The 61,626-nt window shown below is 26.7% G+C and overlaps 1 protein-coding gene across 2 annotated transcripts; it reads left to right on the forward strand.

The window, feature by feature from the left end:
• Window positions 1–6,191: 6,191 nt before the first annotated feature.
• Window positions 6,192–60,719, forward strand: LOC129989869 (autophagy-related protein 2 homolog B-like). Of its 2 annotated transcripts, none has more exons than XR_008785825.1 (43): window positions 6,192–6,492; window positions 11,008–11,176; window positions 14,410–14,586; window positions 14,908–15,010; window positions 15,361–15,541; window positions 16,844–17,017; window positions 17,128–17,224; window positions 18,443–18,610; window positions 20,716–20,850; window positions 20,958–20,996; window positions 23,019–23,310; window positions 23,827–23,986; window positions 24,740–24,841; window positions 24,939–25,085; window positions 26,958–27,034; window positions 27,163–27,335; window positions 28,031–28,136; window positions 29,991–30,216; window positions 33,517–33,659; window positions 33,925–34,088; window positions 34,347–34,513; window positions 34,644–34,794; window positions 35,080–35,270; window positions 36,097–36,284; window positions 36,673–36,765; window positions 36,846–36,916; window positions 37,699–37,763; window positions 38,203–38,346; window positions 38,865–38,970; window positions 41,009–41,112; window positions 41,316–41,508; window positions 41,669–41,696; window positions 41,952–42,186; window positions 43,380–43,547; window positions 45,557–45,658; window positions 45,749–45,818; window positions 46,243–46,339; window positions 47,628–47,697; window positions 48,014–48,096; window positions 48,498–48,619; window positions 49,336–49,490; window positions 55,766–55,866; window positions 57,780–57,918. XR_008785825.1 is itself a non-coding variant. In XM_056098105.1 (43 exons), exons 1-43 carry the CDS (start codon window positions 6,328–6,330, stop codon window positions 59,782–59,784), a joined length of 5,970 nt encoding a protein of 1,989 aa, XP_055954080.1. In that variant the 5' UTR covers window positions 6,192–6,327; the 3' UTR covers window positions 59,785–60,719. The 2 variants fall into 2 exon arrangements, 1 of the variants encoding a protein (XP_055954080.1); XM_056098105.1 differs by lacking the exon at window positions 55,766–55,866 and adding an exon at window positions 59,554–60,719 and having other exon boundaries at window positions 57,780–57,917.
• Window positions 60,720–61,626: the final 907 nt, after the last annotated feature.

Below are 61,626 nucleotides of genomic sequence, written 5' to 3' on the forward strand. Positions count from 1 at the left end.
AAGCAACAAGGGCAAAGTCACCGCTGTTGTTTTGAAGTAAAATAAGCGCTGAGCATTAAAATAAGGGCATTCAACAAGGGTATGATAAACTGTTATTCCACAGTCCCAATGTGGGCATGTTAGAAAGTGATAATTTAATAACAGATGTCTATGTGTAAATCTTGTGAGACCGATTCTCAGACGAGTTAAAACTGTGTCATGTTTTCGATAATTCAAAGAAGGCCAGTTTTCTATGATAGGTTTGCAAGTATGAAGTTTGTTTAGAGTTTCCGAATCCCACTGAGTTTGCCAGTTTTTGTAAAGACTGATTTTTGCCTGTTTCTTCAAATCGCATGCAGGTATGGGTGTTTCTAAAAAACGAGTTGCGGATTTGGCATTCTTATCAGCCTGCTCATTCCCACATATTCCCACATGGGATGGTATCCAACAGAATAAGACTGTAAAACCACGAGAAATAATCTTATAAAATAGGTCTAAAATCTTTAAAATATTTGGATGAGCATGATTTTTCTGAAAGATGAATTTCGAAAAAATTGTTTTGGGAAATTATAATTGAAAATTTATTTTCAAACCTGAATGCTGCTACAAATCATATTATAGCTCTCCCAGACCCATTGTCTCCCAAAACAATTTTTTGTAGCAGCATTCAGGTTTGCAAATAAATTTTCAATTATAATTTCGTCTTTTTAAACTAATTTGATTCCAGGATTGGAATTATGATGATAAATAGATGAATGAGTGCCATTGACAAGTTGCCTGAGAAAGAATTGCAAGTTCATCTTTTTTTTTTTTTTTTTTTTCCCTGACAGCATTTCCTGACCCGCGATTTTCATTAGGAAAATATTTGGCGTCCATTTAAGCAGCCCAAGTGCTATTCTTAGAGCTATAGTTTGTATAGAATTGCAGATTTTGTATTGAGTTGTGGAGAATTTATTGGTAATACAGGGTAAGTCAAAAAATATATACACACTTTGAACCAACATAGAAAATTTATGTTCCGTTCTACAAGGTTCAATTGCTGAAATTGGAAGGTTTAATTTAATTAAGCACATTTGAAAAACATAAATGCACTTTCTGGTGCAAATGTGATTACTGTTCAAAATGACGGCCTTTAGCATCAATATATCGTTGAGTACGCGTCACCACTGATTCCGTACATAGTACAAACGTGTCCAATGGGACTTCTACGCACACCGCTTGAATCTCATTCCAAAGTGTGTCTAAGTTATATGGTTTACGTTTATACACCTCATCTTTTACTGTGCCCCATAAGAAGAAATCCAGCGGTGTAATCCGTCGTCACTTAGCGGCGTAAGCTAAGTGACGGTGTTCCAGATCGAAGGTTAGAATTTTGTGAATGGCTTCAGGAGGTGGCAAGACGTGAACTGGGATTTATGGGTAGCATAATTTGTTCGGTGTACAAACGAAAACTACGTAACCTAGACACACTCTGGAATGAGATTCAAGCGGTGTGCGCAGAAATCCCATTGGACACATTGGTACTATCTACGGAATCAGTGGTGACTCATATTCAGCCCTCAGCGTGATACCGAAGTCCCCTATTTTGAACATTAATCACATCTTCATCAGAAAGAGCATTTGTGTTTCAAACTGGACTTCAAGCTTTGCATTTCCAGCAATTGAATCTTGTAGAACGAAGCATACATTTTCTATGACGGTTCAAAGTGTGTATACATTTTTGACACACCCTGTAGAGCTGCTATAATAAAACAGACTTAAAATGCTATTATTGGTTATGTTTACGATATCCGTTGTTCTGAGGCCGTAACTTTTATACTCTATAGATTTTAAAGTATTAATTTTTCTAAGTGCTTTAGCTTGTATATTTTTTAATGTAATCCCATTTTGGTTCGTTTTGGAAAATTTGATGTCTCAATATTTAATATATTGTTTCTAAGGAAGAGGGAAACTAGCGTATGCAATTTATAGGAGTCGATTGCAATTTCTTTTTTGATAAGTCAGTAGTAGAGCATTTCTCGGAACTGATTTTAAGTTTCCAATAATTGCACCATTTGTGGACGTTTTCCATTGGAGTTTGCATCTTCTTTGAAATGTAATCCAAAGATGTATGAGCACAAAAGATAAGAATGTCATCAGCGAAAATTGAGCATTCCACACCAACATCAAGAGTTTCAAAGAAATTCGCAAGAAAAATTACAAAGAATATGGGTGATACAACACTACCTTGAGGCAAACCTTTCTGAGAAGTTTTTCTCCTAGAAAGAGAATTTCTCCAGCGAACTTGAAAAGTTCGGTTTTGGAGAAAATTGTGCATGACCTTTGCAATATTGCCTTTGATACCAATCTGAAGGCACTGCAGCATAAAACCATCAATGTAAACCGAGTCATATGCACTTTTAAGATCTAAACTAATTCCGATAAAATATTTTTTTAGACTGTATGAATAACATAATGACTGTATGAATTTTATATACTGCAATCTGATTGCTCCTGAGGGGAAGGAAACCATTCACAAAAGGATTAATTTTTCTCTCAATTACTAAATGATGGGTAATACACTGAATCAAAATTCTTTCAAAAGTTTTTGAGAAAACAGGAGTGAAAACTATTGATCTATAAGAAGTGATTTTTGTTTCGTCCTTACTAGGTTTAGGAATTGGGACAATGATTGAATGTTTCCATTCCCCCGGAGTAAAAAATGTTGTAAAAGCCTCTTGAAAGATGGATGTGATGTTTATTAGATATGTGATGCTAAGATTTCTAAACCATCTGGTGCTGTAATACCATCAGCACCAGGTGTGGAGTTTCGTGATTTTTTTTATAGCGTATCTGACTTCCTATAGGTGAATAGGGGTATTAAGACAAAAAGTATAGTCTTCACTATAATCAAGTGGAATTGGCTCATGCTCGAAACTACTGTCAGCAAAAAAAATCAGCAAAAAGATTGCTTTGCTGAGATGGATTTGCGATGAAATGATTGTTATGATGAATGAGATTTGAGATATTCAATTCTTGGTTTGAATGATTATAAAACTTGTTGAGTATCGAGTAAAACATTCTTTGTAGAAATATTGCAAATTTTGTCCCAATGATTCCGACTAACCTTTTTAATATGAAAACGAAGTCTGGCTGCATATTTTTTGTGCTTTATCCAGTCTGGTTATGAGATGAAACAAAGGGCTCTTTTTAGAAACAGAATTTATAATTTTTGATATCTGTGACAAAATATCTTGTCACAGATATTTTTGGGAGATAATTATTAGTCGGCAATGGTATTATTTTTGTGTTTTCTTTTATAACTTCCGAATCCTTCGTGTCAATGCATTTAGATCAGTTTTGTAGCCAATATTTTTGTCGATTGCTCCATAGTCAAATTCCAAACTATTGTTTTATATGTCTTGCACTAGGCTCTAAATTTGATCATGTAATTATGTCCGAGCAATGATCACTTTCAAAAGATGAATCCGAAACCTAACAATTAGCTCTATGAGAGAGATGCAGAGCATAACGAGAGATCGAGCAGCGATACTGATCTATTACAAGTGGCATATGTAGGGTTCTAAGTATTAAGGAGGAAAAACTGGAATTTTGAAGCCATTCTACGAACTCATTACTTAGAGGAGATCATTTATTTCATCCCCAAAGAGGGCAATGGAGATTAAAGTCACTGAATATAAAAACAAGGATGGAGAAAGAATAAAAAAAACCTTTTACATTTTCTATATTGAGTTCTTGGGAGCATATAAGTTATTGATAATAAAGTTTAAATCTTTATGGGAAATTTCAACTGCAAGTATTTCAAGGTTGTTATTGTGTGTAATTGGGATAATTCTACCAGATGCGTTTTTCGGAATGCCTGTAATTAAACCACCTCCAGGCCGATCTTGCCTGTCTCAATAAAACAAGTTTTTAGTTGAACACAGGAAGTTTTTCCTGCTTGAAGAATGTTTCTTGGAAAATCCAGAATTCGGACATAGAAAAAGGTGGAACTTTGAGCAGTTTTTGTTTTTAAGACTTCTACAGTCTTCCACTGTACGAAAGTCATTGTACAAGAGAAAACCAACAAAAATTCATGAAAAACCAATCCTAATGGAATTAGGGGAAAACAAAAAAAGTTTAAAGACACACAAGAGAAAGAAAAAGGACAAAGCGAGTCAGAGAGTCCAAGAGCTAACCAAAAGCCCCTGCATCCAATTGCATTGGAATAGCAGATGCTTTTCGAATATTCTCTAATGCTTTTTTCTTTCTTGATGGAGAAAGATTTTCGCATTCCAAGATTAATCATGGCGGTTATGTTACGCGACAACAATTCCACCAATTTTTTGAACATCCTAAGGATTGCGTTAAAATGCTCGTCTATTTTAATTTTAATTGTTTGGATAATTAAGTCAATACTTTCATTCATTTTATTGAACATAGTCTTCATTTTTTCGCTTATCATTTATTCGATATTTTTTATAGGTGTACTTATTTTTACAGCTACAGCGTAATTAGAATTTTTTTTGACTGATTATAGATTCGGCACGCTTCAGCTGTTGTGATATGGTTTTTACATTTTAATTCTAAAATGTCCTTTTCTTTGATAAAAAAATGGACATCCTCTCGATGTGGCTGAATGCTCGCTCTTACAATTTATGCATTTTTGTTGTGATTGACAGATACTTGCGTGAGTGTCGCTACACAGATGACACATCTTTTGCTTTTCACATATCTTTGAAGGGTGCATGAAACTGTAACAATTAATACATTGTCGTAGATTATCAATGAAAAGTTATACTCTTTGATTTGTAAACCAAATATTAATATCCACCAGCAAACTTGTTCCTAGTTTCATTATAAGGACGGTGATGTCTCCCTAGTGTCGTTTTGTTTTAGGAATTGCCTCTTTTCCACAATTTCTATTTCATTATTCTTTGTTAATTCTTCGGCCAATTTCCAACAACGGGACTTTTGTGGAAATATCATAGAGGCGAAAACGAGAGGTTATATTTTCCATATGATGTCCGTCGTAACTGGAATGTTTACTAATGTGTGTAGGTTAAGTAGCTGGACTGCACAGACAGGATCCTGTATAGTAAATATGATTTTACCCTTACGGGTAAACTGCATGCTTAATTTACAAGGCGATTTATTTTATCTTTTATAAAAGTTTGTAGCGTAAACGGGTCCAATTGGGGAATTCTTGATCTAGGATCTGCATTTGTCTTTACAATATTTATTTTCTCATATTCATTCTTTCCAAGACGTAATACTCGTTCGTTTGGGCATTTTCCACACTTGAAGAATTTTTCCGACATTGAGGATTGCAGGATGCTTACAGAATATAAACTATCATTTTCTTCCACTGCACTAATTTTTGAATGGCTCAGCTTTACTAATTTTCAAAAAACAGTAGGGAAAAAAGGAGAAAAATGGATAGGTCTCACCTGATTTCAATGTCCTATGTCAACCACCAGTTGAAAATGGAACTTCTAATAAACAAAGGAAATAACAGTAAACACTCTTTGCTTCAAAAATAACAGTATAAAACTATTCAAAATTCAAAAGTGCCGGCTCTCTCGACCGACCAACTGTTAAGCAAGACAGAATCGACCTCACTCAGCCGTGCCGCAAATTCGACTCATGGTAATCAATAATCTTTCACTTTCGGACTCTTTCTAAATTGTACAGTAAACTCACACGCAAATTGTTTAATATTGGTCAGGTAAGAATCAATTATACCCATTGTTTAAAAATAATTCATTTTCGCTTTATATTATTGAATAATTATGATTCTCTTTGTTCTTTTATTTATTATATTTTGAAATATCTTGGTACATTTTGAGATGTAAATATTTTGTAGACATAAGATCGCTCAAAGTGTAGAAAATGTGGACAATTATTATAATAACTGTGGATTGATTATAATAAAAACAGTAATGAAATGAATTTCTAATTTTGTGTAGAAGAGGCGAATCTAATTTGTTAGCATTCAAAATATAAATAAAATGTGGGATTTATACATATATGTGTGTATTATCATTTCAGTTGTTTTTATAAGTATCTTAGATTTAAAAAAAATCCAACAATACCTGACATTTTTAAAAGCTCAAAAATATATAAAATTGTATTTTCTTTTGAAAGAAAAGGCAATAGAAAAGCAGAAGAAAGCAAAGAAGATACTACTACTTCATGAATTGAGAAAAGAGAACCAATCATTGCATTCCGTCAATGTACTACGACTTTATCCAAGGGAAGATATGTTTTTCATTATTTTATTGTCCATGTGCGTTTTGTTTATTATTTAGCTTTATTGCTACGCTTTTGTTCTTATAATATGTTGGGTGAATAATAAAACTTTTAATCATGATATGGTCTTTCACGAAAGTGGATCTTCTCGTAAAACGAATCTTTAGGTACCTAATTAAAGTGTACCTTGGTCAATATTTGGAAGGATATTCACAAGATAGATTAAGTTATGGATTCTCTTATGGATCTGGATCTGTGGAAGATGTTAAATTCAATATTGAGGTGAGAAAAATTATATTTGAAGCTTTAAAATATTTATATATTAGTATTTAATAACTGAATCTTTTAAAAGCTTTCAGTGCAGTCTGTTTATGCAATCAAAGTGCACATATTTATGAATGTCGTAGGAATTATTTTGTTCCATTTTTAGTTATCAAAAACAGTCTGGAAAGAATAAAAAAATTCTCACACATTTATACAAATTTTCTAAATTTTTTAAAATCAAAACTGTGCTATTAAAGATTTATATTCGTGTTCATAGTTTTATTTGTTGATGTATTACATTTGTGATGCGGAATTTTTTTTGCTGGCTTTCTCCTTATCGAGAATAATAATTGAAATTCTTATTTCTTCTCTAAATATAGAAGCTTGAATCAAAGAAGTATATATATATTGTATAAAATCTTTTTAACATTTTTTTTTCAAAATATCTAATAAATATTTAATTTGGAGAAATTTAATAGATATGAATAAAAATGATTGAATATTATTAATTTTAAATAAATTGTAAATTATTAAATTTAAATTAAATTTGTATTTTTAATTATCAGGATGATATTTCTTATAATTTATATGCTTTAGAATAATAGGCTAATATTTCATTTAACTTTTTCCAAAGAATTTTTGTATTTTTAATGTAAAATAAAAGAAGAAAGGTTTCTAATAAACAAGTATTTTGCAAAGACTTAGAAATTTGGACATTGAATAAAAATATTCCTGTGAAAATTATTGATAGTCTTGGTAAATAAGGATTGATCAAATTACTCTTGGGATCATATTTTAATGTATTCTCAGGTAGTTAGACAAATATGATAATTTTTTTCTCTACAAAAATCATGGAGCAAATTATTTTTAATATATATAACTAGACTTTGGTTTGTATCATATTTATAGTGTGGTCCCTTCCAAGTTTATTTTGTATGCAGTTTTATTACTATTTGGAAAAACTGTCTATTAGTAAAAGCTTAATAGAATGATAAACCATTTATGTATTTAAATTTTACTGTATTAGTGATAGATTTTTTTCTTATTGAAGGAAATAAGTGGAAGCTTAAGCCTAATAAAGTACATCACAAATTTCATCAAAGATGTTCTTGCATATTAAGAACACAATTCCGTGCCAAATATAAAACAACAGCTCTAGAGAATATTCTAATTAAGGGTATACTGAAAACAATGTTCATATATGGCCTCATAAAAACAATAGTAGTTATGCTTTAATTTTTGCAAAAAGAACTATTTAATATTTCAGTTACCGATGGATACGCTTTTACTGCTATTGGCAATAATAACATTAAGATTATATCTTTTGGAAATGGTCAAAGATAGTATAAAAAAACTTAAAATGAAAACATTTAATGTGTACTTCAAATATGTAAAACTAGTTTAGTTATTTGTTCTCAGTATTGTTTTATAGTTGTGCTTGCGCTGGAAATAATATTTTTGCATATAATATAAATGACTGTTTGCTAAAAATATTAGAAAAAGATTGGAATTTTCTTTATGATACACATAGTACAAGAAGAAAACAATTTAAAGCTGAAATTATAATTTGCATCCTAACTACCTTATGAAAATGAATGTTAAAATCTTGGATAATTTATTATTGCAATTATACTATGAACAGCAAGGACATTAGATTTACAAATATGTCAGCACATTTCTTGAATATGATTGTTTATAAAATTAACTGTATATGAATTATTGATTTATGATAAATCTTATTACATGAATAAACTTATTTTATCAATTAATGATTTAGATATTTTATAGCTTTCAAGAATTACTGCAGTAAGTCTTATAATACTTTTATAAGCAATATTCATTAATAATTATTTTTTATAAAGTCTGTTTGGCTGAGAAAATAAGAAAAATAGTGTTAAAGAAAATTTGAATAATAGTAAAGGAGAAATGTACTACAAGAAAGTCAGAAGATTTCTAAAAGAAGAGTCCTATTCCTCAGTAGAACAATGGAAGTCAAAAAGAAAATAAAACTAGTGTGGCAATGACACGGATTTCAAAGCATTAGAAAACAGAATTACATTTTTTTTTTCGTTTTATTACATTGTAAGTAAAATTAAACAGAATTTCTGTCTGTATCTTGAAAAGAATAGGAGAAAAAAAAATCTTCATTTTTCAGTAAAATTCTTATAAATAATGAATGACACTTCCTCCTCTCCCACCAAATTAAGAGTTGAATTTATGCATATTAATGATTCAAAATGTTATGCTCGCATGCCACAACAAAATAGAAGAGAAAGAAAAGATGGGATGAAAGATTATCTATTTGGTTATGTTTAAGATGACTAGCTTCATTCAAGAGTAATAAAAGGTGTTATCTGCTCTTGAAATGATTTTTTTTTTTTTTCAGTGGAAAACCTTTTTCCTATTGCAAAGAAAGGCTCAGAACTTCTATGCTAGTAGAAGCAGTATTTTCTAAATTTGATATTGGAGTTTGAAATTTAAAAATGAAGACAATGCTAATTCATGCATTGAAGTTAAAGAAACTGAGAATCAGTTCAAAGACAAAGAGAGAGAGAAAACATTTTTAATAAAAACAAATTTAATTATGTAGCTGAAATTTTCTTTTGTGATATTATTGAACTTTAGGCGTATTAAAAAGCCATTAAAATGAAAAAAATTTTAAAAGAAATTTAACTAAAAAATAGTATTATTAGCTGAAAATTAGATTTTGAAAAATTTAATATAGGTTGCAAAAATAATCCCAAGTAAGAGATTTTATTAAGATAGATATAGATGGTATATTTGACAAGTATGAAGTAAGATTTTACCATGATGTAGATTATAATCAAGCTGTCAGCCTTGTCACACAATAAGGAATCACGAGTTGGTATACAAGATTGGAACAGGTGGGAAACAAAAAAATGCATATTGCTCAATTTGATGTTTATATAGCATTTTTATGTGGTGAAATAGAGATGTCTTATCTTTTTGAAGTAATTTGAACGTTGCTAAGATAATTCTTAACAAAGTTTATATGTTTAAATGTAGTTTGTATAGGTTTATTCAAGATCCTCATAGCCTGAATAAAAGCTTTGGCATTTTGAATTCTGGTTTAAAATTAGCAAGATTGACCTATGTTTGATCATAAAAGATCATAACTAGAAAATTCATATTATTGAAAATAAACTGAAGGTATAAAAGAATTGAAATTATAGAACTAAGTTTAACATGAATCCAATTTTATCCTTTCTAGATTTATAACTTAAAACACTACTTAATGGATATATTGAAAATATACAGGAACCACCTGCCAAGAGATTTTTTTTTTTTAATTTGTCATGGAAAACTATGAGCCAACTTAATATCTAATTTTGTAATAAAACAACAAAACAAAATTTTGATGAAGATAAATCAAAAAGCTATTTTGTTATGAAAAAGAAGTGGGTACCTTAATGAGATAAGATTTGACTTATGTTGTATAAGCTAAGTCATGATCCTATCCATCTTGTTTTGAAAGAAAAGTATAAAAAAGGACTGGATAAAAGTCAAATGTTTATTAATATATATATTGTCAGTCCTTTTGTTAAAGAAATTTATTTACAGATAAAACTATAATCAAAATATCTAAATTCAGTTCTAGATTAATGCTGATTTCAGTTTGTGTTAAATACTGGGAAGTTAATGACAGGAGAATTAATCTTGAAAGTGGGCAAAACAGTTTCATTGATGAGTCAATGACCATTTCATTATTACATCAACAGCACAAGTAGTGATTATCATTGCTAATAATTGTGTCTAGGAAACTGCATGTTTTATACAATTGTATAAAATCAAAGAACCTTTAAATATTTAATTCAATAATGTAACTATCTTGAATTTTAAATTTTATTTGACACACTTTTTTTTTACATTTCTTTAGCTGTGAAATGATCATAGGGGGGGGGGGGAGGGGGGAGGAAATCAAATCAAATAATTGCAACTGTAAAATAAGTAACTGATGTGGCAATCAAATCTTTGCATATATTATGATTGGTTAACATGTGCTTGTAAAGTATTATTTGAATTAATGATTTCAATGTATATTATTTATTCTTTAAATAATGGAAACATTGATTATTTAAAATTTGTTAAATTATACAAATAAATAAATACGATAGCAATACCGTAGTAAATGAAGTTTAAAAGGTTTGAATGCTGATTTGAATTATGCATGATTCAAACAATACTTTAAAGTTGTTTATACTTCTGAAAATTTCTTTATTATTTTATATTGCCCATTTAATTTATTTGTGCCATATCAGGCATTGTATTTGCTTATCATTAGTTGTTTTAACAAATATTACAATTTTGGGTGCTCATTGTTAACTAATTAAAACCTCTTGAACTGCTAAAATTATTTTCTTTATTTTCAGAAATGCACAAAAATTAATTTTATGGATAAATAAGCATCAATATCAAATATCTGGATTGTTTATCTTGTTAAAGTTTTTTTAAATTCAATTTTATTAATGTGATAGAATATATTTAAAATTGTCACATTAAAAATTTTTTTAGGCTTTGAATTCCAAAAGTGAAGAATATAAACTTCCTGTAGAATTTGTTGATTGCAGCATTGATAGTCTCTCTTTCCAAGTGCCTTGGATGAATTTTGCTAATAAAAATTCTATTATTGAAGTGAAAGGATTGAAACTGATTGTACAGCCAAAAGAAAGACCTGATGATGGTATGTGTCCTTTTCAACAGTTTTATTCCTCATAGCATTTTAACTTGCAATTAGATTCATCCTAAGATTTCTAATCTTACATGACTTTGTAATATAAATGCAAATCAAGCCTAACTAACTATAATACCTTTAATTAATTTCCCCCCAACTGAATCATTGGTTTAAAAAAGGAAACAAGTGCTACAAAACAAAAAAAAATAAAAAAAAATTGAAGTGCACATAACATGTATTAACATAACATACATATTCTGATTGTTAGTTATAAAACAAGCATGAAAACCTTTAAGTTAATCACTTATATAAATACTTATTCATTTATATAATATTAAGTTAATATTTTATATATAATTCTTATATAAAGGTTTTGTTTAAAAAAAATAATAAATACAAAAATTAAGACTTCATTCCTCGTCAAAACTTTTTGGATCCCCTCCTTTAAACTGTTGATTTTGTTGTGTTATGATTTTGGGAATATGAAATACATTTAATCATGCACATTCTTTACCAATGCTTAACTTTATATGTAGACTGCACACAGCATCTGTAAATTTAACAAAGAATAGTATGGCATTCTTATGAGTCACCATGCGTCTGCTTAAGATGGTTCAAAATAATCCTTTAATCAATATTGAAATCTCGTAGACACTCAATTAATTTAACAGTTCATATTCTCTACAAGTTTTAAAAACCACATCAATGGCTTTTTTGTGTTTTGTATTATGATTTCTTTAGAGAATATTAGACATTTCTAAGGAAAAGAACAGCATTTAATTTGGAAAGCAGATTGGTATTGATCATGGTTGTTTTCACATCACAGTTGCAAATATTGATACAATTTTAACAGATTGTTTAGATATTTGCAACAATATTGAAAGTATTGTAATTTTTGAACAAATTTTTATAAATGCATCTTTGATCCTGTTGATATGTCAGGAGATTCTTATTTAGTTAATTTACATGAAGATATTTTTCAGGTTATTATGGTAGACATTTTTTTTTTTTTTTGCAATATATTGGAGAAAATTTTGGACTAACAGTTCTTGTTTTTAAAGAATTCTGTTAGATTCCGACATTCTGGTATTTAGACATCCGTTTATATTCAATATTTAAAATATCCTCTATTTACTATTGTGTGTTACCTTAAACTAATCGCTTTTGGTGACCAGTTTGTTCAACCAGATTATTAACTTAGGAGACTTTTAAATTATTAATATGTAATGCATTTCTGTTATTTTGTCTGTTTGTTTTGTCAATTTATCTATTTATATGGATGTCTATTCTATCATTTTGTATTAAATTGAATTAAAAATATTTTAAAAGTTAAATGAAAAATTGTACAAAAATTAAATTTATGTCATTAAAAAGATAATTTTTTTTTGTCTTAAGATAAAATTTTTTTATAAGATAATTGTTTTGAAGATATGGGTATCAATTTCCAAAGACAAGTCATAGAAATTATGGCTAGATTTAAGATTAATATACGGTTGCCAAAACTAAAAAAAATTTGAACGATTCTCACCATATATAATCATGACAATTTTTTATTACAACTTTAAAAGCTGTTTATTAGCATTTCTGGTATATATCCAGGATTGCAGTTTTTAAAGAAATTTTGTTATGATGTTGATGTGCTTAGCGAGAAACCATCTTAAGTTTACCAAGATTGCTGCACAGACAATGGTTAAACCTATTTTCCCACTTGATTGAATTTTTTTTTAAAGCCTATTTCTTGCTTTCTTTTATATCTTCTTTCCTGTGACTGAATGTCCTCTTTGGTGACATTGTGAACTATCTTCAGAACATTTCTAATAAAATTGTGCAGCGCCATTAATTAGCTAAGCAAAGTGTTTGATTCAGTACGACTGTAAAAATGTTCAAGAATAAAGCAGTCTGAAACTCTGTGTGATGTTTTGTTTATATTTAACCGGTGCTATTCGACATTTAATAATAAGCTTGATTTCTGTGCCAGGTACATTAGTGTTTTATATATATAGATGGGGAAGAGTTTTATTTCTCCTGTATAAAATAATAATGAACTACAGAAAAGAGCAAAATTTTCTGCTTTAGAAGTTGATAAAAGTATTTACTTCTTGATAGCTAATAGTTTTGAGAGAAAAAATTATTTATGTATATGGTGTGTTTTATGTTCATTTGCTTAAATGTAGTATACATTTGTATTGCAAACTCTTATTGTCCGTTTATTAGAGCATGTTTATAAAAAAAAAAAGGAGAACAGTGTGTGGGGGTGTAGATATTGAGAATGCTTATATTCTTGTTTCATGTTATGGTGCAGAAGCAATGAAAGAGTGTCTCTTTCATTTGCTGTGCATGTCTAATAAATTTGCATACTGCTTCACTATCCTCATTGCTTTATCTTCCTCTAAAAACTGAATTATTTTTACTCAAGATCCCTTCTTCATAACTTTCTCAGATAAATGAGATAGACCTATTTTGTTATTTCATTTAATAAAGATAAGCAGATTGAATATTACTCGTTTAGTTTTCAAGTTTACTATATTACACTTATATCATACTAAAAGTAAATTTAAAGTTGACTTCATTGATTGAGATGATTAATTTAGACTGATCTTTGTTTCTTCATTATTTAATATCTTCATTACTTTAAAAATAGTTTAGTTTGTATAAAAAATAATTCATTACAGTTTTCTCAGAATTTTTTTTACCTTACCTTAGCTTTTATAATTTGGGCAGTTTCAGGGCATCAGATGTTTATTATTTAACATATGTGAGTATATTTCACAACAGACTTATGCATGCAGTAGGTGTAAATCTACTTAATACATAGTTTTATGTGCCCCTTGCTCAAATGATAAACTGCAGAGAATGTAAAAACACATTTCCTGCATGCAGTGTGTTAATTGTGAGGAAGCCATTTTGCTCTTAAAATGGATAAACGTGCTAATATTTCTTTACTCTTCATATCATTTTCTCCAATTTTTAATGTATTTTTCTATATTTATTTAAACAAGGTTAACATTCTTCCCTGTCTGAGTAATTAGATTAATTAAAGTGATTATATTTTTTGGTTTATATTATATTTTAATTAAAAATAATACTCTTCATTATGTTTTTTTTTTAAATTTAAAATTTCATAGTACTCTGCTGATTTATTAAAAGTTGAAAAACAAAATCATTTCATTTTATTTGTGCTGATAATTTCGTTAGTTTTTTTTTCCTGAACTACCTGCTTAATTAATATTTTTCTGTTCCAGATCCAATGTTTAGTTCTATGTTTGATTCTATGATGACATCTAGTTATCAATTAGCTGAAGAATATTTAAATTCAAAAACTGATGATGACGATGAAGAAGAAGATGAATTTGAAGGTTATGATTTGCCTTCTGAAGGAACAGGAGGCGTTTCAAGTGTTGCAAACCTCATCAATGCATGTAAAGTATACTCTAGTTGATAAATTTTTTAGTGTGTGTTTGTATGTATATATAATATAAACTTTTAATAATTTGTTCTTTTTTTATTTTTCAATTTTTTGCATTTTATTGTGTTTTTTATTATTATAATTCAGTTTATTATAATTTTAAAAACTTATGAATAAATAGGAATATTTGCACTTAAAAATTATACATCATTTTAATACTGTATATTAGATTATTCTCTATTTTGTTGTGAGAAAATTTTATTAAGACCATATAAGTAAGAAATATACAATCTACTATGTTTTGAGATGAGCCTTCTTTATTTCTGTTTTCCAGTTTTTGCAAATTTAAAAGTTAAATTTATTGATTCATATTTGGAAGTCCGACACATTCCTGAACCTGATTCTCCTGGTGTGGCATTTCAAATCAAGATTGCATCGTAAGCATGGTTATTTCTTTGTTTCCTCCTTCTCCACAAATGTATTTTTCATTTTTACAAATATGACAACTTGAATTTAAATCACAATCTTTAAGGATTAATGTATTTAAATAATATTTAATGTATTATTGTTAAAAAATTAAAAAGATGGTATAAAGGTTTTTTTTGTAATAATATTTTATATACTATAGACATATGAACAAAAAAAATATGAATAAAATATTCTAATCTTCATTCTAAATTTCTGTTCATTAGCAGTTTATCCTGTAAAGAAAATAATAAAATTCTACTGTATTCTATAATCAACTTTTTATTATGATGTGATATTATTTAATTTTTTGATCTTTTAGTGCTGATTATTTTGATGAAGCTGGTCAAGATTCTTCATCACTTGGTAACAAGACTGACAGTGAAAAATATGATTTTGAACTTCAGGATTATTCTATTAAAAGATTAGTTCTTGAAGGTATGAGTATGTTTACATCACAGTGCTCTGCTGAATCCAAAACTAAAAAAGCAGCTGACTACATGGTAAGATCCAAATTTTAATTAATTTTTCTTGTAAATATTGTTTTTGAGTAAGTTAAATTTGTATTGATTTGTAACAACATTTTAAAATTCTGCTTAATATGCTCTTTAATATAATATAATTGCATATAAATTTGCAGAATTTGCTTGTAAATTTTATAATGCAGTTCTTTAAGAATTGCTGCATACTAATATTTGATTAGTTCTTAACTTATTTTACCATGATGCTTTAGCGTGTTATTTGGGAGTAAAAAAAATTTTGATACTATTTTATAATTTAATATTTTTTTTAAAATCAATTTATAATTTATTTTATAATTCAATTAATTTAAAATCTGAATTAGCTTTATAGATCCATTTCTTTAATATTAAATTTGTGAAGCATTTTAAATTTACAAATTAAAAGCAGTTTGTTTTTATCTTAATTAATTTAGATAATTAATTTTTTTGTTTTAGGATTATTTAATGCTCTGTACTTCTCATTGAAAAATTTCTTATGTCATTAGAATAGCTGAAGGATTTTTTAAAAAATATTTTAAAAAGAAAATGAGAATACAAATCTATATTTATTTTAAACATGCAAACATAAGAAGTTGGTCTGTATCTGATTTAGTGGTTTTAATTATAAAAATTTCTACATTTGATTAAAAATGTTTAAAAAGAAATTTCTATTTGCATATTTTCTAGTATTTTTAATGATGTGAAATCATATTAAAGGTCTAAAGATGAAATAAATGGAATCTCAAAAATTAATAAATATTCATGTAATGTTGCAGTTTTTGCTTGCTCATTGTTTTGCAGAAAATAATTAGTTACAGATAAAAAAATTCATGGATAAAAAATATATTAATTGATTTTTAAAAGTGTTGACTGTTTTTGTTTGAATAATGTATTGAATTTTTGCACTTATTTAGCAATTTGTTTTTATATAAATTAAGCTCTGAAATTGAATTAAAATTTAATTAAAAATTAGATTTCAAGGCTAAATTTTCTGAATTTTATAAAACAAGATTCTGCTGTAAATAGCAATTTCTGACTATATATAAACTATTTATATGTAGATTATTAAAAATCAGGAGAATATTTCAAAGACAATTTGAATATTGTATAACTTGTAAAGCATGACAAAGTAACATTTCATTAATGTTTGAAGCTTTTATTATTGCATGAAATCATGGATCAAATAAGAGCATTTCCATTTATTATCTTTTATTTTTGTATGAAACTTCTTCCGTTTAGTGTAGATTAATTGCTTTTAACATTTTTTTTTTGTGCTTATTGTAAAATATCTGTGTTATTGTTTAGGATCCATCCCAATTTGTACCTGGATCACCAGAAATGCCACCTACACATTCCTCCTTTCCAGTGAAAAAAACAGAGGCCAGACTGGAATTAGATCCCATATTAATATCTAAATTTGTTGGAAAGCAAGAAGTGAGATTGAAATTGAAACAAAAGCAAACAATTAGTGGTCCAAAAGTAATAAAATTAGTCTTTTCTAATAAAATAATGATATAATTAATATATTAGTTCTTAATTTGTAAATGTTGTTTCAAATGTACTTTTTTTTATTCCCTCTCAACCTAAAGGTTGATGTAGAATTCAGTCTTGGTTCTTTGAATTTATATCTTATCCCTCAACAAGTTCATATTCTGTTTGAAATTTTCACTGAACTTCTGAAACCAGGTATGATTTTTTTTTTAAATATGAATTAAAACAGTATTGGTTCTCCAGTACTATTTAATTAGAGCAAATTGTTTTATTTTTGTTAGAATTTTAGAATAGCTGAATGAGTTTTATGAAATTTAAAACTGTCTAGAATATATTCCAAATTGAATATCTTTTCTTTTGATAATTTAAATTGAGTGCAGATATATCAATTAAAGACAATTATAAATATTTTGTCAATCAATAATACATTTCTACATTAAAAAATTTGAAGTATTTCATTTGAATCCAGTGTTCCAGGCAGAAATACAAACTCTTCAATGTATTGTTATTTAAATTGAATGTAATTAGAACTGAAACAGATAGGTTGTGGTTATGGTTAGTGAAAGATATTGTATTTAGTTGTTTTCTCAAAAGATTGCTTTCCTTAAAAACATAAATAATTCAATAAGACATAAAAATTGCTTTTTTTTTGTTACCTGTCTTAAAAGACAATTTGATTATGTAACTTCAAGAAAAGGTAAAATGGACAAAAAAGAATTAATATATAGTATGTAATTGTAATATGTTAGTATTTTTTAAAATTGTGTGATTTCAACTTCACCTTGCTTACGGGAGACTTTATGATTGATGTTGATGCATAGGAAAATAGTTAATGAAAAAACAGGGGAAAATCTTAATCACAATGTATTACAAATAGAAAAATCAAAATATGATTGGATAGTGCATATTGTAATGGTCAATTATTTTATTTAATTTGTAATAATTAACATTTAAATTTAAAAAAAATAAGTTTTTAAATAAAATAATTAAAAAATTAACCTATATTATGTATGATGTTTATAAATGATTTGCAATGATATATAAAAATATGTACATAGAAAGTTGTCTAAATGTTATTTATTCTTTAGCTGTATTTATGCTCATTAATGATGTAAATTGACGTTATAAAAATAATCATTCAAAATTTTATTAAGTAGAAAATAATTTTTATGAAATGGAAAAAGAACTAATTCGACATTTCATTTTCATTAATATTTTCAATCAGATCTTTGAAAATGAACAGCTCTATAAACTAATAATGTAATGTGATCAACAAATTTGTTCATATAAAAATGGCTAAAGATGTTGAATTGCCTTTTAATCTAGAAAATTCTTTTCTTTTCTACTGTATCTCTGTTGCAAGCTAAGGACAAATGGAAATTGTTTCAATCACTAATCAAGCTCTTGTTTTAGGCTCTAATGGTGATACCAAACGAAAATTACCCCTTTCTGTTGCAAACAAACCAATGAAAGCTGCTGACTATGCTTTAGTTGAGCAAGAGCTGTTGCGACAACAGCAGAGATCTGATGGTCCATCTAAATCACTAAAGAACCAGCAAGGCTGGTCATCACATTCTTTAGGTAACTCCTTGGTGTATTTGCACTGTGATGGTCTGGGATGCCTATGCTTGCAAAAACACTTTGAGCTATTTGAGAATTCTGCTTCCTTTTTAGTTTTAGATGAGGTGGTTGGAATATTATTCTTTGATTAATTTTTTCTTGGATTTGCTAAGGTTTTTTTTTTGTATTTATTATTTATTAAATTCTTACCCGTAATATCTTTAATTCAAATGATTGCTGAATGCATGTTAACTAACTAACATCTAGGTGCATAGCTAATAAGCTTTTCAGGATGTAAAGTATAGTATGTTAAAGCATGAAATTTTATTGCTATAATTTAATTGTAGATACCATGTTTTAAAAACTTATTTTTATGTATAATATATGACACAAAAATATGTCCTACATGTTTATGCAATTTTCTATTTATAAAATTTAGTTTTTTTTAAACAGTTGACCGTAAAAGGAGCTATAATATGATAAAAAATTATAGTTAAGCCTAATTAAATCAATTCTCTTAATGCATGTAAAGGTAAATGATTTAAGGTCCATTAAGAAAATTATCTTTTAAAAGTACTACTTTTGGTTATTATTTTATTTTTACATAAAAGAACTGGGCTGAGGATTAAATTGTACACTTTTTAACCCTAAAATGTTATGGTCAGAATTTGTGTCAAGTTGGTCATAATTAAATTCTGGAGTTCACATGGTTTATTTTCTTTGAATTATTGTTAATTTTTTTAATTGAAACTAAATTGGTATAAATTATTTGCATTTAATGAAACACATTGTTTGCGTAATAAATATTTCATTTAGTAAGAAAATTCTTTTTTTTCCTTTCCTTTTCTCTACACATATTTTGCAAGTATAGGGATAACTATTAAACAATACATGTTTTTTTTTGTTTTGTTAAAAATTCATGGTTTTATATATCTTGTATCTAGATGTGAGCTTTTCACTGTATTATGTTGAAGAGATTGATTTAATTGCTAACATAGCATGTTAATACTAACAAATTTACACTTTTAGATTTTTTGTAAATGTTGCATGTGTATAGTTTTTTTATGTTCATGGTTATCTTTCATTATATTATGCTGTATGCAAATTGTTTTCATGGACATTTCAAGTAATTTCATTTTTAAGCCATTCTCAATTTGCTAGTAAATTTTCTAATCATAAAATAATTTTCATTTAATTTGTTTGATATTATTCTTTATTTGCTCAATCCATGAATATCTTGATTGCATATAGCTTTCATTTGATAAATCTTTTTTCTTTTTCTTTGAAAAGCTTTCCTTTATTACATTTGGCACTTATTTTTTATTATTATGCTTGGCTTATTTCTGTATTGAATAGAACCAGATTTATAATGACTTGAACAGGATCTGAAATGCCCTGTTAAATCAATGCCCTGAAATTGAAGAACAGTAAGAAACTGTTATCTACTGGATTTGAGGAAGATTGGAGCTGCACATTTTATGATACATCATAATTATGAAAATAAATTAATTAGTTTTCCAAAGTTATATAATGCAGGAATATTTACATCATTATTTTGATTTATTTGATGCTGTTGGTTTGTAAATATGCCGTTTGAAAATTTCTTTGCTTCTTGTTATTTTGGCTTTAAAAATACATTTAATTTGTATCTTGGAGTGATTTTTATTCAAAAGTTTTGAAGTTGCCAATACTATATAGTTGTATGTGATTCATGTAGAAGAATATTAGTATTGTTATTTCTATAAAAAGTATTGGCATGCAAAATATAAAGATTTTTTTATGAATTTAACTTTTTCCTGTATGAGCAATTCAGATTAAATTTTTGAGATAGTATACACCATAGTAATGAATTTTTATTTTATGTTACATAAATGAATGCTTCTCTTCCTAAGAATGATATTTGTAAGAAATTAGTTATGCATTTATATTGAGTATGTTATTCTATTTCAGTACTCTGCATTTTAAGATATATTTGATTTTCTGTATTTTGTAAGGTTTTGGTTTCAAGTTATATAGCAAAAATAACAGTTGTTCAATTTTATCAACAAAAAGATATTTTAGTAAGTAATATTGGTTATACCTTGATTTTTTTTGTATTTTTTAAAATTTCATTCTTAAATTTTTAGATGAATCAGATGATGAATTTCAACTGATGACAATGCATAATAAACGCTACGTTGATGCACCTAACTGCTCTGTATTGAATGAGGCAGATTCTTTGTGTAGTAGTATAAGCAGTGATACTAGATCTGATTGTACAGGTATTATATAATATACAGTCTTAACATAATAACTAAAATTATTTTGTTATAATTTGTTTTATTTTGAAACTTTTACTGATTTTTGATTATTTTAATATAAATTTCAGGTTCTGTCAGCAGTAATCACAGACTGTCTAGGACAAGAGGTGAGTTATTTGTGTTCCAAAGTTGCCAAGTTCCAAAGTCTTTATATAAATTTAAAAAAAAATTAGTAAAAGAGTTTTATTCTAATTTATATAAATATTTAATTTTTGTAAATCAAGACTATTTTGTTATAATTAATGCAATATTTTTATTTTTTACATTTATTCATTTGCTTTTTAAACATTAGCAGGGCTTTGTTTGCATGCATGTTTGGATAATTTATGTATTTTAACAAATGAAAATAAAATGTTGAAAAGATATATTAAAAAGTCATGTGATATAATATTCTGCATATTAATATTTAATTTTTGTACATCAAAGTGCATTTCTTAAGATATTTTATCCATCTACCTTGTTTTCTCATTGTATAATTAAATTTAAACCTTAAAGAAAGAATTGTAACTGTTATTTGTGTTTAATAATTTAATGTTTCCTTAAAATCAGTGAGCAATCTTCTTATTTGTAATAAGAAGCATTCATTTTTAAAAATTTTTTTTATGTAATGTTATGCTAAAAATTATATCTTTCTATAAAAAAAAAAAACTTTATGTTTTAGTGAAATTAAAATTTAAAAATATCCTTTTTTTTCTCCAGATAGTAAGCTTGTGACTCTTAATTTTTCTACAATATAATTGAATGTTAAAGCCTTTTATTTTACTTGCACTTGTTACAGATTTAATGTATGACTATATATTTTTTTTGTTTCCATTTATATATATATATACATATAAATTATCATTTTATCTATCCAGCGTACAGATTTTTAGAATTATTTTAGCTAGTAAAATAAATATGAGTATTCATTTGACAATTATTTGATTGTGTAAAAAAGTGGCAAAAATTAATTTGCCACTTTTATCCTTTTTGCCACATCCTTATATTTACTAGTAGTATTTTAATATATTGTGTTTTTTCCCCCTCCACATTAAACTAAAAGTGTTCTGCTAAAATTTCATTTTGTTTTTGAGTATTGTATATGTAACAGTATTTAGGCTTACGTTTTTTTTCCCCTCTTTTTATTGTTACTTATTTTTTCTCGATGATTGCGATAATGTGACCAATCACATTATGTATGTGTTGTATATGTATATATCATAAATAGATACATCACCATTTAAATACTTAGAAACTATCTGAGATTTTCAACTATAATAATACTAAATTTCAAATAAATATCACCTAGAGATTGAATACAAGTTTGATAATTCCTGTAAGCGAATTTTTTATTCTGATATTTACATTTAGTGTAAAATATTCTTCATTGGGAAATGGTATGTCTATATTTAGCTACTGATTTTATGAACTTAGAATTTTTATTTTCTGAATTAATCATATTCTTTTTCCTCTGATTCTGTGTCGGAGATTTTTAATTTTGAATGAATTATGTGTTACATGATACTTTGCCTTGATTGTTGTGATTGCCATTGCTGATAGTGATTTCTTGATATTTTCTCAGTATGAACAAGGCATATGAAGTAGCCTGAAGTTATTGAGTCAAGGAAAGCTCACATCAAGGCAATGATAACTTATTTATCTATGCAGCACTTTTAATGTGTATTCTTTTTTGTATGTACATAAACTATTGAGTTCTGTGTACTTAAAAAAATTTCAAAGCATTATGTAATTGTATTCTTTGTGAAGTTTTTTTAAATCACCAACTTTACTATTTTGATGATGAATATCATTCTGCAAACTCCAGTCATCGATTGGTATTTATATTGCTCATTGTAGGCTAGATATAACTGAAGTATATGATTTGTGATTGTAACTTTTGTAATTACATGTAATTATTTTATTGCAATTATATGGATGATTTTGATATTATATATGTTTGTTTTATTATTAATTTTATTGTGCTTGATATTTTTTTATGGATTAAGGGTTTAATTTTTGAAGATGTATTTTAAGCAAGTTTAAAATTTTTTGATATAAACGAAGTTAAGAACAGCATTGCTTTTGTAACTTATGAAGAAAATATTATAGATTACATTATAGACATTACATTTTTTTATATGTATTTTTAGGGTCTACTGTTCAAGCAATGCTCCAAGATCAAATGTCAGAATTATCTTATTTTCAAGGTAGTTTTAGTAGTTTATGCGTAATCATTCTTCATGATGATAGTGTTCATGAATCTTTGAATAGAAGCTCAGATAATACTTCAAAATCTAGTTCGAAAAAGTCATGTTCCCTGAAAGAAAGAGCAGAGACCTTTTTTAATGATTTACATTCTTTACAAATTAGTGGGCTAGATTTCACAGACTTTTCTGCCACTAAAGAACCTCTTTCAAAATTGTGTGCAACAAATCACTTAAGGTAAGTTGCATTCTTCTTTTAGTAATCTGTTGTATAAAATTAATATATTGTATTTTTATTATTATTTGGAACAAAGATTATATTTTGTTCAATCAGTTTAATTCTTAAAGAATAATATTGTAAACTGCATTTTGTGCAAAACTTTTGAGTATTGAATTCATAATATTGTTATATTTTTGTACCCCATATACAACAACCCCTTTTTAGTAGTTCATGAGTATGCTTCGATTTGAAAAGCATAAGCATTTGTTTTAAACTAGCATTTTTGTAATATAATATCCTTTTTTCTTTGTATGTTTGTATGGTTTAAATATCTTTCTTGCTAATGTCATTTAATATCTTAAATTTTATAAATAATAAAGGAAAAACCTTAGTTTTTATATTTCTGAATTTCATATTGAATTTCAGCAAAATAATGTATTAAAAATTGTAATCATGAGCTATTTTGTTATGATTATTTTTACGTAATACATTTGAAAAAATAAATGTTAATATTTTACAAATTCCTGTTTTCAGATTGATGGCTTCTTCAGTTTCTGTTAGAGGAAGTAAACGATCATCGTCTGCACAATGCACAAGTGATTTCTCTCTCACTTTGGCAAAATTTGAAGTCTTAGAATGTTTGTTTAACTCAGCAAATGTAGCTAAAAAGTTACAACCCTGTGTATATGTTCCAGTATGTATTCAATTTTTTTTTATGTATTTATTTTTGGATTAGATATGAAATTTTTATATACATTGCTCAGATTTGTATGAAATATTGCTCTTTTGATTGATATGAGGTGTTCAATGAGCAGTATTGAAAGACATGCATTTGTATTACTTTATTTGTATCTTTAAGCATGCCAACAATGTAAATTTTTTTACTTTAAAGTCTAAATTAATTGATGTATTATTAAAATCTTTAAAAATTGTTCTTAGTATATAATTTTTAATGCATTTTATATCAATGAATATTATAATGGTAATTTTTCTACAGTTATCCCTTTAACATACATATTTTATTTACTTGAAGTTAGATTTTCACAAATGTTATATTTGTGGTCAAATTGTAGAAAATGAAATCTGAACATAGAAATTGATTAGATGCATTTAAGATATTGATCAGAATTTTTGTCATCGAAATTGTTTCATTAATAGAATGATTTATTATATTATTTTAGTGTTTTTGTTTCTGTTGCTAATCAAATTAATTATTGCATGGGCTTTTCATATGAATAATATTTTTCATTAAAAAATATATTGCTTAACTCTGCCTCCTTTCTTTTATTTAGATTCTAAATAAATTTTTTTATTATTAATCTGCTTTGAATGTTAGGATTTAAATTTGCTTTAGTACAAAGTGAAGAAATTAAATTTTTTTGTTTTTTTTACTTCATTTAACTAATTTCTTTGATTTGTATTTAATTCAGTGAATGATTGTTTGCAGATTTTAGCATGCAATCGACAAATAAACATGGATGATGGAAATTCTGGAATTTTTGAAGCCTGTTTTGGTTTAAAATATCAGCAAGTTGAATATACAACCCAAGTGTGTATTGTATTCTTTCATTATTTTCCTTTTAGTCTTCAAATAATTTAATTTTAAACTGATTTGATAGAATTTTTATTCTAATTTTTTTTTCTAGAGTCGTCTTATCAAACCTCCAGCCAATAAATTAGACATACAATTTGGCCCCTTATCTTGCGAGATTGACATTTCACTGACTGATCGCATTCAGACACTCTTAAATTTTCAAGGTTCCTCAAGTCAGTTGGATGCTAGAAATGATTGGGTAAAGTTTTCCTCTTTTTTTCCATTTTCTCAGATAAAAGCATTAAAAAATTTAAATTATTTTTAATAATTGCTTTTTTTTTCTAAATTACTTTTGCTAATAAGTTATAGCACAGACCATTTGATTTAGAGCTACCAAATTTGGAACAGATATACTTTGGGAAGTAGGAATGTGCGTTTCAAAGTGATTTTTGAACAAAACTTAATTATTGTTATTTTAAAATTTGATTGGATAAAAAATCCAATAGCAGTTTAGTTACCTTACAGATTTTCCCTAAATTTTGGAATTTTTAAAAACATTTTTTTCTGCAGAATTTTCAATAATAAATTTCAATACAGTGAAATTCATACAAATTTTAATGTTTCATCAGGTATTTAATAGCCTGATTTACCTGACCACGTGCCCAATTTAAACACTCCCTCCGAAGGTGGGAAGTATATAGGATAATTATTTAGATGTCCTTGCAGTCTTTTGCATATTGGAGTAGCTATTCTTGCCCTTTCTTTTACAGAAATTAGCTGCAATTTAAAATAGGGTAGAAGTAACAGTCTTATTGTGACATGAACGAAGTCACAAATACTAGTCATAAGAAGTAGTAACTCTTGGCTTGCCTTTAATGATTGTAGTGCAACTCTTGGCTTGATATTTCAAGAAGTTGAACTTTTTATTAAAAACTGGTACTACAATTAGCCTATCATGAAACAATCATTTAACCAATTTGCAATGTTAAATTATTAGTTATCTGAAAATTATTAAATATTTCATTGGTGGTTCCCTCCTAAACAACTTGTTTTAACCCTTTGACTGCTAGGGACATATATAATATAATATAATATAATATAATATAATATAATATAATATAATATGTTCTGCAAAAATCATTGATGTGACATGTGGGAAAAAGCCATCAGTGTTCAGTCCCAGTTTTCACTATTGCTGGATCATGATGCTCACATAAAAGCACTTCAACTAGAATGGTTAGCAGTCAAAGGATAAGCTTTATCATATTAATATGAAGTAGGAAGTACTTGCCATTCTTTTGGATATGGCTTGTCAATGTAGTTTGCTTTTATTTGTAATATATTCAAATTACAAGAATTTTGAATTATTTTAACCAACTTATTACAAATTTTCAATTTGTTTTTTTAACTTTTGGAAACCAAAATATTTTATTAAGAAAATCATGAATATCGAGTTATACATAAAAGAATTTATTAAAATTAAAAGTATCAATATTCTCTGCAGATAAATTGTTACCAAAAATAACTATTATATAGTGTTTCTAATTTATTGATTATTATTCAAATAATAAATAAGACATTAAATTTTTTGCATAAGGAAATGTAGAAAAATTTATCTCTTCCTTATTTCTTTTCTTCTATAATGGCAATGAAAGTACAATTTATTTGAGATTTAGAAATCTTTTCATGTTTAAGAATCATATGTGGCTAATTTTGTGTTGTATATTTTGAAGTTAATTTTTTAAAAGATCAACCAATTTTTTTATAGCTTAAGATGAAGGATTCTGCAAATATCAATTTCCAAATTCATATGTATATTTATTTTAATATATTTTTGTTTAATCTTGACTAAGCTTATGAACATATTGTTGATTTTGATGTAATTAGTTTGTTATAAATCATATCTAATCTTCAAGCTCTATCTCTCTCTTTCTCTGCACATTTAAATAAAAAAAAAAAAAATTGTTGAATAGGAAGATATTTTAGAATAAAGTGCTAAATTATGGATTTGTAAAATTTCAAAAAATTAACCCTTTTCATAAGGGTTTAAATGATCTTTTCTTCATTCCCTGTCTTTTTTAATTGCCTAATGAATTCTTCTCTTAGTAATTTTATTTCAAAATGTTTACAGAAGGATTCAGAATCTACTAGGTCTTCACCAATAACTGAAGTTTCTGTTTTTAGCCCAGATTTAACAATTCACTTAAGGTAATCTTAAAATGTTTTGATGGATTTTTTTTTCTTTTTTTTTGGACTGTACATGTGTATGATTTTTATACTAATGTTATTAAAAATGTGTTCTCCTTTTTGAATCTTAATGTTGTATTGTGTTTTAGATTTCCTATTCCTGATTTACGATCTGTGCATGATATGGATCGAGTGCCCTGGTGGCAACAGAATTTACATCCTGAAGTTTTGATCATAGAATCAAAAGATGTCACTTTGATGACAGCTGTTGATGATGATGCAACTCAGTCTAAATATGAATTGCAGTGCAGAGATCTTCATGGTAATGCTTTCAAACTTGTTTGTGTGCAAATTATTACATTACTTGAAATACTTATCAGTTTCACAATTTAGAAATTTTATTTTTTCTGATATTTTATAATCAATTTCAAATAGGAACAATGAATTTTATAGCATTGTAATTTATTAATTGTCATGTTAAATTTATCATTTCATTTAGTTCGGAATGAAATTTTCATAAGGACCAAATCTTGCTAGATACATGAGTTTTTCTTAAAACAATCATGATTGGGTTTTTTACCTGCATATCGAGATTTATGTTGTAAATATTGTTTGTAATAATATAGTCAGTATTTTTTAAGGAAAATTCAGAATTAAAATTTGTTTTCCTTCTGTGCGACATTTATTTTTAAATTCTTAAAAAAATGAATTTTTCTTTCTTTTACATATGAAAATTATTTTCTCTCTTTCTGTTTACTGTACATAAAGTTATATATTTCATTTAAAAAATTATAAATGCATTTGTTTAGAATTAATTTGCAAACAAATAAATTGTTATATGTCCTTTTTCATTTTTAAAGTATTGATTTGATTTAATTTAAGAAGGGTTTTCCTTTTATTCATTAAATTCCCTTTAATTTGCAGTAATGTGTTAAAGATTAATGGTTGCTTAGCAAAATAAAAAAAAAAATTTAAAAAAAACCACTTAATAGTTATTTTAAATTTTTGACCTTGTAGCTTTATTTAAAGAAGCGGAGAATGAGGAACCTGTTTCTTTCCTTCGTGTTTCTGTTGACCCTGATGTAGATGAAATTGCTCAAAAAAATGGCTTTGGTTTACCCAGGTAAATCAAATGATTACTCTAAAACTTACAAAACTTATTATTTGTTGTTTACTTGGTAAACTGTATATAATTATGTATGTTGTAAAGTTATTAACTATATGTAAATACTAATTTTTCTTTAGTGCTTTTGTGTAATATATTAAAGTGTCTTTATAAATTACAAAAGATCTATCAATTAAATATTTCCCATTAAAAACACTACTTTTTCTTGACTCTTCCTTAATTGATGAAGTATAGCAATTAATTGGATTTCTGTTTTCATGTTACAAAATTTAGAAAACAAATTATTCTTACTAAAGCATTTATTTTGGTTTTTAGTAATATATTTCTAAAAATTTTCTCTGAGAGTCTTAAATTTTTAGTATGTTTTCTTTTATTACATCTTAGACATTTGTGAAATTGCTGATTTAATTTTTAGTTAGTGATTTCAAAAGATACAAATATGCAGTTTACAAATTAGAATCAAATAAAGAAAGTACTTTTGCTCTATGAAATATTTATCTGAAACTATTACTTTTTATATAATAACAAATTTAGAAGTGAATGTTATGCATTAAATGGCTAGGAAACATTGTATGATCGAAGGTATCAAACATTGTATATTTAAGTTCTGAAGTAGTGTATATAATTTTATAACTCTTTGTATTAACAAGAAACCTATTTATTTATGGAATTAGATTGATGATTATTATTACAATATTTTTTTTAATGTCATTAACATGCTCCTCTTATACTTTACAGTTCTTTAATACTTGATGGTCAGAAATAACATGTAGGGTGACAGTGAAACGAAGTCGTATTTCGACATTCTGTTTTTAATTTCAGGATTTTGCATTGATTATTTTATAACTGACTAGTTGCATTTGGCAACCAGTTAGTTCACCAGTTATATTGTTTGTATTTAATTCCATTAAAATTGCTTAGATATAACTTTGTCTGTATTTCTCTTCAATTGTCAGCTATTAAAGCCATGTTGCTTTAATTGCCTTTCATATGTTTTTTTCATTCTGTATCTTTCTAATGGAGACCATTCCCATGACATCATAGTGCTATTAAAAACATAAATCTTTGGGTCATCTTCTTTTAAATCTTGCAGTTTTGTCTTCACTGTTTAGCTGTCTTGTAAAACTATACAGTTTTAAACAAAATTCTTCTTCAACTTTCAATAATTTAAAAAAAAAATCGTACAATTAAATATTTGATTAAACAATGGAAACAGTTTGAATTTGAAACCAACCATGTAATCTGTTATCGAAAAATTATTACCAAAAATAATTAATGTTTCTTCTGAATGTTAAGTTTTGATTTTAAGGCAACGATGTAATTGATTTTTTTTTTGTACATTTTATTAAAAAATGTTAGAAATTAGGGAAAAGTTACAGGATTGTTAAATTTGTAACATCTATTTTCAAAATTTTGAAATGGTTTAGTATTATTTTTATGCAACATTAAACAGTCTGACCTGTAGAGCAAGAACTTCAGAAATTCCTTTATTATTAGTAGAGATTATTTTTAACATCCATTTATGGTATCCTAGCTTATATCAGAATAAGTATAATATTTCTAAATATAAATATTTTAGTACTCAATTTTATATACCCACCCTTCCTCATCCAAAAAATTACTTTTATATTTCATAACTCTTTAATGACAGAATTGAAACAGCATGTCTGATTTAATGATGTCAAATTTCTTAGTAGCTAGTAGAGATACTAAGATTAAAATTTTTTACATTGTTTAATGTATACAAGGCATCTACTAGAGCAAACTAGAATGACAAAGCAAATTATTTTATCTTACTAATATTTTCTCAGTAATATATAATTTTATATCCTAATTTCATAATATTTTTAGGTTAGTGATACATCAGTCTACAAAAGTTCCTGGAGCAGATTTAGATCCTGGTATTGAAGAGCATGAAGAATTATGTTCTTATAGTATCACTGATGTAATAATGTCAAATTTAGACACAAAGCCTTCTCCATTTTCTTCTGCTTCTGTGTTTTATGGATCTAGAATAAAAAACAGAAACACTTCAGAAAAAGAAGAAAACAAAGATTCACCAGTTGATCTTGAACAGGTATACTAATAATATATTAACTATTCTTTTAATTTTAATAATTATTTATTTATCTTTATGAATATAGTCTTTTTAAATCCCATCTTTTCCCCTATTCCATTTCCCCCCTTTTAATGCTATATCACCCACACTTCTAATCAGGATTCTTTTGTTTGCCTCTGGTAAGACTGGTTTAGATGATTTTAGTTGTCATTAGATCAGATAGTTTTCACGGGATGTAGTGTGGTGTTGCTAAATGGCACAGTGATAACAATAAGGCCACTGTGATCCAGTATTCCATGTTACCCAAATTTATAAAATATATTATTTTTTAATATATTGTAAAAGAGCAAATATATTATTTAAAAATTAATTATACCTGAGAAAATATAAAATATTTTGAAAATTGCAGGTTGCCATGACACTGGGGAAATTGGATAAAAACAGGGGATTTAAAAATTGTCCATAAAATAAAGAAAAAGCAAGGATTTTAAAAAATTTTCTTAAAAATTGCAAAAGTATAAGAAATTTTTTAGGATTTCCCATCCTCCACCCATCTAGAAAGTGTTGATCTCTTTAAGCTTGCAAGAATTAAATTAAAAAAAAAAAAAATTGCTGCCATTGCATTAGAAACAAAATAACACCATTTGCGATTGTTAAGCCACAGAACATCATCCCTTTTTAACTTGCACACTTTTCCTTTTGTCTGCCAATTGTTTTTTTTTTTTCCTTCCTTTGTTTAGCCCAATTTCCAAGGCATAAATATAATATCATAATTAGATAGTGACCGCAAACTGATTGAATATTAGTGGAGTTACTGAAACTGAAAAGATACACTTTTTAGTAGAATATTTTATATTTGAGAAGAATACTCAAAAAAAAAAAAAAAAAAAAAAAAAATGAATGCTTGCCCAAAAATTTTGATGCTGTGTTAAAACTTGCATTTTGTTTGAATCCACATTTATTGGGGAAAAGAATGCTGTATTTGCTTCCTTTTGTTTATTCTAAAGTACAAATTCCCACTGGATATTCGGAAAGTGCTAAGATCCAATTTAAATATTTGGAACAACTTGATTAATTTAATAAAGGAATTCTTTTAGATGATTCCTGTTCTAACTTGTCTGTCTTGAGGTCTAAAAAATTTTCTGATTTTTGGGAAACAATAAACATAATTCTGGTATTGTGACATGGTAATGAAATTATGGAAAATGGGTTTAGTACCAATAAAGATATGCTTCTTGAAAATCTGAAAGAAGATTCTTTAATTGTTCTAAGAATTATGTATGATGACATAAACTTTTAGGGAGGTGACTTAAGATATCCCAAAAGATTTACTTCGGCATGTAAAATTAATGCATATGAGGTATTATAAAACTTTAGAAAAACAGAAAAAAATCCAGGGAGAAAAAAATTAAAAAAAAAAAAAAGCACTTGTAAATCAAATTGTTGCAAAGGGGGGGATGAAACTGGAAGATCTGCATAGATTGCTGAAATTGATGTTCAAATATGTGAAAATGCACCCCCCCCCACACACCTTTGTAATTTTTTTTATGGTATTTTGGCGAGAATGGTGTTTTGTTTTAGTTTGACTCAGTTTTTAGTTTTGAGTGACTTTAAATTAGAGAGCATGAGGTAAGTGATCAATAATTTCTTTTCTTTCTTAACATGCAAATTTTGTCTTGCTAAAATCCAATAAGCAAAGCAATATATATATATATATATATATACATATACAGGGTGGTAAAAAAAAAACTTTCCCTATTTATGAAACCCTAGCAGCCTATCCGCTCAACCAATCGGACCAAAATTTCAGACATGGTTGTTTGAAGGTATGTGCTGGAGATTGTGATGATTCTAAACAACACAGAGCTCACGGTTACAGTGAGAGAATTTCGAAATTTTCGAATGGCAACACCCACTTTTTCCTTGCGCAAATTGATCAGCGTATTGATAAACCACAAATGGCGTTGAAACGATTAGCGTGTGACGAAAATTAGCGGCGTAAATCATTTACAAAGAAGAGCATTATAAAGGACTAATGACAACACAGAGAGGAAGAGCTTTGGCACACTTTGCATAATTCACAGGGTTAAACAGTAAAAACAGAAACGAAATGCCATTAGTGACATTGTATGGATGCAAGATGGGGCTCCTCCACACATCACCCAATGTGTTCGATCAGTGCTGCAACAACACTTTGGTGATAGAGTCATCTCTCATAACTTTGCGGTTTCGTGGCCATCGCGATCCCCCAACCACACTTCTATTTATTTCTGCTTCTGGGGTTATCTGAAATCTTAGGTGTACACGCCTGGTCCACGAGATGTGTCAGAATTGCAAGATGTCATAACACGTGTGAAGTTATGCAGATTCCTTCTTTCATGTTACGTTCGACATTGTTGTCCACAATCTTCCGAATGCAATGTGTTGTCGCCTGCAAAGGCAAACACGTTGAAAACCTGTAGTTATAACTTTCCACTCCTATAAAAGCTTTTTTTTTCTTTCCTCTCTGTATTGTCACTAGTCCTTTATAATGCTCTTCTTTGCAAATGCTTTACGCCGGCAATTTTCGTCACACGTTAATCGTTCAACGTCATTTGTGGTTTTTCAATACGCTGAATGCTCAAGGAAGAAGTGGGTGTTGCCATTCGAAAATTTCGAAATTCTCTCACTATAACCGTAACCGTGAGCTCTGATTTGTTTAGAATCATCACAATCTCCAGCGCATACCTTCAAACAACCATATCTGAAATTTTGGTTCGATTGGTTGAGTGGATAGGCCGCTAGGGTTTCATATATAGGGGAAGTTTTTTTATGACCACCCTGTATATATATATATATAAACATTTTTTAAGCAAATATAAACATTCATTTAATATATTATTATTCCAGATAAAGTTGAATTATTACTTGTTTTTCCATTGATGAAAACTAGAGGCTATTTTTATTCTATTATAATTAGCACAAATACTGTTTGTGCATTTGCTCTTATACTGTGTATACCTGGGAAAAAAACAGGGATTTTTTTTTCTAGATTTGCATAATGTGAATTGGTAATTTAAATGTTGTGCAGGTTATGAAATACTTTTGAAGATTAGAACTTAAGTGCTAAGTAGACTATGAAGTATTTATTTTCATATTTCATTATTTAATTTTTATATTTTATTTTCAATCTGTTTAGTTTATTGTTTATTTTTCCTGCAGATTGAACTGTAAATGATTACAGATTTGATGTTTTATTATTTTTCTTTTATAGATGATTGATTTTCAGTGCTTTAGAAGTTATTAGTTTTTTTAAAAAAAATTTATATCTATTATTAGGTTATTAAACCAGCTGATAAAGAAACCATTCTTCAATTCATGGAACAAACAATTACCCACAGTGAATATTTATATGAATTTTCACTTCCAACTGTAAATCTAGTTTTGCCTAGCAAAGAGTTTTTTGAATTGATTTATAATAGGTAAGTGCTTAAACATTTGGATATTTGTTTGTCAATTTATATTTTAAATCTAATTCCTCTATTAATCCATCCTTGTTATTGCTGCAATGCTTTTTTTAGAATGCAATTAGAGTTGATTGCTGTCAGTAATATTTTCTGTTTCTAGTACTAATAATACAGTACCATGTTCGACTTACTTACCATATTTACTTATTACCATATTTGTTTATGTTTGTTTTGTTATATCTAACCAGTATAATTGAATATGCATCCTTTTTGCTCATAGGTTGGGCAATGATCTACTTCTTTGGCAGAAGACAGTATTAACACCTAAAGCACCTTATGATCCTAATGGGTTTAAGGTTCATGTACCTGGATTAGAACTGAATCCAGCTGCTATGAGCGAGTTTGGTTCTGAAACTCGTCACATTTTTAGACCATTTTCTACTGGCAAGTATTTTAAAATTTTGATTAGATACTTCTGATTAGTTGTCGTTTTCTTGGTCTAAGAACTTAAAACACTCTGATCTTATTAATAAATTTCTAGAATGGAATGTTGTTCTTAAATATTCTATAACTAAATATTAGTTATTATTGTAAGTATTGGATAATAGAAATAATTTCTATTGCTTAAAATATTTTTTGTTTTGGTTGACATAAAAGAATCATATTATGGTTTGATAAATTTTTGTTCTTTTTAAAATTTAGATTCTAATTCTGATTCAGAAGAAGATGTGAATTACTATTCATTCTCAGAATTGAATTTACGACAAAAACCTAAACACAAAAAGAATGAAAATAGCAATGCTTTCACAAAAATCTCCATTACAATAGGAATAACTAAAGGAAATTTGGCTGTATATACTCCAATTCTGGTTTGTATTAATTCTAATATATTCTTTATTGTTTATTTGATAGTTTTGAATCTATATATTTTAGGAAATGTATAAATAATCACTTGTTTTAGTTTGTTATTAGTTATTTGTTATTCTTCTATATTATTAGGACAGTGCAAATGAGGTAATTCCAGATGTTTGTGGAAAACTTTTATTGTCAGCTGAAGAAGGTCATCTCTTTATTGCTTCTTCTTACAAGGGTGATGATAATGAAGCTTACTTCTGTGTTTTAGCTGAAAAAAGTACTTTATATCATAATGGTAAGTTTAATTTTTTATTTTTTTATTTTTTCAGCATTCATATTTTAGTTGCCGTAATACTAATGTGATTTAATACTTATTTAAAGTTTTAAGCAAATTGTATTTATTTAGGATCAGAAGTTCATAGCCATAGTTCAAAAATTATTAATTACAACGTATTCTTCCCTTTCTGTGTTTTTCTTTTTAAATCTTTAAATAACGAATAGATTGTTTGTAAAGAATCAGGATCTTTAAATGTAATAAATATAAAGAAAAGCACTCTTCTTTTCTTGCCTTTTTTTTTAGCTTTTCTGAAGGCAGATAAACTTCCAATTGTTCAACCATTAAGTAGAAGTCAACCTCAAAACATGCAGCGCATTATTTATAAAACAGATCCAACAATGCGTCTGAAAACTTCAACTTGTGAGGCTTTTCGAAATGGTGATATGCTTAAAATATCTGTTAATATTCACCACACTCCAAAACAACAATTAAAAGTAAGTTCTTTTTTTATTAGTTCTTGTGATAGTAGCCAAGGTTTGAGTGTATATCTTTATTGTTCTTGTTATCAGTTAGGGGAACATCTCTCTTCCTTATGTCATTATTGATATATAAATTTATCTTTTTTAACAACACAGAAATGACCTATTATCGCATCGTTAATTTTGTCCGCTCATAATCATTACTCAACAACAATAAATATAAATATTCCTAACTTTTTTAAAAACAAAATCAATAACAAAAATAACTGTGTAGTTTTTATATTTATTATTCTTATTTTTTTTGCTAATTTCTGTTATTGATATTTGCTTTATTTAAAATATTTGTCCATCATTTTTTTTTATTTTATTACATTGCATATATTTCCAAAATATTATCTTGTACTGTACTTATCTATTACAGTATTCTTTTAGATACTTTAAAAGTCATTTGAATTATTTAGAAAAAAAAATCATAAGTAGTCAGAATTTTTCTTTTTGGAGTGTAATTAAAAATGATTTTGAGGCTCAAAATTATATATTTTGGAAATTTTTGTTTTTTTCAAATGGATATATTTTTTTGAACAGTTTATAACAAAAATAGTTAAAGAGGTATAAGGATTTATGGAAAACTTAAAATTTAGACTTAAAATTATCTTCTGCAAAGCTAAACGATTAGAAAAGTGAGATATAGAAGAAACAAAGTCATTTCTTTTGTATTTTTGACAGTTAATATTTTTAATAAAATGATTTTAAGAAAAAAAGAATAAGAGCTTTTCATTATATTTTTATCTATATTTATTTGTATTTCTGTAAGCTTAATCCTATTATTTTTTCAATTTAGTCTTTTAAGGTGGCAATTGATATCTCTGATGCTACCCTTCGACATTACATGCATCCTAGCAATCAAATGTGGATTAACCAAATGATAGATTTCTTAAAAGTGCATGATTTACCTGTGAATGGTTATGTGCCATCAGCTGTTGTGACAGAATTTCATTTGAATCTGAGCAATTGTGCCATTGATTACAGGTATTATAATAGTTTCTTAATGTCTATTTTGTTATTTTTTTACATTAATGTATTTGCAGTTCCTTGGAAATGTTAAGTATTATAAATATTAATTGTATTTATTACAGTAAATTCATATAAAATTTTATTTCTAAAGTTTCCTTATTATTGATAGTAAAAAAAGGTGTATCTAAACACAAAATAATATCTTTTTGTTACCTGATGCTTTATTACTTCATTAAAATAATTTATGTGATGCTTAAAATAATGCTAAAAAGGTGGAGATTATATGTTTATTTTTTATTTGTGGTGTGGAAGTGAGAATGAGATGTTACTTTTTTTCTTTTCTATTAAATATTCTACTGGCTTAAATTTTCACTCTTTTCCTTTTTTTTTTTTTTTTTTTAAGACCTCTGAAGCTGCCAGTTCAATCTGTGATAACTGTAGAAAATTTCAACATGTCCTGCAACATTGCTGCTACAACATCGACATTTTTATTCAGGTAATCTACTTTCTGATGCAGAATTTTTGAGTTGTGATTTTAATTTTCTAAAACTAATATGATTGTTTTTCTTTATGTAGGCTAATATCTGATGAAATGAGATTGTTTGTTTCAAATGAAGTTACAATCAAGATTCCTGACCTGAAAAAAAGTATATTAATTCGTTCATGTAGTTATATTTATAATTACACATTCTATGCAAGTGTAGACACATACAGATCTGGCAACTATTACACATCTTTTGATGATTTAAATTAATTACTATTACTTACTATTCTCTACAATTTGTTGATTTTATTAAAATCTAAATTCAGGGGTAGGTAACAAGTTTCTTTTGTAATAGTATTTGTTGAATATGAGTTCTGGGGAAAATAAAAATCTTACTCATTTGAATTTCTTTCATAATAATAATAATAATAAAAATATCTTTGGAGACTTTGCAACATTATACAAATTTTCTTTTAAAGTTTCATTGTTGTTTTTCCAGTTAATATAAATTAAAGAAAAAAAATCAGATTATTAAAAGAATCTTTATTACTGGCTAGCCTGTAATAAAATTAAAGTTTCTTTTGGTATTTCAGATGTTATTTTAATGACTTAAATTTTATACAGTTTGCTTTTTTGAATACATTATTTGTTATTTTTGTTAAATATTGTATAAGATGTTAAAATTTTTTGATTTTCAATATCTCTATGAAGGAATGCGATTTTTTAAAAAAAGAAATATACACAGTGAATTTATCTGAAAACAATTAATAATTTGACTACTAGAGTTCAAAATGCTTGCACAAAAAGATGTACCTTGCTTGAATAGCTAATATTACTATATATTAATTAGTACACTATAACAAGCCAATGAATATTAACTATATTCACTTTTTATGCATTGTAATCTGTAGTATTCTGAAAAATTCTTAATCTTTATTCTTTTAGATTATATTTGTGTCATTGATTCAGGCTTAATAGATGTCTCCATACGAACAAGTGTAAATGATAAGGTAATTTGGTTACTTAATTTTGTTTAAAATTCTCTTTTTCATTTAAATAAGAATCATTTAATCATCATCATTAATTATCATTTAATTGCTTTTCTACAAAAATATTTCATTTTTTAAAATCTGTCAGCAATTTTTTTTTTTCAGTCTTGGTATTATATATATATATATATTTTATATTTAAGAAAAAAAAATCCAGCTTGAATTTTTTTTAATAGATAATTTTATTTAGAATCTGTCTTCTTTAACGTTAAAAATTTTAGTAGTTACAACTGTTGCTGTCTTATTTATAGAAAATATAGTATAGAACTTCATAAATGTTTTGGAATTAATTTTAATTATATTTATAGTTGATTAGTTTAAATTTAACATAAAATGGCATAATAGCTGATTTTTTTAAAGTTTGTTTTTAAAACTTGAGTATTTTTTTTTATTTTTAAAGGATGGACCCAGATTAGATGTTTGTTTGACAAATAACATAATCTCTGTCAGAACTTGTGCTGATTCACTGAGAGCTCTTATTGATCTGCTTGAGTATGTAAGTGCCAGTGGAGATTTGGAAAGTTGCAAATCTGAAGACAAAAAGGTACATTTTTTTTTTTTTAATATTCAGAAGAGCCAAATTTTAGATTTTTTTTTGTGACATTAAAATGTCTACCTTGTCTTTATTAAATGCCCATTTCAATAACAAAAAAACTAACAAAACAAATCTTATTAAAGCCATGATTGTAGATGCTTTTAAAGAATAGGATTTATTTTGAAGCTTTTTTTTTTTTTTTTTGAAATTTTATAAATTGTGTGTAAATCATTTTTTTCTGACTATTTAACATTCCTTTTTTATGTATATTATATTATATTATATTAATTTTCATGTGCATATTAAATAATAATAAGCATTTTTTTGTAGCCATTTAGAATTGTTTAAGTTTAGTTGAATTTTTTTTCCTTCTTTTTTCTTCCTTCCCATTTTATTTTGAAAATCTGAGAAATAATGAATGTTCTTAGTGTTACAATTTTATATTATTTCCCCTTAAAAAGAATTAATATATACTGTATGAAAACTACTTGAATTTTATATATTCTTTCATTTTTATTTTAAAATAGGAGAGTAAAGAAATAAAATGTACCTTTGTGAAAGATGCTGATGTGGAGAATTTAAATCTTTTAATGGCTGAAGCTATGAAAGATGTACCTAAAGAATTTTATTCAGGTTCTTATTATTCTTTTTTTTTTTTTTGTAATATGCAATATTCTGAATGTTTGCAACAGTTACAATTTGAATTATGAATTTTCAATAATTATTGAATTATTTTATCTTAATTATTAATTGTATTTGTTTTGAAAAAACAAACAAACTGAAGTTATATATCTAAATGAGGCTTTTTCTAAATTAAAAAGTTTTTATTTGTTTTAATAACACCTATTAATAAATTTATAATAATAGAATTTCAATTAAATTTCTCATTTTAAAAATATATTTGTGTTAAAAAACGAATCACTTTCAAAAAATATAATTATGAAGTTTTAAATGTAGATATAAGAAATCCTTTAAAAATATTATTATTATTATCAAACATGAATATCTCAATTTATTATTTTTAATTCTCTATTTATCAGGGGGAAAAAAAAGTCCTTGATAATTTAAAAATACTGACAGCTTAAATTTTTTTTTATTTATATTATTATAATTTGAAAATGTCAGTAGAAGTTTTAATATCAGTTTCATATTTGAAGAATAAGCATCATGTGCAAAGTAGAATATGCATGGACAGATATGAAATATGAATATAAGAAATGAGCAAAACAAGCTATAAGGGATAAGCTCTTTTCACTAAATGCTTGCACTTACATGCCATAAATATTGTTTAGAATTTTATGATGAGCAAAGCAATAGAAAAATCGTCTGACTAAAATAAGATTTTTAAGGACATAAAAAAAAAAAAACATAACAGTGCTATGATCTTGATAATACTGATGTTTTATGGTGTAAAAACACATGTACTGTGATCTGATGTCTTTCTATTTCTTTGACATGAGGACTGTGGAAGGTTAAGCTGGCATTGTTATCTGAATTATTGGTTAAAATTATGAAGTGCATTCCCTCGGAAAGTTTCAGAATGGAACATCAATCTGATCATTAATCCAACTATACAAAAATCTAAGGAAGAATAAATGCAATAAAAAGTGTTTTATGTGATCCTGATATTTGCTGTTATTCAATTAAATTCCCAGTCTTTGCGATTGTATATTTTAAAAAATATGTATTTACGATATGTACAGCAAGCACACTCTCGTACAGAAATCTTAAATTCCAATTGATTATATATTTTTTAAACATTGAGTGACTTAGCTTTTTTACCCCCCTTTTTTTTTTATTTATATTCATTTCCAAAACAGCTAGTTGATATTTATTCACTGATAAAAATTTAAAGGGTGAAAAAAAATTTAAAAAATTATCTATAAGGAGTGTTTAAATGAAAAGGTACGAAACAACACTGTGGGTATAAATGAAGACTTTATTCATAGTATACACAATAGGCCTGAGCAAAACGACCCATTGATTAGCAAGCTGAAGGATTCCTTGTTCTCACAATTCCTGTAGTCGTGATGAGATCCAGTCCTTCACAGCGTCCTTGAGTTCACTGTCCGAGTTGAAGCACTTCCCTTTCAGATGTTTTTTCAGAACAATTAATTCTGATGTGTACTGTGGAACATTTTTGAAGACTATGCAGATCTATCAAGAACAAAAGATCAGGGCTATTCACGAAGGATATGGTTCTGATCCATGATAACATGTCCACATGTTTCCAGGGTCATACATACAGAACTGGCCAAGTTCAAGTGGGAGCAGCTTAACCATCTGCCCTACAGACCGTAAATGTCACCCTGCGATTTTCATGTGTTTGGTTCCCAGAAAAAACATCTGAAAGGGAAGTACTTCAACTCGGATTATTAACTCTAGGTCGCTGTTAAGGACTGGGTCTCATCAAGACCACAGAAATTCTGGGAATAAGGAATCCTTTGGCTCATTAATCAATGGGATCGCTGTGCTCAGGCCTATGGTGTATACTTTGAATAAAGTCTTCATTTATACCCACAGTGTCGTTTTGTACCTTTTCATTTGAACTCCTCTGGTAATTTTCAAGGCAATAAAGTTTTAGGCACACACTTTTTTTCTTTTTCAAAGGAAGAAAAAATTATTATTCAATTTTTCTTATTAATCTATTATTTTAAAATTATGTTTGTAGAACGAAGTGGTGAAATTGCTGATAAGAAATCAGATGATCAACTGCATATTAATACTGATGATGAATTTTGTATACTTGAAGATGATCCTGGTGTTGGAGTCCTCGTAAGATTGATTTATGCTATATTTAATTATTTGTATTCATTTGTCTTACAGAATTTTGTCTTAACAAATTTATGGTTTTTGTGCTAATTAGTTTGTACAATGTATTTATTTTCCCCCCATATTTTTATAATTTCCCCTTATTTACTAATCAGAAATAAATTTATTTAAAGATTAATTCTAAAATTTTTTATGTATATTTCCAGCCAAAAAATGGTGAACCACAGGTTCGTATTTTGACAAAAGAACCTATACAGATAATCGAAAATCACTTCTCTGTGCCTCCAGGGAAATCTGATGTATTAAAAGCACCAAAACACTTCCCTGATCCATTAGATACATTTACTTTGCGTGAGATGTCTCTTAGCTGGCACTTTTATGGTGGAAGTGACTTTAAACGTAAATATTTTCGTTATAATTGTGTGTGTGTGTGGGAGAGAGAGTGAGTGAGTTGAAGCTGTTAATTGCATTGACATAATTTAAGTATTTTCACTTTTTTTGTATTATGCTGTTATAATTTGAAAATATATAAATATAAGGTGAAAATTTTGACTTTTAGGAAAGAAGAGAAGCTCTAGAAACAAAAAGTAAGATTTTTCTTCTACTAAAAATTATTTTATTTTTTTGGCAATAAAATGTATTTACTTAATATTCTACCAAATAAATAAATATTCACAAATTTTAAATATTATTATTTTTTTATAAAATGGATTTTTTTTTGTTTGTTTTACAAACTGTTTAATAGTTATGGTTATTATTGTAATTATTAGTTTAATATGCTAAAATTTGAATTGAATTCATTGTCAGTATGATAATTAAAAAAAAAAAATTTTTTTTTGTAGGAAAGATGCTGGAGTTACTTTTAGTGATTCAAAGTCTGTTATTGTTGATAGTAATCAATCTACTGTGACATTTTGTAAAATATCAAATATTACCCCTCTGTCTGGCACAAGTGTAACATATTCCACTGAACACATACCTATTGATCATATTGAGGAACAATCATTGGAAACATGGTTGACTATGGGTGGAGCAAATCGCAATCATGATGTTCTAATGGAGCTACATATGAGGAAGGTATTAGATTTATGAAATAAGATACAATTTATTTGTAAATTGTTTTGAATATTGTTTTATAATTCAGATATGAATTTATATTGTATACTATTTAGTTCTTTGTCAGTACATAAACTTGCATTTACTTCTTTTTTTACAAAAAGATTAAGCATAGTTCCATTTTATTTTCTTATCTGTTTATGAATGAAAAATATTTTTATCATGAATATTTTAAACCTTAAATCTGCCAGTAATTTGTCATTCATAATAATTATTATTATTATTATTATTATTTTGTTCATCAGTGATATTTAGTTATTTTGGTGAATTATTGTCAAATACAAATTCTAATTTTGCATGTCTGATTTCTGCTTTCTGTTGTGTCCTAGGTTTATACTATTTTTACTTTTCAGACTCATTTTCAATTTTATTTTATAATTTTTATATCTTGAATTTATGTAGTTTTTATTGACAAATTTTATTTACAATTGTGATTGACATCAAAGCCATATTATTTTAATAGCGTGATATATTTTCTGTTTATTGTGTATCCTAATAGAATCAAGTTCTGTTACATCATAGTACTATTAAAATCAAGTTTTCAGGATAAACTAATTCTCTAGTGTTAAAATATTATTTTTCCCCCTCACCAGCTGGTTAATTAGGATTATTGATTATATTTGATTTCAGGTAAACTGTTTAGATGTAATTTTAGGTCCATGATCCCACCATATTGTATGAAATTAAAGCCATGTTATTTTAATCATCTTATTTAAGTTATGTTTATTTGTGCGCATGAACCTTTCCAATGGAGACATTCCCATAATATTCCATACCTAATAATCATAGCATTAGTAAAAATGTAAATACCTGATTAATTTGTCTTCTAGATTTTGCAACATTATAGCTTCACTACTTTATTTGTCTTGTAAATTATACAGATATTTAATAGAATTCTCTTTCTTTAGCTTTTAAAAATGGAAGAAAATGATATGATTCAATATTTGATGTAACATATGGTTTGCATTTCAAGGCAGCAATGTAATTTATTGTTGAAAATTAGGGGCAGAAATATTTTTTTAAAAATTTCAAAAATTCAGGGAAAATTTTCACTATTATTAAATAGCTTTCATAAAAAAGACAATTTAAAAAAAAATTGAAATGCTGTAAAATTCAATTTTGTGCAATAATAATTTTATTTTATGTCTTTTCAGATGAAATTTGAAAGGGATGTATATCCAGAGGATAATGAATATGCATCTAGATATGTATTATTAGTAGAGGACATAGAAATTAGGGACAAATTAAAATCTTCGAATATTAATAAATTTTTATATCAATATTCAAGTCAAAAAATTCCACGGCAGTCAAATGCTAATATGGTTAGTATTTCCTGATTTGAAAATGCAACAGTTTATTCTTTTTATCACTTGTAATATAATCTTTTTGTCAGTATTTATGTAATAATTTTCTTTGTCTTGTAACATATTTGATACAATGTAATAACATAAGGGTTGCCACACCACTAGCAAACACAAGAAATTTAAAAATCACCTAAAAGAAACCCTGGAAAATGCAGGGAAATTTGAAAATTTTTATAAAAACCAGAAAAGTGCTAGGAATTTTTAGTTACTTAGTTATTTTTTTCCATCTAAAAAATGCCAATCCCTGAAGGTTGCAAGAATAAAAGATTGTAATCATAGCTTCCAAAAATAAAATAATAAAATTTATGATCGTGTAATGAAGAAACATCCCTTTTGTACTCCCTCCCACTTTTTTTCAGCATAGATCAGTCCAATTTAAATTTGTGAGACTGTTGTTGTTTTTCCATGAGATTTCTGAATTGCAGTGAATGAGCATGAGCAAAACTTCAGTAATTGTGTGAAAGAATGGAATACATTTCTCTGGCAGGAACATTTTAATCTGCGGAAGCAATGCAGTGGTGTTTTGTCTACCATACTTGAACTTACTGAATGGTTTGTTAGTTGTTTGAGAAGCTGTGAGCTTATTCAAAATAGCTGAGAAGTTTTTTTAAACAATGAGTTTGCCAAAATCTGTATTTAATACAAATTGGACAGATAAAAAATATCAATCCTGATTTTGCTGAATGGGTTCGAGAAGTTCTGCAAAATCTGTTTGCTTCATACTGCTTGCTTTGTGAGAAGATAATCAATCTAAGTAACATGGAAAAAAAACCAAAACACTTATTAATTATGCCGAAAGAGGAAAACATGCAAGACTGCCTGCCAGTTCAAAAGAATCATCATTTATGTTAGTACCTAAAAAGAATGCAAGGAAAAGGTAACAATTCTTATCTGAAAACATCAAATTTATTGTCCGAAAATAAACCGATTTTAAACTTTTTAGTTCAAGAACAATCATTTGAAGCTGAATTTTTATGAGCATTTAAATTTGTTGCTTCACATTTGTTTTTTAATGCAATCAATGATTTATTGGAAATCTTTTCACATATGTTCACTCAAAGTGAAATAGCTAAAAAATGTATGTTAGACCATGCAAAAATGTCATACCTTATTTGTTAAGTTTAATCTTCATGAAACTGATGGCTAAAAAAATCTGCAGAAGTTGCATCAATTAATGTCCAAACACAAGAATTGGCAAAAAGGAGTAAATGAAAAAAGTAATCTTGCTTTATAAGGTTTTTTTTTTGTTGTTAAGTTATCATTATATAAATTGTATTATGATAACAAGTTTTGTGTTTTATTTCACCCAAATCCTTAATTTTGTATGACTTACAATTAAAGAGCATGAGAGGTAATATATCCCCCCCCCCTTAATATATAAATTTTGTCTTGCTGATTTCTGGATAATATAGAGAAATTGTCTTTTTTAAAAAATTAAATATGCACCTTTTAATATGCTATTATTTTAAATAATGTTAAATTATTATTTCCTTTCCTTGCTTTTTCCACTACTTAATATCATATTGCATTATAACTAGAACAACATGAGTGTAATTTTTGCATTTCCTTGTATCTTGAATATAGGTACAGGAAAAACACGTTTTTTTTTTCTTTTCAGATTTGTGTTGCAACCTTGTAACATATTGATAATTATTTAGCTGTTATTGGAATTAAAATTGTTGAACTTAACTTTCTTTGTTTTTAAGATATTTGTTTTTGTATCTTATGTCTCTTCCCCTTCCTATATTATATTTTTAGAAATCTTAAGAAGTATTTTGTAGAACCTAGAATAATATCATAGCGGTATAAATATGCCTTTTTTTTTATTGAACATCTTATCAATTATTGAAAAATTGCTTTTGAAATAATAGAAATTAAAGATTATTTTCATTAGTTTATAATATTTGCTAATTTTATATTTCAGTTGACTATTTTCTGTGATTTATGAATATTATGATCATTTCTAGGTTGAAGTTAAAGCACTTTATACAAGACCAGATCCAAGTTGTCCAAGTGAAGAATGCTCCTTACATGTGTCTTGTAAACCATTGAGGTTAAATATAGATCAGGTAAAAACGAATTTGTTATTCGTCTAAAAACTAACTTTGTATTTGTTTTTAAAAACCTTTTCAATGCTTATTGTACATCCCCCCCTTCAGGATTCTTTGATATTCCTTGTCAAGTTTTACAAAGAAGTACTTGGTCAGTCTTCAGAAGAGAGTACAGAAGGTGAGTATACATCTAAGAAGCTAATTTATTCTAATAAAAATTTTTTTTACATAATTATATGTAATTTAATTATATGAAATATTACAAAGTTTCAAGAATTAATTAATAGAAAAAAGACAGTAACTTGGTATTGCCCCATTCTTTAATTAGCATTTTTTTTTTTGCCTCTTATTTTGTTATTTTATGAAAGCAATATGGAAACCAACATTAAAAAATGTTATGTAATAAATTTAATTTTTACGTTTGAATTATACTTTTACTATTTAACTAACTATTTATTATATTTCTTTATTTGTAGCTAAAATTATGATTTGAAAATTTTTTGCAAAAAATTGCATTTTGACTTTTTTTATTGTGATCCCCTCCCCCTGAGTGTTTTAAAAACTTCTTTTTGATTAATTATTTTTACTTTTTATATAATTAGATGCCAAAGAGAAAAGTGCAAGTGTTTCTTCCAGTCAGGTGATAAATGTGCCTTTGACGCAATCTAATTCTAATCCTAATGCTGAAACTTTTTACAGGTAAATTTTCAGTTAAAAAATTTTTTTATTCTGTTCAAAATCTGTCATTGAACATGTATGTAAGTGCATACATTTAAATTAAAAATTTCTGCTAACATTTTATTATATCTTTATTTACTTAAAAAAATATTTCAATATAGATACAAATGTTAAAATTTTTTAAACTGTTGTTTTATTATAAACCACAACCCTTGAATGAATTAATGACAGTGTAAGAAATATTGAAATAATTTTCTCTGTTCTTGTATTGGTATTATGATTCTAAGTGAATATAACAATATTGTGTTAGCAAGGATGCTATTTCCAGAAATTATTTTCACATGAATTTCATTTTTCTTTATTTTAATTTCACTTTTTAATTTTTATTATGATTTTTGAGTTCATCTATCTTGCAACTAATTTATATTACAATGAAATAATGTGTTTGAATGCCTGTCATTTGTGTACAGACATGCTTCACAAGGACTTTCTTATTTAGACTGATGCATTATTGATAGCTAAATAGGTGTTTTAATATTTATAGAAGAATTTGGAAAGCAGAATTTTTTAAAAGCTGTTTAATTAAATCTCTGTAATCTTTAAAATTTTATTCTCTACTAATAATACTGATTAATCTGTGTGAGGTATTGGAGCTCTACAAGTCAAAGCATCTAACCTACAGCTAGCAATTTTGCATTAATACCACCAATATAACTGATTTTGTTTCCTCAAAAATTTTCCTCTTGTTAATGTCTGGATGGTTTACTGCTTAAGACCTTCAAATTAATAGGCTGTCAGGTTTTGGAAACTCTATGCTTTAGAGTATCCCCATCAGATGGAGGGTTGCTGATGTGGAATTGGAAGTTCTTTTATTGTTGAATATTATTTAATTTGTCAAACAAAGTTTCTAAGCGCTTCCTTAAACCTTCACCGTAAGGTAACATTTTCTCAATTGTTGATTTTTTTTTCAATGAGTTAGAACCTTAAGTTTAGTAATTAAACCTATATAGTGAGATATTAAATAAATTAAATTTATTTGTATGAAATACTTTATATTTTACTGGAATTTTGAAATTCTATTTAAATGATGAAATAAACTGTTAACAAGTGGCATTTGCATTTATGATATCTTGAATCTAGTATGATTTTTTTCATGTGTGTGCATATGTGTGTCTGTGAAATACAAACACTCTAGAAATACTATATAGTAGTTTATTGTTATCGTGTGATTAATAGATTTAAGTCATCATTCTGACATTTGATTTTAATAATGGTGATTAACTATATATTTTGAAAAAAATTCTTTCAGAGTTTTCTCCTTTTCACCTGATGTTCTAATAAGAATTGATTACCAGGGAAAACATGTTGCCATGGACTGTGTATGTTTTTGCAATTTTTCTTCTTTAAATTTTTTTTTTCTTTGCAAAGGTGTACACGATTTAATAGTAACCCTTTATTTATTTGTTAAATCAAAGTTTTCTGTGGTTTCTTTTAAGTGAATGATTTACTTGTAGAATTAAATATATATTGTATAGTTATGAATTTAATTGAAAAAAATCATTGAGTGTGCTTATTTGAAATAAAGACATTTTTTAGTCAGAAGATAAGTCAAAAGATGTTTTTGGCAATTGAGGATTTTTCAGATATTTTGAATTGTGTATGTTTCAATATTTTAAAATTTATTTTTATTTACAGGGACCTTTAGCTGGCTTATTACTTGGTTTAGGACAACTAAATTCTTCAGAGATAAGATTGAAACGTCTTTGTTATCGTCATGGGTGAGTGTATTAGTAATTAATCACGACTTTCAACAAACTTTTACCTGACTTTATTGTAAATTTTGAACGGTGAAGCTTTTTGAATTTATTTTTTGTCTATAAGTTTGTAAAGTGCAAATAGCAAATATGCTGCTTAAATCTTTTTATTATTTTTTTAAATGATTCAGAAACTCTAATTTCTAAGCAGTTTTTTTTAATAGCATGAACTGCTACCATGTTGTTATATTTTACTACCACTTTTCATATATATATACATAATTAATATTTCTCTTTTTGAAATTCACCAGAGCTATTTAGAATTGTAAATTTTCTTTAGAAAAGTGCTATTTAATATTATATAGTGTGCAGTTTGTATATGGTTTATAGCTTCTAATACATATAAATATTATTTTATTATGTAGCCTTTTGGGCCATCATAAAGTGCTACAATATGCAGTTAACGAGTGGCAACAAGATATAATAAAGAATCAGTTGCCAAGCATTTTGGGAGGTGTTGGGCCTATGCATTCATTTGTACAATTGTGTAAGTTTTTTTTTATTGATAATTGTAAATGTCTGTGATTTATGTGATATACTTTGTTAAATGAAAAATTTATATATATATATATATATATTTCTTACATAAAATGCCACTTAAATATGAAATTCAATAATTTTACAATATTACATTTTTTATTTCTAAGACGTTAAATTCTTTCCCCTTCTTATTAAGTTTTATCTCTTTCATATTAAAAGATGATAAAAATATTCTTTTGTGTGTATGTACTGTTAGGTTGGTTAAATCTTCTCTTTTGATTTATTATTCATTGAATATCTTATTTAATAAAGAATAAATTGTAGGGAGAAAAATGAAATATAGAAAATGCATAACTTTTGCAGCAATTTTAGAATTTTTGTTGATCTATTTTATGTTGTGTTTATATAATATTGGATTCTTACTTAGAGCTTTTGTGATCTTGAATATTTGATGAATGCTGTAATGGGATTAAAATAACTTCAAAATAACATTGAATGATATGGGAAATTGATAAGAATATTTAATTTGATTATGTAATTATTGTACAATAAAAAGTTTAGCATCATTTTCTTTTTGTACATTTATCTACATTTCAAATAATGTAAGAAATGTACTGCAAAGAGAGTGAAATAACATTTAAATGAAAAATAAATATTGACAAAAATATCATGTTTAAGTATAATAAAGATTTAATAGCATTCACTTTCTTTTTTTTTTTATAGTTCAAGGAGTCAAAGATTTTTTTTATCTGCCCGTTGCTCATTACCAAAAAGATGGTCAGATTATCAGAGGATTTCAACGTGGTGCTTCTTCATTATCAACTTCAACACTTATGGCAATTCTTGAATTAACTAATGGATTAGTCAAAACAATCCATGTAAATATTTAGCTTTTCACTTATTCATTGTTTATAGTTTTTATTATTTGGTATTAAAATTTAAAAAATATTCCTTTATCATTCAAAAGTATCAAAAGATAGATATTAAAAAAATCATATCATTCAGAGATAGTAAAAACCAGTATTTATTGAGATAAATAGCCCTGTGTCTTATAAGCTGCATATTGGAATGGATGATTTATTTAGATTTGAAGAAAAGTCATTGGAAGGAAGTGATGTATAGAGTGGTACAGAAAGGGGGGGGAGCAACTTTCTTTCAAAATCTCTCTTTCTTGTCAGTGATTCAACCATTTGATTAATTGAGTATGGGGGGATAATATACTTGATTTTAAATAATGCATTCTGATTTAGAAATATTTTATATAGTATTTTGGATATCCATGTATGCTAAGCCTTAAAAGTGTAACATTTTGAGAATTTAGAGAATCACTAGTATTTCAAAATACAGAATTGAAAAGAATGAAAATGCATTATATAATCGTTGTTAATCATCATAATCTTATTTTTTTTTTTAACGAATGCTATGCATGCATTACTATAGTTGTTGATCAGGTAGTAAGTAGTCCTAATAGTTCGAAAAGTGATATATTTTAAATAATGTAAATATTTCCAATTGAGTCAAATATTGAATACATATGATTTATAGGAAAAAAAAAAAATTAGAGTCATTATTTTATTCATCATCATCTTTTTGCATTTTATATTCAATTTTCTTAACATTCAACTGAAGCAACACTCAATTATTAATAATAATAATAAAAAAAGACAAGTTTTGATTCTTGTGGAACTTTATTAGACTTCTTTTATTCTAAATTATGTTTTGTTTCATTTAAAATGTTAAAACTTTTCGAACAAACACTTGCTGCAGACATTTACAAATTATGTAAATTTTATAAAATTGTTATACTCTGTGTTATGGCAAATTATTTGAAGATTCAGATTGCAGCCAATGGTATCTGCTGAGAGGAAATATTTCATTAATTTAATTGATTTTTCTGAGAAATACATGAAAAGTGAGCTTTTGTATTATATAACTTATGAACTGTAATTAAGTTTTTCATCATTATAGAGTAATTGCATATTTAAAGAAACCTGTAGATATCATCTAATTTTAAGTAAACTGAACAGTTTAGTTTACTGTTATATAGAAACACTATAGTTTTCAATTTTTTGTACAACAATAAAGTAGAAACCTTAGCAGTTGACTGTTAAAACTTGTAAAGATTTTTAAGCTTTTTAAAAATTAAATTGTCAGTTAATTCCTCAACTGGCTGGAAAGTAGAATTTTGCTCCAACAAATCTCTTGAAAACTAGCTGGAATGTTGGAAGTTGCTTTCTGAAAACTGCTTTAAAACCAGCTGGAATGTAGGAAGTTGCTTTACGTAAATTGCTTTGAAACCAGCTCCGACGTAGAAAGTCGCCAGCGCTTTCCTCCTTAAATGTAATAAACGAGATGGGTCAGTGTCTTGTTAAGGTCATTCTGTTGTTTTTGCCGAATTTGAGTGGTCCCTCCATTTGGGAAATGAACTCCTGAGGAGGGGAAATAACGTTCTTCATAAGAATTTGCATATTCAGGATCGATTCATCATAGAAATTGTAAATTTCATTATTGATTTGAATATTTAATTATTTCACAGGGAATTTAATATCCAAACAAAAACTATTATATTTATTAAAGTTAGGGTATCTCATGTTTACAGTGATCCTTAATAGTTAATGATTGTGACTAGTTCGCAAAAAGGGTTTTGAAAAGATTTCACAAAAGGATAGTTGGTTGATGAAATGTTAAAAAAGTGTGAAATGAACTTAATAATTCTTTTATTAAAATGCAATGAAATAACAATTCCTTACATAAATTTTTAAAATATATTTTTGTATAATTTATGAAGTGAGACAAATATTTATTTATAAATGTTATTTTAACTTATGCTTACATTTTGTATGTAGATTTTTATCAAGCATTTAACATTTAATTGAAGGCAAATTTGAAACCTTTGGATCTAATTATTTATTTATCACTATTTAGAGTGAACTTTGGTAAAGTGGTTAATTGTTTTTCATACCTTTTTTGTATAAACGTTTTTATTTAAAATATCTTGATAAAAGTAGTTACTTAAAAATTTTTTTTCATTATTTAATAATTTTTTCTTTACTACATTTTAATACAAGTGTTGTTTAATGCTTTTTACTTATCTTAATTCATCTTTGGCATTTTTTTACTTTGTATCAGGCAGAAAAACAAAACTTATATGTGTAAAATTAAAATATATATATATTTAAATATATAATTACATACATTTAATATATATATATAATATTAAAAAAACCCACCTTTAAATGGTTAGAAATTTTGTGACTTGTAATGGGATGCAAAAAACTTAAATGTTAAAAGCTTACATAGTAATAATAAAGCCTATAGAAAAAATAATTATGCAACTGAAGGAAAGAAAATGTATTTAATAAAATGGAAAATTATTATACAAACCCTTATTTGTATTCAACAAAATTCGATGATGAATGAAAATATTTAATTGCATTGAAATTGTAATTGCCTTGCATTGAAACAATATTAAATATGAAAATAAATAATTGAAGACTGATACAATTTCTAACTATTTGCACTTATAATAACTTTATTTTATAAAACAATGAGAACTGATTGATATGCATACTTAATTATTAAAGTAAATGAATGCTATTATAAATAAAAGTTACTATCTAGCAGGTGACACAGTTTTGTACATATATGTATAATATAGTAACCCATCAAAGTAAGAAATATTTTGAAAACGAAACTAAAACGGAAAGAGGAACTAAATTTAGATTAAGAGAAAAATAAACCATAATAACATTTTAATTTCTGTTGGTAAAGATTTTGATATTTTTATTGCTAAATTATCTAGAAAATACCATTGACCTGCAGAAGATTTCGGGGAATGGAAAACGAGAATTTTAGAGGAAATTAAAAATAAAAATGAATACTGATATTGACAGATCTAAAAAACGTGGGATTTATTTTAGCAAAACATTAAAAAACAAAATAAAAAAATAAAAGAAAAATTTGTTATTACAGTAATTAGCAAATAATTTCTGTTTAATTTGTAAATATTATTATAAAGAACTTTTAATTAATGAATATAATTCTAACACAACTTATATTTTAAAGAATTTCAGGAAAAAGGAATTAGATAAATAAATGCTAGCTTTTGCACCCCCCCCCCCCAAAAAAAAAAAATTAAGACTTTCTCTCTAAACTATCCTTATTTATTCCCAACAATTAAATTTCATAAAAATCCATTAAAATTCAGATTCCTGACTTGTAGCACTGGCAGTTATAATTACTATACGGGAAAACATTTCTTTAAATACTTAAAAATTATCCTGGACAAAATCAAAGATGAAGACAACTTTATAATTTCTAGTATCAAAGAAGTACTGGATTTTATTAAAGATAACAACATTAATAAAATTAACACTTATGATTTCGAAAATTTATACACCAATCTACCACATGAAATATTAATAAAGGTCTGTACTTTTTTATATGACGAATATTTAAATGAAGATGTTATTCATAAAAATAACTGACTAGAGTTATGTAATTTTAATATTACTGAAAATTACGTTTTTAATGAAATTAATTTTTATAAACAAGTAAAGGGCATTCCAATGTGAACAGCTTTCTCAAGTGCTTTAGCTAATATTTTTCTACATTACTATGAGAAAAAAATAATTAAATATAATTTAATAAATGGGTGGAGGTATATTGATGACCTACTTTTGATAAAATGAGACAATACTAATATTGTTACTAATTGCTATCCAAAAGATTTAATTCTAACAGAAACAAATAAAAATCAACTTGAGGCTAGCTTTCTGGATTTAAAAATCGAAATTGGTAATGATAAAACAATAGTTGGTATCTACGATAAAAGGGATGAATTCAACTTTAAAATAACAAAACTTTGTAATTATCATTTCAATCTGAACTCTGAAATTTTCAAAAATCTAATTTTCTCACAATTTAACAGGATCAAAAGGGTTTGCAATAATAAAGATTCCTATATTGAAGCATCAAATAACCTCATTAAAAATTTAATTAATAATGAATTTCCAAGAAACTACTGTAATATGAACTTTTTGATTAAACAAAATACGATTTGGGATTAATCCTTTACCTAAAATTAAAATAGAACTTTCCTTGCATATTAGATCACTCAATAGATGGCGCTGGGACACTTACAATTGTTTTTTACCTTAAATGCGTTAGCTTGGGGGTGTTAAAAAAAGCGGAAATCACAATCGATAGCTTAAAATTTCTTTGCCTGTGGCTGGTATGTCCTTTCCTTTTTGTTTTTTCATTACTGGTTTAAGTTTTATTATATATTTTTGTTTTATTATTATTTTTGTTACTGTATTTTTGCTTATTAGTGGATGTATTCTTCTAATTTATTGTTTTGTATTTTCCTTTCTGTTATAATAATATATCTTTTGGGCCTAATTTCCGGGGATTTTCGGGTCATGAGGAATCATTATTTGACTTTTTAGTCTGCATTCCTTCACAGAAAAAATTCCTTTTTTTGGATCCCTGCCTGAGGGTGACCTTGAAAAAGTCTTCAGGCCGGATTCTTTTTTTTATTTCGTTTAATTTGAATTTCCCATTAACTTGAATTTTATTACTTATGTATAATATAGCTACTGATAAAAAAAGCATATAAATATTTTAAAATGCCTTCTGGAAGAAATTTTAAGAATTATACGATTTTTAAAAATAATAATAAATATAACACATACAGTATTGCAGAAAATCTATTCAATTTCTATTTAAGAAATTAAAAAGAATAATTCAATGATTATTAACAATATTTCATCAGAAATAGTCTGTATACAAAATAAATGGAATTTGGCAATTATTTTCTATCATTATCAAAATCTTGAAGATGAAAATGTTAACATCAAACTCAAAATCTTGTACATTCCGCATAAATTGGTTTCGTTTTATTATTAGCATTTGTGCTTTAATTAAGAATGTGTTTCTCTATGTGAAAGTAGTCTTTCAACTTTTCGTTACTATTAATAGAAATTCTGTTTTCAAATCAATCAGTAAAATGTAAGTAAGTTTACTGTTAAAAGATACCAAGATGCATTACAAAGAGAAGCATTAATCTGGCAACAACAATAAATCTATTTTATCTATTAAAAAGAATTTGTGTTGCAAAATGGGTTACCAGATTGTACAACAAAAGTAAGAGTCCTGCACTGAAAGGGAGCATATTTTCTCTTGCTTGGTGTTCAGTATAACGCAGATGGAATCTGGAAAGATATGCTGAATATTTCTTTTAATCTTTACCATTCTTGAAACTTATCAGCTCGGATCCAAAAGGTTAATTTATCACTCTTGAAACCTCTGTCCTTTTTATAGAATAAAAGTGGACAGTCCTAGATTTTTATTCATTTTTATATTTTAGACCAAGCGTAGTGAGTTCTCTTCTATTTCTGATTTTTAAGTCTATTTTACTAAAATTATATCCCTTCATCAAAGATTTAAAGATGAACTTCTTAATATATTTAAAAATAATTAATGACTAAAAAGTATAAAAAACAATTAAAATAAAAAAGTCAATTTCTCCGTTCATTAATAAAATGCAAGTGGGTTTCCTTATTAAATTTATTTTACATTCTGAGTGAAAATCGGCTATTGATCAGATACAATTGAAAATTGTTTCCAGCAGGGCAATTGCTTCCTATAGGAAAATTATTTCTAATGCACCTTTTAAGACATTAATACCAGTTTTTAAAAAATGAGTGAACTTTTTTACTATTGCTTGATTTTGAAGTTGAATCTTATTTAAAGCAAAGCAAAACTTTTAATCAAAGCAAACCTCTGAAACATACTCAACATTAAAAAGTAAGTTGGATCATATCTTGATATCAACAATGGAAAAAAAATTTTTTTTGGTTGAAATAGTAGGAGCTACAATAAAGACGATTTAATTTCACATAATTTCACATCCATTATGAAATATATTGAAATAAGACATACTTAAATGCGAGGAATTAAAATAGATATTTCAAATGAATTAATTTGCTTTCTTTTGAGTTATTATGAGAAAATTTTAATTAAAATTTTGGTCATGCTCTAAAAATTAATAATTCCTGAAAATATTTGCTTGGCTTCTTTAAAGTTGTTTGTGATTACTATTTTTGTTTTGATAAAAAATAAAGTTGAAATGCCAAGAAGATTTTAATTTCAGGAGAACCCGATGAGTCATCTGTGACTAGAACATCAATAACTTGCTGTTTTGCTACACCAACATGATTCTCTGACCCAGTCCTTGCCTGTTAATTCTGTGATGTAAAAATTCACACTTCTATTTTTCTATCTATTTTTTACACACAAACACACACATATATTAACTAAGCTTCGTTATCTCTGATATTGTACAACATTTTTACTGTGTGAGTGATATAATTATTAAACCACTTTTCTCCCATCCGACTGTTATGAGAAGAGGATAAGAACCTTTAGATAAAACACTTATCCCACCTTCCACAAACTGGCAAAACCATTTCAGATTCATTAACATCTATAATTTGTTTCATTTTAAATCAATGTTTCAAAATTTGTAGCAATGATTTTTATTATTGTAATGAAGCAAAAACCTTATTTTTCAATCACGTGTTTTAAATGCTGTTGAAGTTTAAATAATACATATTCTAGCATTTTCTTCTTCTTCTTCTTCTTTTATTTCATTGTGTATCCATCTTTTGAAATTCAGATGCAGTGAAATAGCTTATAAATACTGCCTATGAAAATCATTTGAATTGTTCAGACATGAAATGCATGGAAGCAACAATCTGAAATGGATAATTTCTAATTGTTCAGTAGATGCAAAAAAGTCTCATTTTTATCTATGAGATTTCTTGTATTTTCACAAAAAATCATAATATTGGAACTTAGTAAAATGAGAAATTTTGGATTTTGTTATTTGAAATTTTGATTTCATTGAAGGAAATACATGGAGGAAATGTTCATTATAATATTCGTAGGAAAGAAAATGCATGGATTTATGAAAATATTTTTGGTGCTGACTAATGCTGAGTATGAGTAATTTTTACTAATATTTATGACAAGTTTATAAATTATATAAGAAACCGATTTTTAAAAAAATCACTTACTTAAAAATAAAAATGATTGTTTTGACTGGAAATGAGCTGCATCACTAAATGGATGCATTAACATATTTTCTTGTTTCGGTCTTAAAATAAACTTTAAAAACTTATTATTTCAACTTAACTGATTATTTTCATTATTTTGTCAAAAATATTTAGGTTGGTAATACTTTTAATTAAAAATATTATCATTAAAATAGTCACCTGTTATTTACAAAAGATTGTTTTAATATTTTCAGAAAATAAAAATTAAAAAAAAAAAAAATGAAATGGAAAACAGGAATCTGAAACAGAAAATAATACAAATTTTTTATTCTAAAATTTTTAATAACAGGTTAAATTTTTTCTGAAAGGAATGTGATATTTTTATTATTATCGTATTATTAAATAATAATATTTTTTATAATATATTTTAATCAGAGAAATCAAATATATCATGCTATTTTTATTTTAAATACTAAAATACATGAGTAAAACACTAAAAATTTAAAGAAATTGAAGTAAATTTCTTTGAGTGTAAGTGGAAAAATGTTTTGCTTTCGTTATGCATTTCGATTAGTGATAAGTTCTAAAAATAATTTATTAAATGAATTTTTCTATTACTTGTAAAAATTTATAAAATAATATTTCACAACTTTTTTTTTTTTTTAAACAAATTCTATTCTTTGCAAATACATCAGATTAAAAGGGATGCAGTTCTGAGAGCGAAAAACCAAATTCTCAGTTGAAAAACTGAGGCAATTACCCTATGTGACAGATTTATTACTTGATTGATCTTTCAGTACTATTCAAGATCCCCTGTGTTTAAGGGGAAAGTTTACCCCCTATTGTTAATGGTCAGGGGAAAGCAAAAACATACCAAACCGGTTTATGAACATTCTGACAATTTCTTTTTCAGTAAATTGTATTGAACCTTTATCTTGACTGCCGTTTTAAGAACACTCTGAAGCTAGACAGCCGACGCTCAATGGGTTAAACACATTAAAAAATATTTCTACTTGTGTATTGATGTTTGATTTATTATGCAAAACGAATCATTGTTTTGCCTTTTCTATTCATATTACAAATATTTTTCTTTTTTTTCTTTTTTCGTAGGGTGTAGCTTCTTTTGGATATGACATGGTTTCTCCTGGGCCTAGTAAATTCCAAAAATCTAAAGAAACATTTCGTCAGATTACTCAGCCAGCAGATGTCAGAGAAGGCCTCACTAATGCTGTTAATGTTTTTAGAATGGTAATTATTTTTAATAAAATTACTATTTTAAAATACTCTGAATATTTTGTATAAAAATAAACTGTGATTTAATTTAAAAGTTGGCATTATAACATCTGCTCACATTCCATTATGCCCCCAGCCCTCAGATATTATGTCAGTAAAAGTGGAATTGATGTTTGGATAACTTCCCCCCCCCCCCCTACAGCATGAAGTATATTTATTGTCAAAGGTATAATAAAAAAATTTTTATGAAAAATTGGTAAATACCCGATTTTAATAAACAGTGATGGTTATTACTTTTTTTTTGTTTTGTTTTAATCATTAATTATAAGCGATTGCAAATATTCATATGATAAAATGAAATATACAGCTTTATATCTAATATTTTGAGCAGTGATATAAACATATTTTTATTTTGTAAATGTAATGTTTTATTTAATGCAATATCTAATTATTTTTTTTATTTAAGTTTGAAATATCTGAATTGTTATGAAATTAATATATTATTACTATTTAATTGTTAAGTAATCATAAAAACAACTCATCAAATATAAGTTGCTATATTATAATTCATTTGATCAATGTCCATTTCTTTAAATCTCAACATTTCGATTTTTAATTACACTAGTTGCACCTATTTTATCTGTAAAGTGTGTTTTAAAAAAATCTTGGTATTGATTTATGAATTTGCCTTGTTTCACTTAAAAAATTCCTTAAATATAAATTTGCAAATAAAATTATATAAATGAAGACAGGTGGGGTCAAGTAACTACTGAAACTAATTTATGCACTTAAATACTTTAAAATTAATTCTATAGAAATCGTTAAATTTTAAAGGGAAAAAAAAGTTTCTTATTCTGTTTTGTATGGCTTAATAGTAAGTGCATTTTTTTTCATGAAAATTTCCATACTTTTATAAAGCATTAAAACACGTCATCTGTAACCTTCAATTGAAACTGTAAACTTTTTTGTATTGTATCAAATGCTGTTAGCATTTCTTCTAATGAGATTATTATTTAAAAAAAAGAAAAAAAGGAAACCTTCATCATTTTTATCACTTACTACAGTGCCCAATAATTCCTTAAGATTTTGTAATATGTTAGGCTTTATAGGATATCTAGTAATCATAATGTCATAACTAATGTTGGAAAAATTAGACAGTTTTAAACTGTTTTCAACTGCTTCCATTTCTTTTAAATGCTGCCATTTTTCCTGTTTTGTGAATTTATTGATTTTTTTAAGGAATTTCAACAAATAGAAAATCTTGCAGAATAAGGATTGCAATTTGGCAAGAAAAACATAGCATTTTATTGTATAGAAATTGTCCTTAATATGATGAATAAGTAACATGTAAATGGTATTCATATATATATATATATATATATATATATATATATATATATATATATATATATATATATATATATATATATATAATAATATGAAAATATTTCAAATTAGCTATCTCTTATAATAATTTCCTAACTGCTCGAACTTCATTTGCATTGTAATTTTGAAGTCACTATAACAATGAGAGATGAAATGCATGAATATTTTTCACACAGATTTATTATTATTTATTTATTCATCACAGATTTTATTCTTTTTTCATTGGCTCATTGCTTTCCATATTAAGATTTTTCTTTTATCCTAGGGTGTGACTGATATGTCTCGTGATGTATATATTGCTGCTTCTGCTGAACATGAACACAAGGGTGTCCCTGGTGCTATAGGTGGTGTCCTTCGTCAGATACCTAAAGTTGTAATTAAACCTGTTATAGTGGGTGCTGAGGCAACTAATTTAGTGTTAGATGGTGTACGTCATCAGTTAATGCCTGATGCTCATCAAGAAGACATTCATAAATGGCGGACGAAAACTTGTTAACATTTCACTCTTTCTGTTATTGTGATAAATGCTTTAATATTAAAAGAAGCTATATTTTAAATATAACTGATTTGCTTAAAAGCATATTTATTGTGTACATTTGCTGACACGTTTTAATTTTATATTGTGTAAAAACATTGGAGTCATGTACATAATGTGTGAATTAGAAAGAGGACAAGAATGGAAGCTATATGTTTTACATACTGACTGTTTAAATTTGTGTTATTGCTGTTAAATGTCTTTAATGATATTTTTGGAACTACTTTGTGGTAATAATGTAGCCTAAATTTAGCTTGAATGATAATGATAATAGTAATTACTGCATTGATAGGTGATTTGCAATATATAAATATCTCGATTGTCAACTTCACATGCTTTATCCTATGCCTAAAAAGATAGCAAGATAAAACACATAATTTAGATGCTCCCTTTTATATCATTTTTACAAAGGCTAACTTACCAGTTTTAAATGAATTCAAAATAGGTAAAAAAAAAAAAAAAAAAAAAAAACTATTTTATGGTGGATTTTTTCCCCCCCCCAATTAGAGATAGGATATCTCTTTGAATCCATATTTAGATAAATCGAACTTTCATTTGTTATTTTTCCAAAAGTAAAGTTATTTTATTTTTTTGAAAATTTTTTAGAAACAATATATATAATCTTATCTCTTTTTACGTATATTTGGTGATTTTGCTCTGTTTTTGTTTTTTTGTTTGGTTGCTTGTTTAATCTGCCATTTGAAATGTGATAGTATTTGTATTTAATATATGGTGCTGGAAAATCAAATTTTTATGCAATAAATTTGCTTTATGCACCAACTAGCAAAATATAGTTGTACATTGTTAAACAGATTTCTGTCATAGTCTTTACTTATTGTGTGACTTTAAATAATGTAAATATTTTGTTTATAGTAGCAAAGCTTTTAAATGTAATAAATATGTTTTCATTGTGAAAATTTAATATCCTTTTGTCATTTTATTTGTCTTTTTATTTCATAATTCTAAAATTTTCAAACAGTTTTTAAAATCCAGGTACTTATTATGAAATTTTGTAGCAAAACACGGGAATTAATCAAAACTAACAGTTAATCTATCATAATTTTGAGTCTCATAATTTCAAATGAAGATGAGGATTGAATTGTGAATAATCTTTTTTTTTATTTGTTAATTTGCCGGCATCCTGGCCTAGGGGTAGCACGTCTTCCCAGTGATCTAGGCGTCCTGGGTTCGAGTCCTGGTTCGGGCATGGTTGTTCTTTTCCTTGTATTCTCTGTGAGGTGCATGAATAAGCCCCCTGTAAAAAGGGATTGTGGAAGCGAGTGTGTGTGTGCTGTTCTTCATTTGAGCTAGAAGTCAGACTTCTGCCCTCGGGTGCTCAGGTGTCTACCCTCAGAAGCTACTGCGCAAAAATGTGACTTAAATAGTCACACAACAACAACAACAAAAAACATTTAATTTTTTGCAATATAAGGAGAGAAGTTTCTAGATTCTGGGAGGGGCATAATGATATTTAAATCTGTTTAAATTACAATTTCAATTAAATTTTTTTTTATATATGTTTAACAGTAGCACTTATAAAATTTATCATTTAATAAATGAATTTATAAGATTGCTTTAATTAGAATTTACATCCATTTTATCTTAGTCTTACTGACTGTTATTGCTGAATTGAAAATTGTATCAATATAATCTATTGCTGTAATTTTCAGCAATGGATTATATTATTACTCTGAAGTTCAAGTAATTTTCATTGTTTCATTAACTATCTGATCATGTGATTTTCTTCCATTGATGAAAGCTAAAGAAAAAGGATTTTATTTAGTATCTGCTTAGTTTATGAGA

Source organism: Argiope bruennichi, chromosome 2 (genome assembly GCF_947563725.1).
Source record: "Argiope bruennichi chromosome 2, qqArgBrue1.1, whole genome shotgun sequence".
Classification (NCBI taxonomy): Eukaryota; Metazoa; Arthropoda; class Arachnida; order Araneae; family Araneidae; genus Argiope; species Argiope bruennichi.

Coding starts and splice junctions, on each gene's coding strand:
- LOC129989869 (XM_056098105.1), top strand. CDS start 6,328: ATGATATGGTCTTTCACGAAAGTGGATCTTCTCGTAAAACGAATCTTT. Junction 20,997..23,018: donor CAGACTGTCTAGGACAAGAG/GTGAGTTATTTG, acceptor ATGTATTTTTAG/GGTCTACTGTTCAAGCAATG. Junction 41,509..41,668: donor TGGTGGAAGTGACTTTAAAC/GTAAATATTTTC, acceptor TTTGACTTTTAG/GAAAGAAGAGAAGCTCTAGA.